Source organism: Caenorhabditis elegans, chromosome V (genome assembly GCF_000002985.6).
Source record: "Caenorhabditis elegans chromosome V".
In the NCBI taxonomy this organism is placed as follows: Eukaryota; Metazoa; Nematoda; class Chromadorea; order Rhabditida; family Rhabditidae; genus Caenorhabditis; species Caenorhabditis elegans.
Window position 1 is genome coordinate 13,490,354 of NC_003283.11, and position 52,216 is coordinate 13,542,569.

A 52,216-nucleotide genomic window follows, 5' to 3' on the forward strand; every position below is an offset into this window, starting at 1 on the left:
TCTTTAAGGGGTACTGTAGCTCCCAACTCCGTTTCGTTTCTCAAAAATCAATATAGAAAAACAGTTTTAAAAAACCATTTGCATACAACAACGAGAGATTTCGCCAATAGCGGTCGTTTCGAGAGTGGAAAAAATTGCTCTTCACTCATTTTATGAGTGGCCGAGATTTCATATATATATATATATATATATATATATATATATATATATATATCACGGCCATGTAGTAAGAACCTTGCTGTGGGATTAGGACAAAGATCGCAAAATTTCTCATGAAAGTCATCAAATCAAATCAAGGTAATATAACAATTTACATTCTAGGCTTCAAAACAACCTGGCGTGAAAACTGAGTTAAATTGCTGGCCTAGTTTTTTCTAGGCCACGTAAAAACCAGACCCGTGTCACAACGAGCCTAGTGGCTTTTCTTTTTATTAGGCATTCTCTCGAAACTCACCGAAAACGATCATATACGAGTTATCAACAGGCCCTAATTCAGATATTTGAATGCGATTTTTTTTCGTAAAATCAAAGTACATATTCACATTAGGTATATTTCTGTAATCTGACCCAACTCCCGATATCCGCTATGTCAGGACTTCCGATCACTCCCTAAAAGATCTCAAACATCCCGTGCATCTTCTTCTTCTTCTCCTCATTTTCCTGCAGCATGTTTGATTGATTATCTCATCGTTTGCAAAAATAAACACTAGTAGTAATCAATATAAATTCATCAATAGCACATAGAAAGAAAATGACTAAAATGGCAATGTATCACACAATGAACTAGGATCGGGATTGGTAAAACTGAAACTCGTGAGTGTCTTTTTGATTGGGGGCGGTCTCGTGAAATGGCACATAACTCTGTATATACGGGCAGGGATTGGGAGATGGATTCAATATGATTAATAAATATAAGTGTACTTGTATATAAATTAGGGCATTTGATAATTTACAAACATAGATCATAATCAGATCATTGAATTTAAATTTTAAAATTATAAATTAATAAAATCATTTCTGGGAATCAGTGAAGCACGTGTTGCAGGCTCGGACTGGATTCTTGGCACTCGCAATTCGGACTGATTTTGAACTGCATGGATTGCAATAAATCTTTCCACAAACTCGGCAATGATGCTTTCGAACTGTCAGAGAAAACACCTTTCCACATTCGGTACAATTAATTGCTTCTGCATCGTCAAGCCATTTCCGAGAACTGTAACGGTCGGCATCAATCTGTAATTTTTTAGAATTGAACAGGATTCTACTCCTTCATGAATACTGTCAATGGCGAGTTATTTTATTAGGTTTGAAAAAAGGAAGATGATTTTGGCGATTTTCAACTCTTTCTAATCTCCTCGTTTGAATTACCGCACTTTTTCCTCTAATCTCCACCCATAAAAACGGGTCGAACTTTAGCTTTTTTCCATTTTTACGAAAATGATTCTTTTTTGTGTTGTTTTTATATTTTTAATGAAAAAAGAGGTCCTAAATATTCAAAATTATTCTTCAAACATTTTGAAAATCGTATCGAATCCGACAAAATTTAATCGTTCGCGGAACTTTACAAGAAAATGTTTTTTTTTTTAATATTTTCGAAAGGCAAAAATTATATGCTAAAAATTACCTGCAGTGACTGATTGGCTCTTCCAAGTTCATGCATGGCTGAAAGAGCATCATCAAATCTTCTCTTATTCTCTTGTGATCTCTCTTTCTCGTATTCAATGTCACTTTCACTGCCAAGACACCGCTCGATTAGCATATCTTTCTCTGCTTGCCACATTGTTTCAGCTTTTTTCAATTCTAAAAAATTTCAAAATGTTATTTATCACTTGAAATATTTAAACTTGCCATCAAATTCTTCTTTCAATTTCTGCAACTCATCAAGTTTCTCTTGTTCGATATTTCTGACTGCAGCCAAATCAGCTTCAAGAGATTCAACGACTCGTTCTCTTTGAGTCAATCTGCTCTCTAATTCTTCGATTCTTGAATGATTCACCTTTTCAAGGCTATCAATTCTTTCCATGAGCCGTTCAATTTCTTCAGTTTTATCATTTATTTCTTTCGAAAGTGTCTGTTGAACGTCGGCGAACATGGCTTCAAATTGTGTTTTGCTGGATGTCATCTGGAATTTATATTTAATGGTGGACAAGAGTCATTTTGACATTTTGATAGAAAATGAATGAACTGCAATGACCTTATGAACAATTTCTAAATGTTTTTTCAAATGATTTTTCAACTTTGCAAAAACAAAAAAGGTTTTCTTTTGTTTTTGAAAAATTGAAAAAAAATTAAGTTTTAGAATTTTTTTATTTAACATTTATAATTGGATGTTTTAATCGAATTTTTTAATAAAAAAAAACGATTTAAAAAAGCGTGCAAGTTTCTTAAGAATTCGTTTCCTATTTTTTAGTTATGTACAAAAAAAATCTAAACGAACCCTTGCAATCGTAGTTTCCTTCTCTTGAATCTCCTTCTGCAACTTTTCCAATTCTTCTTGTTTCTGGCTCTGTGTTCCAGTGAAAACGACAAGCTTCTCAGTTTCTTCTGCTTTTTCTGCTTCTAATCGTTCGATCGTTCTCTTTCCACTGGCCATTTCTTTCTCAAACTCTTCAATTCTAGAATTGAAAGATTCGATGTGCGAGATTTTTGAAACTAGCTCATCTTCCACGACACGTTGCGTAGTTTTCAGAGACTCAATTTCCTGCAAAATAATAATTTTAAAAAAAATCAATTTCTGAACTATCTTACGTTATCTTTGGTTTCTAATGCTTCTTGAATCGACTGAATTGTGGATTCCCTTTCTTCAATATCTTTTTCAAGTCTTGACTTTTCCGTAATCATTCTCTCCAAATTTTCAGATCCTTTTTCTTCGGCATGCCTACGACTTTCTTCAATGGATTGAATTTTGCTATTGAGATTTTCACATTCTGTTCGAAGAGACTCTGATGTTGCAGTCAATTCATCACGCTCTTGAGTCTAAAAAACATTTGTTTAACTGATTCAAATTGAGGATTATCTTACAGTAGCTGTGACAGCTGATTTCAATTTTTCTATTTCTTGTGTCTTTTCTTCTTCTGAACGAATAAGCCGTTCGACTTCTGTTTTCAATTCCTCAAGCTGAGATTTGACCGAGATGAGCTGATTTTTTTCTTCGCCAGATGTCTCTTTTTCTTTCATCAACTGTTCTTGAACTGATTTCAATGTTGAAGAAGCTTCTTCATTGTCTTCTTGATTTCTAAGCATCTGAGCCTCGAATTCGTCTCGTTTCGTTTTCCAATGAGCCTCCTTATCACGCATCTCCGCCATTAGATTCTCGACTTCTTGTTGTTTTTCGGAAATCTCGTTGCTCACCTGAATTACATACTAAAAAGGCCGACACACTATGGATTGTAAAGCTCAAATAGGTAAACAGGGTTAGCGAAAGCTCGTCAAATTGGTAGTTAAAAAATAATAACGGACAAGACGGGACGTTATCTAGGGCGATAGAAAAGGAGTTGTGATTGATATTTGGATAGGATCACACTTGGGGAACGTGCTTGCTTTGGACCATTTTTTCCAAAAACTTTTTTTTGCAATTTTCCGCTTGTTATTACCGTTTTTCGATTTTTTGACAAAAACGAAACATCGAAAATTTTCGTTTTTTTTTCAATTTTTCGACTTCCAATTCTCCGATATTTAGAAAAAATTTTTCGGTTTTTTTTTTAAAGTTAGCTTTAAATTTTGGTCATTGTTCTTTTTTTTGAAGAAAATTTATGTTTTTTCTCGTCAAAATAAACAAAATAAGATTTAAAAGATCATATTTTTTAGTTAATTTTCGGAATGTTTTTTTTTTCGGAAAATCTTAACTTTTTTGTATTTCGATTTTTAAAAGGGATCTTTGGTACAATTATTTTTAAAAACTTTTTTTCAATTTTCCGGATGATATTACTCGTTCGCGAGCTTTTGTGTCAAACTTGCGGTATCCCGATCTCGACACGAAAATTTTTTGTTAAAGTAGTTTCAAACTTTTGTTGCTACGTAATTTTCATTGAGTTTTCATATTTTTTCTCACAATTTGCTACATTTTTTGTTAAGTTTTTTTTTTGTTATACTTGCGGTTTTTTCAAAACAAGTAGATTTTTTATCGAAAAATTATGAAAACAGTAAAAATTTCGCAACAACAAATGTTTGAAAATACGGTACTCTTAACAAAATTTGTCGTTTTCACAGTCTCCTCCATCAAATATTTTGAGATATTTTTGGTTCAAAAATTGCGTCTAAGTAATATTCAAATTCTAATATTCAATTTAATTTGAAAAGCTGTAGGTGCTGTTAGAAGACATAACCAGAATTACACTGACATTTCAAAAGGAATCCAAAACGCAAGCTAACCTTCTCTACCTGCACTTTGAGTTCTTCTATGAACGAATTCGATTCTGTCAATTTTCCCTTTAGCTCGGAGAGCTCTGATTCTTTAGTTGAAACAGTTGTATCTCGACTCGAAACTGAAGCTTCCAATTCTCTTGCTCGTTTTTCGGCTTCTTCAAGCTTCTGAACTGCGTCTTCAATTCGTTTCTTGTTCTCTTCCAAATGTGCGTCTTTCTCCCGAACAATCTTTTCGCGATCTTCACTCTCTTTTTTAATTGTTTCTAAATTCTTTTCCGAATTCACAAGAGCATCCTTCAACTTTAATGTTCTGTCAGTTGCCTTTTGTCGTTCCTCTTCCATTTCTTTTTCCATTTCAACAAATCTTTCTCCTTTCCTTTTAATTTCATCTTCAGCTTCAGCAAGTTTCCTTTCGAATGATTCTTTTTCTTGTTTCCATTTTTGTTCTTTGTCAGTCCTTGATGCTTCAGCATCTCTCAGCTTTTTCTCCAATTCTGAAATTTTGGCTTCAAGTTCTCCGGAAGCTTTCTTAGTTTTTTCAGACGATGTTTGGAGTTCATTCGTTAATTTCACTTTTTCCTGTTCAAGTTGCTCGATTGCCATCTTGGCTCCACCTTCTCCGGCTGAGATTTTCTCCATTAAATCTTTCGAGTTTTCTTGAAGTTTGTTGAGTTGGAGAGTAAGATTCTCGACAAGATCAGCGTGTTCTTTCAACTCGTTTTTGTACTTTGTTGCTTTTTTCTCACTTTCTGCCAACTTTTCTTTCAAATCATTGATGGACGAGTCTCGTTCCGAAATTTCTTTGTTCTTTTCTTCCAGAAGACTTCGTTCCTTATCGAGAAGAGATCCCATTGAGGCGAGCTCGTTAGTGAGGTCAAGATTTGCCATTTCAAGCTGAAAAATCATCTAAATTCAGCTGGAGTTTTTCCTATTTTTTCTTTGGGTTTCTTTTAAAGAGTACAATTTTCATTCACTAGAAATGCTACTCAGATATGAAATTTACAATTTTTGAGCAAAAAATACGGTATTCAGTCTCGCCACGATCAAATTTTCGAAAATACTGTAATGCCAAACTCTCGTTACTACTCCCGTTTCAAAAAAAAACACACTTCCGCAGTAGCGAGTTTAAAATTACAGTACTCTTTAAAGGCGCACATCCTTTTCCATTTAACAAAAAAGTCGTGTCGAGACCGGGATATAGAATTTTACATAACTTTCTCACCGTTTTTAGTCTTTCCCCTTGCACTGTTACTTTTTCCTCGAAAACCGCCTCAATTCGTTTCCTCTCCGCTGTATTCTGCAAACATTGTTTATAAAACCGGCAAATTGAAATTGAGTTTCAGGTTACAGCTTTGCCTAATACGATAAAATAAACAAAGAAATTAACTAACCCGCTCGAATTTTGAATTCAGGCTTATCATTTGTTCTTCATTAGATCCATTGATATTAGATAACATTTGAAGAGCATCTTGTGATTCTTGTACTTTATCTTCGAGCCTTTTAACGTTTTGCTTGTTTTCACTTAATTCGAACACGTTCTCTTCGATTCTGGCTTCTAATTGAACAACCCGTTCATTTCGTTGTTTCAATTCTTCGGATTGAGCATCATACGATATTTGCAACTGCTTCACAGTTTCTTCTCCTTCGCCAATTTTCTTTTCCAAGTTCTCATTTACGATGTGCTGTTTTTCACGTTCCATGCTTAAATTACGAATCGAATTTAGGTGTTCCTTGATTTCGATATCTTTCTCCTGAGAAATAGCATCCATTAGTTTTTGAGCATTAACTAGCTCAGTACGCAAAACATTCACATCATCTTCAGAAGGCCTCTGATCGAGCATCTTTTCAAGCCGAGAAACTTCGATTTCGTACCGAACAACATCTGATTTCACAACTTTCAGCTCTCTTTTCAGATCCTCCATTTCAACTTTGCCCGATTCAGATTCATCCGTAATTTCGCGCATTGTGACGCTCATCTGTTTCAATTTGGCCATCAAATCTCCACGTTCTTGTTTAACTTGTTGCAATTCTCGGGACTGCTGGCCGCTCTCTTTCTCAAGTTCCAGAAATTGCCGAGTAACCATTCCTTTGTCGGCTGTGAGAACTTGAATCTGCTGTGCCATGTATGGAATCTCATCTTCTGTGACTTCTGAAGCTATTGCCATTACCGATTTAATATTATCAAGTTCTTCTTTTATCCGTTCAGCAAAACGTTTCTCTTCGTTAACTCTTATTCGAAGCTCTTCAATTTCTTGATCTTTTGTAGCAAAGGCGAGTGGAGCTTGCTGAGGTGGAGTGTAATCGGGATGATTTCTGTTGGCTGATGTCTGAAACTATCAAAAAATTCTATTGAATCAGAGATTAATCAACTTACGTCAGAATGTTCTTTTTCAAAATGAACAGTAAGTTCATCAGGACCACCGAGCTCTACCATACACATTGGGCACAAGAACCCTTCGATCTCCTGATCATTTTCTGATTTTTGTGATTGCGACTGTGAACCTTGACTTGAAATACTTGGTCGACTGTTGTTTAGTCGGCCGTCAATCTAAATAAATTATCAAAATGGAAAAAACTAATTTTTTTACAAAACGGAAAACTTACATCATTCGCGACTTGCGAAACTTGTTCTTTCAACCTTCGAAGCATGTGTTCTGGAAAACAACAGTTCATCGATGCGATAATTCGAATGTAACGAACGGAGATTTAAATGTGATACACGAAATAGATTACAACAAATTGAGATATATCATCAGATCGATATAAACGAAGAGGGAAGGCGAAAAGCATTGATTTGACAACAAAACCGGCGCATTTTCTTCTCTTTCTGTCTCGAAAGATGATTCAAACATAGCGCAAAACAAACTGGCAAGTGGAATTCTCTGTTGGTCACTCAAATAAATAACCGGATTCCCTCTGATTTCTTTTCGTCTCTTCTCTCTCGTCTGGCAACGATGCTCCGTTTTGACGCAGTGCGCCTTGTTTATAATTAGTTTTGAATATTATTTTTTCATTAATTTTCTGAATCTTTGCAATTCTTCGACGATTTAACATAAAATGGTTAGTTTTCCTTTTAATTTTGTGATATAAATTGAAAAAGTACATACTCAAATTATTAAATGTGTTATAAAACTGTTGGTTGTCTCGGATATGAGGCTGTTCCGCTTAAATGTAATTTAAATTAATGGTTTAGGTATGTAGAAAGTCCCGAATTTTTGTTGTAACTCACGAAATATTACTATTTCAGCTGTTCTTCTCATTCTTCAAATCACTCGTAGGAAAGGACGTTGTCGTGGAGCTCAAAAATGATTTGAGGTGCGGTTTGTTAAATCAGTATATACAATTTACAGAAAATCGAGAAAATAACTGGAACCCATGTAAAACTTCAATTTCAAGACATTTCTTAAAAATTGGTTCACAAAAAATGCTTAAAACTTCTTGGGTTCAATATTCTGAATGTCTAGAAAGAATTCGAAACTCCCCGAAAATATGTATTAGCCAGACGGAAATCATTTTCAACGATACACTTCCACATAATGAAAATTCCGAATTTCTCGAAATCTCTTTAAACGCAAGTGCCATTCCTGGGTTTGAATTTAAATTATGAAATTCCATTTAAGATTAGTTCTGCTAATTTTTATAAGTTTTGAAGTTTAAATCTCACAAAATTAATATTTAAAAAATAATTATCTTATTCTAATCTCTCAAATGCAAATTCTAATAATTTTTCAGTATCTGCGGAACTCTGCACTCGGTCGATCAGTATCTCAACATGAAGTTGACCGATATCACCGTCTCCGATCCAGAACGATTTCCACATATGGTCTCTGTCAAAAACTGCTTCATCCGCGGATCCGTCGTCAGGTACAATTAGTTATCATTTTTCATAAATATTTCAAAATGATTCTTTAAAGGTACGTGCAACTCCCATCCGATCAAGTCGACACACAACTCTTGGCTGACTCCTGCCGGAAGGAGCTTCTCGATTCAAAGGCAAAACAGTAAATCCACGTGTTCATTCCTCAAAGTTCATCTCATTTTTTGTCAAGTTTGATATCATCTCATTTAAAAAAATATTTATTTTTATAAAAAATTCGTAACAAACAGGTTTTATTCACAGTTTCAAATGGTGTTTATTGCAGGCGTGTTCATTTTGTTTTCTCCATTGAGGGCACCGGTATGATAGTAGAAAGTATTTGATTGCTAAATAATTCCAGAATATTACGTACTGATGGCCACACCGTATTGTCCATAATGAGTCCAATAGGAGATGTTAAACGTGAGAAATAGTACAGGGAACATGACTCGAGATATAAGATCTGCTCTTTTCGACTTGTCATTCCATTCAGTCTTTGTTTTGATCCATTTCCAGACGCTATTTGTTTGACGGCGATTCATTCGAACTGTCATTACTTCTCGTTCTTGTTCAGCAACTTCTCGTGGTACCCACACATCGTTATGTGAATTTTGAAGGAATGGAAGTTCAGCTTTCTCTCTTTCAGTTCGAGCCCCTGAAAATTAGCAAAAAAAACGTAGGAAAAATTCTGAAAAAAAATCCCAACTGACTCTTATTAGCATCTTGCTTGTTTGCAATATAAGTCACCCAGGCGAACTCCAACAACGCGCAGAAAATGAATGTCATACAGGCTCCAATCCATACATCAATAGCCTTGATGTAGGCAACTGGCGGAAGTTTTGCATTGATACCAGATGATTGTGTTGTCATTGTGAGCAATGTGGTAACTCCAAGTGTGACACGAGCCGGAACAGCTGTACGATCGATCCAGAATGAAACCCAGGATACGATGACTAACATGCATGATGGAATGTAGAGTTGGAGAAGATAATAACTGAAATTTTGAAAATTGAGAAAAAATAACTTTATTCTATGAGGGAACCTTCATTTTAGTCCTAGCGCATTGCATGTCTAGAGTATTTTTAGACAAGTTTTGAGTTTCTGGTTTTAGTGAGTTATTATATGAACACCGAAAAAACGAAACTTGAAAACGAGGTGCAATGACGCTCCACGGCCAATTTAAAACTCTCCGCACCTAAACGTTGGGTCTCGTTAGGCCTTCGTGGAAAATTCAGAAATTCAACCGTTTTTGTATATTTTTCGCTCATTTCACTCGTTTGGAATTTTATTTCCAATTTTTGGAACTACTTTAATGTCGAAACTGATGATACAAAATTCATAATCCCATTAAACATCCCTAGTAGTTTTTCAACTTCACACGAATTTTTTCAAACGCCATTTCTGTACGGAAAAGGGATTCCAATATTTTCCCGTATAATAGTTTATTAATAAGAATGTATAGATTAAGGGATCAGAAAGGGGTAGAAGGTCTAGAAAGGATGGTAGGGGGATTCTACATCTAGAACCGTTTGATGCTTGAACCATAGTTATATGCACAGAATAATGTCTTATATACCATACATACAAATCGAATTATGCTAATGTTGGGGGCGAAGGTGGTAATGTTATGGGAACGACGGGAATATTGTTTCCCTATGACTAATAGAAGATCAGAAATCATAATCAAAGAGCAAGCGATTTGACAATTTCGACATAAATACAATTAACTTTTATTGGAAATTCTCAACAACAGATGAAATCGGCAAAAAAAATTAAAAACGTTTGTATTTGCGGTTTTGTCGCCAATACCTAACGAGACCCAATGTTTGAGGGCGGAGCGTTTTCATTTGGCGCTAGAGCGCGAATGCGCCTCGATTTCACAAAGCGATTTTTCTGCGTTCTCATAATATCTAGTTTTTTCCACAACTTTTTAAACTTTATTCATTCTTTGCATATTTTTACGAATTTTTGTGAACTATTTGAAAAACGAGAAAAAATAAATATAAATCTACAGTAGTCTTGGCGCGTATACAAAAACCTTTTTTTTGACTACAAGCAATGTTAGACCATTTGATAAAACGTATACCTGAACTGTCTTCTCAACTGAATAATAGTTCTCAGACACGAATAAGATCCCGTGTTCGTTTTACTGGTGCAATATGTCGTTGAAGTATTAGTCAATTGGAATGAAGGCAACGAGCTTGATAAACCAGCTTTCAACTGAACAGGTGTCTCCTCTTTCCATACATATTCAATATCTTTTGTTGTGTAGGCGTATGATGCAAGATCAATGAAACATTGCTGAACATCCATTGGATAATACTGTAGATGCATTGGACATGAGAGAACAAGTGAAATACGGACGGAATACAAAATTGTTCCATCTTTGTGTACACGGATCAAAACGTTCGGTTTGTCAATCATATGCTTGTATGCTTGTTTCTCATTCTGGAAGAACGAGTCGGGCATCCAAATTTCCTGTCCAGCAGTTAGAATCAAAAAGTCAGGTTGAGCATCTCCTTTCACTCCGAAGCTGAGTCTCTTATCGACCCAACTCTCACGGAATGTCAGTTGTACACTATATTCCATATTTACATTATCTATTTTTGAAATACTTCGAAGAAGCATGTTCACTGAAACAACGACTGGTCCTCCATGTATTGTTCCATCCTCTCCTGGTGGCCTCACTCGATGATCGTATCCACGTGTTAAAAGGTGCTCCAGAATTTCTGTGTCAGATGTTTGAGGTTGTTCAATTGGTACATGTGCCTGTAATTAAACAAGTTTCATGGATAACACAGTAATAAGTTTGAGTTTAAAATTACTATCGCGCATTTAAATTCCACTTTAGATATAATATAGGTTGCTTTAAAAAATTTTATCTTTTAATTGTTTTGCAAAAATTTCTGAAAATCACTATTTAAACACAATTTTTATAAAAGTTTATAATGTAGTGCATAGGAATCAGGGATGTACGGCAAACTAACCGTTGGCAATTGGCAATTGCCGAAGTTGCCGAACGCTTAAACTTTAGGATCATTTTGGCAACCGGCAAGCAAGTTTCCAAAGTTTTTTTTTTGAGAAAATTTTTTTTTTCATTTTTGTGAGATTTTGTAATTTTTTAGGCTTTCTAAGAGAGCTTTTTTTTGAAAAAAAAGGAAATTGATATTGCCAGTTGGCGGAGTTATCGGGAAAAAATAACAATTGTCAAAAGTGCCGAACGCTTAAACGGTTCGGAGCCGGAAACGTAGATGTTTTTAACCGGAAAATCGACGTTATTTTCTTTTGAATAATTTGTAAAATCCTTTAAAATATTTTTAGGATATAATTATGGTAGAGAACATATATGAGGATGCTGACGATCAAAAACGTTATTTGTTAAAATTGGCTCCACTTTGTGGAACTACGAATGCCTTAAGAGTAGCTGTTAGCCGAGAAAAACACAACTTAACTTGCTTAAAAAACTAGATTTATAATTAGAACTAACCGGAGCTGATAATCTGGCAATCGATTCCAGTGTAGTCGACTGATCGTCATCTTCAAAAAGATCCGATGATGATGCAGCGTGTTTTGGAGAATGCTCTTCTGATTTTGGTCTGGAATTATTGAGGATTTACAGTTTCTTCAAAAATTTATTTTGTCAGGAGATCCCCTAATTCCATCTAGACTTTATATTGAAACTTGAGTTTTCAAGTGGGTGGTGTGGTTTTTTTTGTTGGCAATTTTAAAGTTTAAAGTTTTTACGCTACTGTTTGATCTGCAAACATTCTCAAATTACTTTTTGTTTATCATGACAACTTGTACGCTTTTGACCTGAACATTTTAATTGAAAGAAACTAAATACAAATATAAGTATACAGTACCTAGAATGATAGGCATGTACTCCTAGAAGTAAGCCTACGAAGGCCAGTCTTCTGATAAATGAGGTAGACATTGGATGAAATGACGTTTGAAGACTATTCGTCCTTTGCTTCTTTCCAACAGCTTCGACAGCAACAACGACGTCTTCTAATTCATTTAGTAGTAAAGAAAAGCTTCTGGGTAATCACAGAGAAAAGCAAGAAGCAAAGGGAAAAAACTGGAAGATGTAGAAGGTGAGAAAATGAAGAAATGGGCAGCGATGGGCGCCGAAATTATTTGGCCTGCGGGCAGAAATTGTCCATCGAATTGGAGTGAGAAGTGATTGGGTAGAAAGGAAGAGAGGATAAGCTCAGCTCTCCACCAAACACACAAAAAACGGATGGAGGACTATAAACAAACGAGGGGATGAAGAAGAAGAAGCAGTGATGGAAGAAGTGAAGAAGAAATAATAGATGTTGGAGAACGGAATTTGTGAGAAGAAGGAAGAAGTAGAAGCTCATTGAATTTTTATACTAAACAAGTTGGGGAGGATGTGATTCAAGCGTGGAAATTTTCAAGTGATGAATTCATAAATAGAGTGCACTTAATGGGTTGTACAGAGATCACACATGAAATTGTATAGGGCAGAAACCTTTCGAATGTTCTGGATTAGGAACCATCGTTTCAGAACATTTCAGCGACATTTGCGTGTCCTATAACCTTTGCTAAAAATTTGTGAACTGACTTTGAGGGACGTATTTTGGCTCAACAAGCTAAATTGGAAACGAACTTTTACCACACAACTTATAAAATCGCTCAACGTGATCCAAATAATTTTCAAAAAATATCCAAGAACATATAAAATAACTGTGAGCAGACTTCTTCCACGAGAGACCTATCTCGGGATAGCCAAGGAATTCTACAAGGGTGCGACTCACTTCAACCTAGACCACACCTAGACCGGGTAGAATATCAAGCCTAATTGACTACCTACCACTAATTAAAATTCACCTCAACATTTTTGTGTCAAAATTGATATTTCTATAGATTATTCGAGAAAGGTTTGAAAACTAAAACTTAAGTGGAAGGCTATGAAAAATCAAAATAAAGGAAGACTTCAAGGTACACAGGCAGACGTTCAGATCTAACATAAAGCTTTATTATACTTTTTTGAGCACATGCATACTAGTGTTTAGAGTAAAACACAAAAATAATATTAGAAACATTTTCCGAACAAAGAACTATTTTTTCCTTACTTCATACCTTGTACAAACAATAAAACCAATAAAGGTTTGGAAAAAAATGAAATAAGAAAAAGCAGTTGAAGCAAAAAAAATTTTCAAAATGTTAGCAGTAATTTTGTTGAAATTCCAAGTTTTAAAAGAAAATATAATAAGGAATTCAAAAGTTCTCATTGCTCCTCTTTTTTAAAAATCACTGAAGCGATTCTTTCAAAAAAGCACATTTTATTATTCTCCTTTTTCTGCTTTTCTCAATTTTTCAAAAACCTGATTTTGGTGCGTGCATGAATGTGTTCGTGTGGAGAAATAAGAAAGAAAAAGACAAAATAATAACAAAAAAGTGAGAAAAAATTGGGGATAAGGTGCTCTTCGAAGGAACCAAAAATTCGAATGGAGTGTACTTAAAAATATATTCTAAATATGGAAATAATAAAAGTGTGAAGAAGGTCGAACTGATTTAGTGTGAGAACTTTTAATCACGGAAGTTTAGATTTGTGAATTGGTTAAGCAATGAGTACTGGCCAGTTTTGTTTGCTAGATTGGGGAAAAAAATATATGAAAGATAAAAATAATTCTAGGATACAGCTAAATTACCAGTTTGCATTAAAATATAGATTGATCTTTTCGAAAGCTTTCTGGCTATTTTCTTACTCGATTTGTACTTCAGTGACAAATATTTCATTCAAAGCTTGAGAAAAGGATGTGATTGAAACAATAGCCCAAATTTAAAAAAGAGCCAACACTGTAGTTTCCAAATATATTTCTAATTTCCATTTTGATAGCCTATATCTTGTTTTTTCGCCATTTCATCAAAAATTGAACAACGAAAAATATACATAGAGATACAATTTTTGTCTCGATTGAAAAAAAAGATTCCAGATATAAACTACCGAAGTAGAGTAATTATAATAAATCAAGAATAAGGTGACTAACTTTTGCAGTTCCAAACTTGGTATTTTCTTTTAAAAGAATTCGAATAAAAAATTGACTTTTTCAAAACATTTTCGGACCTTTCATGAAACATTCTTTTTTGGTAGGTTCGGACGTTTTCAAATTTAATTGAAGGCATTTAACTTGCTCTTTTCATTTTGTTAGTGCATCAAGTTAAAGAAAAGAACATAGTGTTCGGAGGTATGACGTTTTTCTTTTTAAAATTATAATAAAGAAAACCCCAAAAAGTAGAGAGAATTTGTCTGGAAGACCGGTTGTCTGTTAATGTCAATAGAAACATTAAAAATGGCCGAACAGTAAATTAAAAGTAAGTTGGAAGACATCAATTTCACGCAACTTTTAGGGTTTGTGTGATAACTTCAAAAGACAAAATGAAAGTAGAAGACTAAAAAATAAAGAAGATAGATCACGATTGATTGTGACAGAGAACCAAATTGGTATCAGAGAAAATGGGAAATAAAATTGTGGGTGGAATTAAAAATGGACCTTGATTTAAATTTCCGGGTGTTACGAGATATGTATGGAAATTAAATACCAAAAAGGCTGACTCATAAAAAAATTATTTGATACCATATGGAATGTCTAGAAAAAGATGAGCAACCGAAAATTTCAGGAGGATGTATTACCGGATATAGGGAGTTTCAGAAAAAATAAAAAATTTTAGAAAAAATTATGTTCAGTCTCCCGAAAATGTCCGGTATTTCTCAACTAAAAATCCAGGAAGTAATTGTTAATAGAAAAGTTTCCAGAAGGAATTTCTCACCTACTTGGTTTTATGAAAGACCAGTTTTCAAAGCAGTAAATAACGAAAGAACCATTTGAAATCAACAAAATTGAAAAGAAATTGAAAGGAACTCAACCTAGACATCACATCTGGCCCATTATTGAAAGTTTTTTGAAATGAAAACTTTTGTTTTTTTATGATTGGATCAAAATGACTACGAAGAATAAATACACTGACCTTGTCTTTGATTTCTTTGTTAATTGGCTATATAAAAACAGGGGCAGAGATTGAGAGAGAGAGTATAAGCAAAAACTGAGAAGAGAAGCCAGGAAGATGTCGAGGTGAACTCATTTGACTTCAAACTGATTGTTATGACGTGGCAGACTAATTGGTATAAACTCTTTTGAAATTAAAAACTGAAATAATATAAAGAAAGTATATTAATATCGAGAAAAATTATTTATTGTTCAAGGAAGTAGGTTGACACGCAATTCAACTTTTTTTCTGTTCACATTTTTTTTGTCAAAGTAGAAGCCAATACTGCGATCAAATTGGGATTATTAAAAATTCGTCATAAGTATGTTTTTTGGAACAAAACATTTTTGACAGAGATCTATTGGATATATCGAACACAGTCAACGTTAGACTAATTTTAAAAACTGAATTTTTTTCATATAACAACAATTTTATCGACAAGCATGAACTTCATTAAAAATGAAGTTGGAAAACTGATTATGTAATTTTAAATTTCTCATTAACATTCTAAAATTCAAATTCGAACATTAAGGTTAGCAAAAATTGAAAAAAATCACTATTTTTTTTTAACTCAAAATATTCTTTTTTTTTGTGGTATTTCAGCACATTGGAACATTCTGGGTATTTAAAAATAATTCTCATTTTACAAATTCCATCTTAAAAACTTATATTTGTGTCGGTTTTTAACGATTGTAAATTATTTGGCATACAATTAGAATTAAACTGATCATATTACTTGTAGAAATCCAATTGTTTCATAAGAGTAGATCTTATTTTTTACTCAATTTCGCTTGATTATATGACATCTCCATTTTTCTGTGCAACACCCTACACTGCCATCAAGAATATCAAGACTATGACTAACGCTTCAAAAATGAAACAATACAGATCAAGAACCAGAAATTCGACGGAAAAAATTCCCAGATTTTTATGCAAATTTATGCAATAAACGAAATTTTCTTATAAGATCTCACTATATAAGGAACCTTCAGTTTCTGTTCAATCATCGGATTCTACCGCTCTCAACTTCGAATCATGAATATTCTTGCTTTTCTTCTCGTCGTTCTTCTTGCCATCACCACCGAGGTGACTGCTTTCAAGAGATGCCGTTCAAGCACCCAATGTAACTACGAATCGGTTTGCTATGAAGGATACTGCTACACGATAGACGAGATGTTCGAGAAGTTCGATACTAAATAATTGGTATCGTTGGTTATCTTGTTCCGAATAAATCATTGAGCATTCCAAAGTTTTATTCTCGATTGGAAGTATGTACAGATTTGAAAACTATTAAGCTAATACCCATTTCGAAATTCCAAAAAGACTAGGTCGAAAATTAATATATCTTTCAATACGCAAATTTTCAAAATTCCGATCTAATTCTTTAAAAAGAATGGGCCGAACCGGGGATTGAATCCGGGGGACACCATTCATTTCAAACAAAGGCTAAAAGGTTACGGTATGAATTATACACATCATTTGGCTTTTATAATTTAGTTATTCACCTGAAGTTGTGCACAACTTGCTATAAACCATAGCTATCACTAGTTTTGAAAGTACATTTCACTTGTCATACCAAAATATGTCAAAGTTAATATCTAATCTTTCAAAAAGAATGGGCCGAACCGGGGATTGAACCCGGGACCTCTCGCACCCAAAGCGAGAATCATACCACTAGACCATTCGGCCGTGATTTATTCGTCAATCGGGAAATTTTCATGAAAAATATAAGATAAAACATTCCCTGAAGCCTATCCAGTGATAAGAATATTATCATTTATCAGAATAGGAAGAAGATATTCGCGAGTGTTTCTTAGCCTCGTTTGATCTCAAAAAAAATGCGGCAGAAACAAGCATAGTTATCTATAGAACATATCTGTTAACAGATCTGATCTCGAGAAACAATAAGTTTCAGCTCTTCTTCCAACAGCTCTAGTATACTACTATGGTATAATAGCTGTATATATTCGAGTTGTTATATATCCAAAACATATCAATTTGTTCGAAAAACTGTTAATCGAAGCTAAATGGAAGCTAGCTTGCTTAAGTTTTTACAATAGAAAACATTAAGCCGTCCACAGTTTAGTTTCTCAAACGAAACTAAAGTTTGATATTTGAACTTAAACAATTATTAAAGTATCTACTTGTGTAAAAAGTGAGGCAAAAGTTCAATGGTAGATCAACTATGTGACAATCTCTCAAGAAGTTGAAATAAGTGCGAAAAGCTTTGCCAAGGTGGCTGCCCCACGAACCTATTCTTCTCGCCAAACAAACACTTAACCGGGAGGCTCTCTTGTCGACACAAAAAATGTGAAAATGAATAGGGAAATAACTTTTGAACTTGTGAAGCGCGTTTTATATAATATTCACCTTTCTTCTATTCGTGACTATTTACACACCCACAGCCCGGGCTAATTATGGGCTCCAAAAGGCGAAATCTGAGAAGATCTTCTGAAGAAGGGATTGGAGATGAAAAAAGAAAAAAAGTGTGAATGTGCATACTAAATTGGGAACTAGATTCTTGATTTGGAATGTTTTTGGAATGAAACTTTATATGGTCGAGGCGTGGCGGGGGTGAATGCCTCTTCTCTCGCTTCATTCGCCCCTGGCCCCGGGGTCCCGCCTCCGGCGTGCAATTCGTCGTGCAACATATCCGAATTTGAAACTGGTTGCCATTAAGTTATCACATACGTGCAACGATAATGTTGACAGCTTTTTTTTTGGTTCTTAGTTTTTTCAAGGACGATTACTGGGCGGATTTGGTGGGAATAAAAAATCATATTGTTTTTTTAATAATTATGATCATCTTATTTCAAAAATTTTCTGAAGATCAGCATTATAACAACTTTGAAAAATCAAACCACTCTGCAAACGGGCAACTTTTTTTTTGAAAGTTCTGGCAAATTAAAAAAATTAAAATGAGCGATCTGACGGGGGATTGTGGAGATCCTAATTCACACTAATGATCCTAAAATACGAATCTTAATAAGTATAATTTTTATTTTCTAGAAATTTATTTTCTGAAAAAACAAAAACATAAGACTAAAAAGGGCATTGAGTTATAATTGAATCTTAAGACAAAGAAAAGTGAGAAGACGTCATCGAGTCTTCTCATATTTTATATTTTCTCAGGTTCTCACGAAAACGTGTCACGTTTCATGGCATCCACGACCTACCTAGCATCCTCATCATCTTCAATGTTGTCTGAAACATCTTGTGTTACTTCTTCAGGAGTTGTTGTCGTTTGTGCTTCTGTTGTTATAGTTGATGTTGCGGGTTCAACTTTTTCAGGTGATTCTTCTTCTTCTTCAGCATCACTTCCATTCTCTTCTTCATATTCACCTTCTTCTGCTTCACCTCCACCATCGTCTTCTTTTCCAATTTCTTCCTCTTCAGGTTCATTTTTAAAATGTACTTCTTTATGCTTCTCCACTGGTGTTTCAGACGTTATGACAACATCTCCTGCAGCAGTATCAGCTCCTTCATCATAAAAAGTTAGATCTCCTTCCAGCAAATGATCGATATCGTCCTTATATTCTTCATAACTTTCTCGTGTTTCTCGACTTGTATCGTTGTTTTCAAAACCCTGAAAAGAATAATTTGAATGAAAGTACTTTTGAAAGGACAATTCAATTCATAAGAAGGGACCTCTTCATATTGTGAGCAATCTCTTAGAAATTCTTATAATTGACATAAAATGCATGGGACTTAATAACAAAACATAAGAGGTTCAGGATACTTTATTTCGTTTCTAAATATATTTGTAGGTTTTTAAATTTTTTGGGAAACTACAACAACTTTTACTATTAAACCAGAAAAAAATAGAACAGCAAGCTTTTTTTTAAAGATATTGTTAACATATATTTGCGACTATACTTTAGTTGCTTCAAGAAGTTCTGAAACTGATTGTTATAAATAGATCAATAGATGAACATTAAATTTACTGTTTCTGTCGCATTTTTTTTGAGATCAAACGAGGCTAAGAAACACTCGCGAATATCTTCTTTCTATTCCGATAAATGATGATATTCTTACCACTGGATAGGCTTCAGGGAATGTTTTATCTTATATTTTTCATGAAAATTTCCCGAACTACGAATAAATCACGGCCGAATGGTCTAGTGGTATGATTCTCGCTTTGGGTGCGAGAGGTCCCGGGTTCAATCCCCGGTTCGGCCCATTCTTTTTGAAAGATTAGATATGAACTTTGACATATTTTGGTATGACAAGTGAAATGTACTTTCAAAACTATAGCTATGGTTTAAAGGGAATTGTGAACAACTTCAGGAGAATAACTAAATGGTAAAAGACAAATGATATGTATAATTCATACCGTAACCTTTTAACCTTTGTTAAAAATGAATGGTGCACCGGCTCCTTTTCCAAAAAAAATGCAATTAATAACCAAAAAACTATAACTAGAGAAGCGTGTATAACAGGTTAGACTAAAGTATTTTTCGAACTGTGAAGCAAAGCACAAGAATTTGAAATTTTTAAATGAGATCTAGAAGCTATAATAAAGAACTTCTCATGAAAGTACTCGATTTCGTTCACAAACTAATTCGAAAAACAATAGGGCCTTTGGGATGTTAAGTTGGCACAAAACACAATCGGACGATATCTTTTGTGAAATCCACCAGAATATTCGGATTTGTTTTCTTTTTTCACACCACTCACCGCCAGAAGCAATCCGTTGTTAATCATTGATGGTGAATTGAATGCAGCTGCATTATAGGTTCCTTTACTTCTCATTCGATTCAAACTCTTTGGCGGTTTACATTCTACTCTGTAAGAATACAAGAATCTCATTTTTATTGCACTTGTATGCTAATAGTTGCCCCATCTGCTCTCATCGTATCCCAGTTTCCAATTAACCAATTTCCAAAAACATGTGTGAGCCCCAATAAATACACTCAAGAATATGTTTGTTTTCACTTTGAAGACTTTATCTTCTCATTTCTTTTTCTACTCGTTAGACTAATGTATAATGTGGCTATGGTTCATTGCTAATTCAAGCGAAAGATCAGAGTCATCTTTTTGAAACTTTTTATCGCTTTCTTTTTTTGAATGAGAGTTATGAGTGTACATTTTAATTATGAACTTATAAACTTCTTCAGATTCATTGAAATATTCAGATTAAAATTGGTAAATAATGTCTAAGAGTAAGATGTGTTAGACATCGCAGAATTTATGAATCTCGAACGTCCTTTTTATTTTAGAAAATTAATTTTAAAAGTTTTTGCCCAATCTTTTATTTGTTATCTAGCAAAATTCCAAAACGTAAATGTGTAAGGACTTATTCAGCTGGATCTCACATTCAAAAAACCTTAATGGCACACCTTCTTAGGTAAAAGTTGAAAAAAAAATAAATGGGAAGTGAATACCGTAAAAGCAAAAAGTGCCACGATAATTCGCCGCGAATTAGCTGCGAATTTGCTTTGAGACCTATCTGAATGAACAAGTACTAATCAAGTACTAATGTCAGAAATATTCAAAATTCCGATATATCTGAGGTAGTTCTAATGCAGCATATAACAAAACTCCAACTTGCCTGAACGACATAGCTTGGTGAAAGTAAACGTATGATGCCAATTTTCAAGCAAGCCTACAGGCAGGCGTCTGAACATTTTTGTGCCTACATAACAACCCAAACTCAAGGAGCTACAGTTTTTGGCTCTGGACCAGATTGATCCTTTTTTGACAGATTTCTATGATTTTTACCTGTTTTAACACAGAAAAATGGTAAGTTTATACAGTTTATACAGAAAGGCTTCACTAATGCGGCTTCTGAATTACTGTGAATTTCCAGAATTTTGGATTTTTTCAGTCCCCTTTCATCATGTGTTAGTCGAGATATCCGACTATTATCTTTTTTGCTTAATTCAAACATAAAAATCAATTGGTATTTTCTGTGTGTGTGTTTGATCAATTCAAGTAGAAGAAACACTTACAAGACAAACAGAAAAATTGAGGAAATTGATACAAACAGGAGGAATAGTTGCGGGAACAAGATGAAGCCTCTCCGCAATCGACCTATCATCCTCCCGCACAGTATGTGATAGAGCAGAACTCCCAAAGAGCTATGGAAGAGCAAAAAAGATGGGACAGGAGGAGCAGGAGGTGGAGCAAAAAGCACCAGACACACACATACACTCTTTTCTCTTATGTTGCGCAATGCAAAAGAGCAGGCAACAATGGGTGGGACGAAGAAGAAGAAGAAGACGAAGAACAAAATGATGGGCACGAGTACCATGAAGAGGAACAGATTAATTTAGGGGGGGGGGGGGATATGAAGAGGATTGGGGGAAAAATGAAGGATTTAGAGAAATGAATCACTCGTACAGTCGCCGTCAAGAAATTTGATGTCTCGAATCACAAATGGGCCGTTTGGTTGTCCCTGAAAGAAACGTTACATGTGAATTGATAATTATAGACTTTTATGAAATTAGTATAAAAATAAGTTGTATTGTAATCAAGAAGATACTTTTGAATTGGTGGCATGAGGCAAACTGATTTTTTAAAAATCCTGTAGTTTTGAATTAAAGAGGGTTTCTGAAAGTTCGACAATTTTCTACAGTTCAGAAGATATTTTGACTTGATTTTGGATGATTTTTAATACCAAATGTTTTATCTAAGCTTCTGCTTGCCGATCTTAAAACCCTTTGAATTACAAGATTGCCAACATGTCAAAATGTCAAAATATATTCTTTAACAGCGGATTTTTAAAAACATTTTACCAACTTTTACATTACTCAGGGCGACCATTGCCAAATATGAAAAAAAGGTAAATTGTTTCAAGGAATCTCTTTACCAAACTCTTGAAAAGTATTAATACAATTTTTTAAAAAGTTTTCATAAGCTTCTTCATTTTTTAATTATTGCTTTAAAATTTGTATAAGGTGTTCAATGTAAAACAATTTTTTGCCTATTTTGACTTTTCCGGAAAAAATGTAACAACAATCAGCCGATTTTGACGTTTTCAAAATTTGCGGTTTACAAAAATGTCGTTTTCTGCCAGAAGTTTATAATAAATATCTCAATTTTTAGCGTGTTCTTCCACGAAACATAAAAAGGTGTCTCACTTTCATATCAATTAGAAATTTCTCATTCAACTGCATCTCATCGTCCACAATATCCACTCTGATCATTTGTCCACCATCACTGAAAATGAAAACCTTTTTTGTGATGATTATCTGCGTCTCTTCGTCTTCTACACTCTTTGATCTCTATAATTCAGGGAAACTCACGAAATAAGCTCCGGATAAAACTGCGCGTCCCAGGCTTTATAAAACGAATTGCAAACATAAAGACGGCATCCGTCTTTCGATAATTGCATCAATGCGGGACCTCCACGGAATTTTGTGCCACGTGGCAGAGAACGAGTCTCCGGAGGAAGCCACCAACGGTCTTCCATTGCATTTGAGGTTTTTATTCGAACTTCTGGAAAACTGTCGAAAATTCCACCAAGGTTTATCTGAAAACAATGAATGTACATTATTATCATAACTGCTAAAGTAGAAAGTAGAACACAAAAAGATTGATCTTTTTTTTTCAATTTTTAGATACACTTTGAAAAATTTATAGCGGTCCGCGTTTCATAGTAAAATAATATATGTACAGTATATTTTTCATCAACCTAATAACTTTGTATTTTTATTCCTAACCTTTCCATGAAGTGAAACTCTAAACGGATCTTGTATGTCAAATCTCCATAAAACTCCATGTAAGAAACCGCAAACATACAGCCAACGATCATCCATTGAGATTATCATATCGGTTAGTAGAGCCGGCATTTCATCACTTTGCCAATTTTCTACCTGCAACTAGGAATACTGAAAATCGAATTTTGAAAAAAATAGATTTGGGAATGAATATTATGCAATCATCTGAAACCTCAGATATTTCCAGCATCTATAGAGGATCCAAGATGTTTCGGACAATAATTTTGCCCAGAACTTACAACTACAATAAATTAAAATATGTAGGTGCAAAAACTTTAGGTGAAAATTTCTCGGACCTTCCTCAAGCATTTCATCCGAAGTTTTTTGGTATCAGTTTTAAACTTTTACTATCGTATGGCATTGTTTATATCATTAAATTTGATTCAGACACTTTTCTGTTAAGAATTGAATTACAGCATCATAACTCACTTTTAGTAAAGGAACATGAGCTACTCGATCAGCTGCCCATTCTTTGGTCAGTGTATTCATGTGCAAATGAAAAATTGAACTTCCTATAGCAGATATCGCAAAAGCATGATTACAGTCAGCATTGTGAAGAAATTTGACACAAATCACAAGACTTCCATCACAAGTATCCAAATTAATCGACTGAATTAACTTTGGTGGACTAATCTGCCAGACATGAAGACGTGCTCCGAAACTTTCTGACACTAAATTATGAGCACTCAAATAACATTTTCAGAGAAAACAAAAAAAAACAGATGTGAAACATACCATTCTCAAGTTCACTGGGCATAAATCCATCACGTAACAAGCGTGGATGTCCCCATTCACTAGAAATCATCAGATTATGTCGAGGTTGGAGGGAGAAATCACCGCCATAATCAGAAAATGTTGGCTCACTTTTCTTCCGAACTTCCCAAGTTCTACGATCAATGAGGATAAAATCGCCTGCAAAATTATTTTGCAATCGCGGTTTAAGATTCTCCCTAAAAATTAAAAAAAAAACCTAAATTTACCTTTTCCATTTCCAAATCTGTCACCTAACGTTGAAACATGTACCGGAGCTCCTTTTAGTGGAAGTGATCTCACTGCATAAGGACACGAAACATCCTTCCGGATGAGTTCATCGTTTCGAATTTCCTGAGATTTATATATTGAGGACAGTTTCAAATTTAATAGATCACTCACTTTTTCAATCCACAATTTCTCGTTTTCAAAAGCAATCACATATATTTTCCCCGAATTCATACAGGGAACAATGATATTTCTTCTAACGAATTTGTTCATTTCACCTAAAGATTCAGCAGATTTCGCCCAATTCATTCTTCCTGGTTCATCTCCGTTCGAAGTTAGATGTACTTCTGACAGAATTGTGCAAAATGTTTCACTTGTTGGATCCAAATCAACTAGAGCTATTTTGTCACGCTCATAACCTATCGAATGAGGACAACACACAATTGCAAAAAGTTCATCATCTTGTTCTTCTTCTACCAGTCTGTAGTCATACATTTGATGTTCTACAGCCATTGGAGGTCGTTCTTCTGGTTTCATAAATTTTGAAAAATCTTGAAGAATTTCAGCTTGCTCTGCATTTGGTTTTGAATACTCGTGGCTCTAAAAATAGGAAGAACTAATGAATGGAACATTCTAAATATTAAAAGGCTCAATTATACTTGTCTATTTTCCATAAATAAAATCACAATTTTCAAGACAATTCCATGATGTAGTAAAACAACAGTTTGTACATAACTTCATTTTCAAGATTGACCTTTAACATTTATTTCTAAAAACCTAGGTAAAAAAAATCATAATTCAAAACTTACAATACATACCCCCATTTTGTATTTGGAGAAGAAGAATAATGTAATTGAAAGAGAATAAATGAAGAAGTACGTGTCGGTGTGGGAGCATATTTGGAGGATGAAATAGATGTTTAATCCGGACATGTTAAGGTGCTTAAAGAAGAAGCGAAGGAAATCATCAAATTTTCAATATTCGGAGTAATTCAAGGGGAAACTCAAATTTTGAAAGAGATCTTTGATGGGGAAGAATGCCTGAATAAGTTGGAAAGTGTCGTCATTATCACCGAAAATCATAAGATTCAAAGGCATAAATATTCCCTATTCAGTTTCCATTATATGATTCAATTGGTGCTGTGGAGAGGAGTTAAAGAAGGAAGTTAATTTTCTTATTATCTTGTTTTTCACTAACCTTAATTTCAATTTAGGTTGAAAATCTAATTTGAAACATTTCTAAAAGTTTTTCCGAGGATGTTGCAGTTCCCAATCGCAGGTAAGAGTATTCAAAGATAGAAACCTTGAGCTAGATAGCTCACATGTTTAAGTAAAATGCCTGCCTGCCTACTTTTTGTTTGTTGTTATCGCATGGTTTAACTTAGGTTTAACTTATTTTTCTTTTTCCTCTTACTGTTAATTTATTTGTTTAAAGTTCTATGTAGAAAAGAGCAAGTGATTTTTTGACTGTGTACTAGGCAGGTGTATATTGCCTTCAAGGCATGAATGCATTTTTACCTGCTTTCCCACCTTAACAAGGAAGTTGAATAGTTCACTACGGGATAAGCTGTCACAACCCCTGGCTCGAACATATCTTAATTTAGAGCCATGTGGGAACAGCGCCGGAATTTATTAGCTTAATTCCCAGTTCTAACAGCTTATTTCTCAGTTGTTTTTAAAGATTTAACAATTCAACAATCGAAATATGAATAAGGTTCATCGGGAGTGGATGTGAAACAATTTCTGCAATAGATAGGATGAGTTCCTAAGCCATCAAACAAAGAAAGTGTCACGAAGACCTAAAAGTTATTTATTTTTGTAAATTTTCGTATCCTTGAAGTATTTTTTGTGGCGTGATTTTCCACAGAAGTTTACCTTGTAGGCATTTAGGCAACAATTTTTGTGACTACATGAAATATTCAGTTTCTAAGAACTTTTACCCTATTAACATTAAAAGTATGAACCAAAACCCATCATTGGTTACTAGCAATGTTGTGGATATATATGTCTCAATATTTCGCACAAACAAGGATTTGCTCTTTCGAACCATTGAATTATTTTTTATTCACCAGCTTTATGTGATACTTCCGATGCTTTATAGGATACTTCCGATGCTTTACACGACAGCTGACATTTGTTTTGTTAAAATTGGAAGAAAAACATAATTACGGTTACAATACAAAGCGGAACCTATTTTCCATTAACATTTTATATACATATTTTCAGAAACTAATTTGATAACTATTCTCTACAGAAGTTCTATGTATTCCTCACACTTGTTCATAAATTTTATCGAAAATCATATGACCAAGTTTATTCTTTTAGGAAATGCGATACTTTGTCTTTATACATTTTTCATTTTTCGGTCCCGTTTCGCGTTATTCAAAAAACGAGCACAATTCGAAAAATGCATTCTTGGAGAAGTTTCCTTCACACACACTCTTCAATTACTTTTGCCATTTTGCATTCATTTTGTAACTTTGAACTTCACAATTTTTCAGTTTGAACTATTTGCGGTTCAGTGAAACAAGAATTACTCAACTGGATTGACTGTTTTCAATCTAAAAAATTTGAAATTTGAGCCAAAAAATTTCCCCTAGTGACCTTAGTCATGAACATGTTTTTGGCTGATTTTTTATCTTAAAAAATTATTTTCACAGTGACCATTTTCAAAGGTCTTATTCAGAAGTCAGGATTTGAGTTCCAATAATTATGTAACCAAACAATTCTCCTCTCGAATTACTGAGCTAGTATTATATTAGTATACTTTTGTACTTTTTGAACAATTTAGAACAAAACCCACGTCACTTTTACCAAGTTGGCATGATTTGCTAGAAATCCTTTGATTGCCACGCATTTTCCCAATAAAATTATTCCAACTTCCCCAATTCGCACATAAAGCCTCGATTTCTTTTTCCCATATTTTCCTACCAACTTCCAATTTGACTTCATATGTTTTCAGTTTCCAATCGGCATTTGGTTCCAATTACTTTATTCTCTTTTAATTCCCGTTTTCCCGATGAAATGTACATTCACTGTGACTCAATCACATTTTGATCCATGAATATCTTTGTGAGAACTTCCTATATTTTCCCACCCGTACAAAGTTGTATGTTGCCTAGCGGATCAAAAACTGGAGGACAATTTTAAATCTTTATTTGCACTCCAAAATTCTCAAGCTTCAAATATTTATCAAAGCTTGGGCTATTTTATCTTATTTTTGGAAGATCTCCGATAAAGTATTTGTTTTCTCAAGAATACGCAAGATAACATAATTAAGTAAAAATCGAATTTCCCAAAATCTGATTTGTGATATCAAATTTTCCTGGAAACACTGTGATCAGAAATCCCAAAAAGATTATGTTCTTGAAAAATCACTGTGATCAAAAACTAGTAATTCCCTGATATTCTAATTTTTAATTCTACTTTTGAAATGTGCACCTTTTCTAGTAAATTATAGGTTTTTTTAATGATTTTTTGTCCGACTAATGATCAATACCAAAAGTGAATAATTACCCTGATTAGGATTTGAAGTTTTGAAAATATTTAGTTTTCTTGAATAATTTTTTAAATAATCTTGTGTGCAATGCGACTTTTCAACACTTTTCTACACTAGAACAAAATATATTCAGAAATTAAATTTATTAACCATAGACAAGGATTTACCAAAAGTGCATATTCATTTGTATTTTTGGAAGAAAATGGCAAACCGTGGGAGCATTGATTTTTGATTACTCAAAATATTGATCTTGTGATAAAGTTTTGGACCCAAAGCTCTCAAAAATCATGCAACTTGAGGGAAAATGGAACTTGTTTAGTATAAATACCAATGATATCTCTATTGCAACATAGAGAACTCAATGTGGAAACAAAAAGTGTGGTTAATCAATTTAATCCGTGTTGAACCTCGAACCCGCGACAGTTTTATTTAAATGGGTTCAGAACTTCCGTAAGGCAGGAGACCGCTTTGACGTACTACCCAAGTTTTGAAAGTGTAGACCTTTTTGTTCTAAAAAATTAGATCAACATATTTTACAGAGAACAGTTTTCCTCAACCCTATAGATATTTCATATTTCCGTTATTACATAGACGTATAATACAATTCATTTGCGAGATTTCTTGCAAATTGAAAAAAAAAATGTTCAAAACAAGTCTGTCCCGTTCAGACACGGTTCATTGAAACAAATCTGTTTCAAAAAATTCGCGTATAGTTTTCTTTCTTTCTTTATATTTTTCAGTTTGAAAAAAAAACAACCCATCTAGATCTTTCATTATCGTAATATTGAAAGTTTGATTTTTTTACAGAAAACAAAATCATGTAACGCCTAATGATAGGCTTTCAAATAGTGTTTATTGGTCTTACCACCAATAATTGTTTTTTTGAAATTTGAAATATTTTAAGTGGTCTTACAAAAATCAGGTAAACAAAATTCAGGCGCAATCGTGACCAGGCAGACAGGAATTTTTGTGCCTACATGAAAACTACCTGTACGTAAAATCTGATCATATATTTATGATTCATGAATAACTAGTGACCCATGTGTTCTAATTTTCAGTGTTCTTGATACTTGATCTGTACTTTTGATTAGGCAAAACCTAATGAGATGTAGCTGAAAAGGTTAGATTATTTTTTCTTCTACATTTAGCGGTATTTTTTTTTGTTTGATGCGAACTTGGAATTAATTTTACTTGTTTTGGAATTTCTTTTCCGAGTTCTGAAAATAGAGTTTTTGTATTTGTAATTAGAGTTTTTGTAATTAGCAAGTTTTCAAATAACAACTATCAAACGGTACCACGAATTATTGAAATTAACAAGAAATGAAAACAGTTTGTTTGTGTCTAGAATCAACATTTCATAAAGACCTGCTAACCAAATAAAACATATTCACTTGCCAAAATATACCTTGCCCCGAATTAATGATTTTTTAAATTTAAATATCATTTAATCAATTATTACCCCGTATTTTTTGTTGAATAAGGCTAATCTTTGCTGGGTATGTGAACATAATTTTACCAAAATTTGGCACTCATGACTGAAAAATAACTTTTATTAACAAAAAACACTTAATGAGCAACTCAAATATTCATTTAAAAAGAGCTTAAAAACTTGCCCAGGACACTGTTGCCAAAATTTGAAAATCTAATTGAGAAATTCCTTAAATTTAATGGTTTGATCTCATTTTTCTGATTAAAATGTTTTCAAATACCAGATGAAGCAGGTTCTTTTTTTCAAAACAGCATCAAACATGATGACTAAAAAGAATTTGCATTGATCAATATCACAGACAAAATATATGGTCATACCTAATTTAAGGTTTCAAGAATGTCAAAATGTGACTGGAAATGTGCACAAGCGCGTGTGAAAGTGTACGTGGGTACCTTCTCAACTTTTCATTTAATTAAAATTTTGAAACTGAAAAAGCGCTGAAATTTTATAAATTGAAAGCGAAAAAAATAAGTCTGACCTTTTTTTTTAATTTTGAAATTTGAGCCAAAAAAAATGTGACTGGAAATGTTTTTTTTTTTTTTTTTTTTTTTAAACTTTAATATCTGCTTTATGTTCCATGTCCAACGATGACGCACTGTAATCTGCTCACCAGCTGAAATTTCAGACTCCTATTTCTGAAAAATGTAATGTTAACACATAATTTTAAATTAACCAACTTTGTTTTATTGGAGCTTTGAGAAAATAATGTTATAGCTACCAAACATGTTGCAGGCATGGCTCTTGATTTTTGGATGTCCTGAAGTTTTACAATTTGGTGAAAAAATTCGAAGGTGAAGTAAAGTTAGTGAATACTGTTCCCCAAACAACTTTTCAGAAGTTTTAGTTTCAAATTCAAAAAACAAGTTACTGTAGTTTGCAGCACACGGGATGAAAGGTTCAATATACCACAAGATTGCACTTTCATTGAACATTCAACACTACTTATAATAGTTTCATGTTTTTTAATAATTGGATCTTTCAACTCCCAATTATTCATCTTTTCCCTGTGATATTTGCTTTACTTTACTTTTTCACATTCTTCAACCTCCTTCCATTCAGTTTTTAACATCTTCTTATTTCTCTCCGCTTCAGCTGCAATTTAAGCTTAAAAAGCGTGTCTTGTGTATTTGCTCTTGCTCATTTCCTCCGGGTGCCCCCACCAACACAAATAGCCAATCCCTCCGGTTTAATAATTGAGGTCCGTAGTCTCATTCCAGCTCAGATGAAAGCATTGGGGGAGACCACATTCACGCCCATTTGCAAACAACAAATGTTCTTTTTTGAGATTTTTTGATGTTTCAATCTTCTTTCAAATGAATTCTTGCATCTTTAAAGGCCTCGACCAGCGATGAAAGTTGAAAAATACTAAGAAGGATTATTTCTTTTTAAAAAATTGAATAAAATGAGAGCTGAATGTATCTTCTTTGTTTTAACGCTACTTAAAAGAAAAGGCAAATATGAGACATATCAGAAAGAATTAAAAAACCATTGCACTGAACTTGCAAATGGACTTTTTCGGAAAAGAAAATCGAAAGTCACCTGTCAAAAAATCTTAATACTGATTGTGAATATAGCCTCCAGAGAGACATAGTTTTGCAAAATTGTGCTTTAATTCCATCTATTTTTACAATAAATATGCAATTTGACAAATTTAACTTTGCGGAAAGTAAGTTTTTTGTCAGGACTAATTAAAAATTTATTTTAGCTTATAAAATGTTGCCTATTTTTGAATACCCTCAAAGTAATTTTAAGAACCGTTTAGCGCAAAGTTCACTAAAAAATTCAGATGATCGTTATGAGTTCAGAGTTGAGCTTCATCGCTTTAATTTTTGTGATTCTAGTCTAGAATAAAATCTCATTTTGAAGTTTGGTAGTGAGATTTTTGTCAGAATGACCCATCGAAAAATAGTCTTGTTTGCAATATTAATCTAGAAAAACGATAACTTTTTCCATGCTTATAAAAGTTTTAAGAAAATTGAATATAAATACAAATTTGAAAAAAGTTAAAGTTACCGTATATTCTCTATTAGTAAGGCGTCTCTATTAGTTTTGCACCTCTAATAGTTTTGCACCGCTTAATTTGTTCCCTATCTTTAGGAATACAAAATTTGCATTATAAAATCGTTTTACAAATCAGGAAAATTCTTACAGACTTGGTATAACAAGTCAAAATTGGCAAAATATGAGTACAACTCGGACAGTTTTTGCGTATCAGCCTTAAAATTCGTTCATTTTGGTCCATAAGGTAAATTGATGATATTTGCTATAACTTAATGGGAAACATGAGAAAAAACCTGTTTGAAAATTAGTTTTGCACCCTCTATTAGTTTTGCATCAAATTAGGTGTCCGAAAATTAGTTTTGCACGCCTTACTAATAGAGGATATACGGTACTAATTATGTATGTTATAATTTCTTAATTACAAAATAAACCTCAAACCCCGTTGAATATGAAGCCTCTTTAATTTTATCAGAAAATTTATCAGATCTTTTTGACACAAAATTGATTCAATATAACATTTGTACTTTTCTAGAATTAATTCTGATTTCTCTTTCCTTCAAAATTACAAAATAGATAACCCTCGAAAACATGAATGTTTTTGTCATTTGGCATGAAGATTAAAGAAGTGTTTTTTTGAATAGCTGTTTTTAACATGATAGCTCCATTTCTAAAAAATTCAAAATTTCCTCACCCCTTTTCAAATTAGCAAACAATAAGCTATTGAGTCCAAGAGAACTAGTACTTTGAAGGATAAAGTGTGACCGGAGGAATGTCACTGAAGTTGAGAGTTGTCGCGTGTTTCTTCATGTCATGAGAAAATTGTGGGCGAGTGGACCTTCTTTTGCACAATACTTACATGGATTATGGAGATGTGTTTACGATTTGTGTCAGCGAGTTCCTAGAAGTTTGCGGCAAAAAAAGGAGGTTGAAATTATATTCGCGGGTTTGAAGTTTCGATGCCTTCGGGACTAGTTTTTTTTTTCAAATGAACGAGTTGATTGAAGAGAACCCTTGAATTGGGTCTCAAGAAACATTCAAACATGCTAAGAATTAGATAGGCTTTCATCCCTTTGCAAAGTTTTTAATTCTGTCTGTTTCTTTTTAGTTTTCCGAATTGCTTATTTTTCTAAAACATTTTCTAAAGAATGCCTTATACCTACAGGTTTCCCAAGTCGAAACTAAGATTTTTGATCCCAAATGTCTTCATTATTGAATTGTTTAATTAGAGTTAAAATTTAATTCATGGAGTTTTGAATGCATAACTTGAGAAAATTAGGAATTTATGGATTATGGCAATTTTAGCGATTGAAGTAACTGGGAAATTGCGTTTTCTTTGAAACATCACGGTAACGTTTGTCAAAGTTCACACGAAATGCTCCATTTATAGTATATTTTTATATATCTCTAATGCCAGTATAAAAAAAATGAGGCTAGAATTTTTTTTATTATTTTTTCCCAGAATTACAAGAACTTAATATATACTTTTTTAGTTTGTTCTAGGTCGAGCATTTATTTATACTTTTTTTTTAAATTGGACTTTTTTAAAATTAGAAATTGGAATGAATCTATTCGATGTCGTGCGCTGTCCGCGTTTTTGTCGTGCGCTGTCCGCGTTTGCGTAACGCACTTACATTTTAGGAAATGTATTTTTGCTTAACACTGACTAGGTACTTTAATGGTACTGTAGGACATCACATGCCGTTACAGTGATTAAAGTTCTATTTCAGCCAGTAAACCCCCCCCCCCGCGTTTATCAAGAAAGCTTGCACTAAAACTACTGCTTGAGGAAAAATTCAGCACGTGATTGCGTATTCGGAAAACTTCAATTATATTTTACAGCTCGAAATTTTCTAGAAACACTGAGCACCGTCATTTAGTATTTTTCCATAAATATCAAGTCTTCTTCAAGCGTTTCCAAAAACTTGTGCGTGCAAAATATGTCATCGTAAATATTTTCCTTTATTTTGGAGTTTTGAATGCATAATTTCACGAATTTTATGAATTATGGCAATTTTAGCGATTGAAGTAACTGGGAAATTGACAAGAACCACTCTATGGTTTTACAAATATTCAATAAGAACAATATTCGCAAGATTCAGATTTCCTGTGAGAATTTTTTGTGACGAAAACTTTATTTTCAGTTTTAATAGAATGCTCATTCCCATCCTGTTTATTCTAATATTCTAATAAAGTTTTATTCTAATATTCTAATGAAATTATTAAGTTTACAGGCGCATCGGACCATTCTAATGTCTCAATGTTGGGCTTGGAAAGTAATTCCCCAAACTGCACATCAGAAGCTCAATGGTTTGTTGGCATCTACACTGTCGCCATTTACGCTCCATTGGCATTAATCTATATTGTGGTGGCCAGTCTTTTCATAAGACATCCCAATGTTTTTCATCCATTATTCGTGTAAGTTTTTCTTCTTTCATGGGATTTGCTAGTTTCCATTTAGTTTCCATAATTATTGAATATCCTGTAAACTTTCAGAATATCATTCTTTTTGGTTTTACTTGCCCACACCACATCCAACTTTATCCTATTCTTTCGGAACCTTTTAGAATTCTTCTTCATTAATCAGCTATTATTTTCTATACTTGAATTCATTTTAATATCTGCTAATTATTATACTCAACCAATTGTGATTCTGGCACTGTTGGAACGTCTAGCAGCTACAGTTTTTGTGTCAAATTATGAAAAATCATGTCAATGGGTACCTTATATTTGCGGTCAATTCATTTGTGTAAGTTCTCTTTTTATAAAACCTCAAAAACGAGCTAGAATTTCAGATTGTATTCGTAGTTCTTATGAGCCTATACCAACACGAAGAATCATTTGTGAATAATATTCAAGTGGCTCTTTCATTTGTAATATGTTTGGTAAGTATGAAAAAGTTGAAAAAATATAATGATTTTTAATATTTTACAGTGTCTCGTTGTTTTGTTTCTGGTGAACCGGTACAAAACAGCAAACTCAGTTGGAAAGTCGACTTTGACAACTAGATATCAATTGGCTGAAAACATCAAAGCATTGAGGTACAACATTTTGATGAGATTTTAAACACACAATTGCTTTCCAACTGTCACAGTTACAGCCGCAATTGTTTTTTTTAATTGTCAAATTACCGTCGGAAAGTTGTAACAGGTTTTTCTGAATGTAGTTGAGTTCAGAAGCAGCTAGAAAATTGATTCTCAATAATTGTATAATTGCAAGCAAATTAAACTCGTTAGAATTTGCCACCTTTAAAAATGATTAAAGGACGATCCGTTCTTCAAGTGCTATGCATGCGGATCTGGGATTCAGGTACACTGCCTGGTGGTGATCCCTCTGGGCTGTAATTTAAGCCACGTCCTAGCCGGGGATGTGGCCGATAATCCATTGCTCCACTTCCCAATAGAGGCTGGGTGAACCTAGGGGGTGAGGCCGGACTTGAACTCGTGACCTCCAGACTGCTAGCGGCCACCACTACACAGGTAAACCGCGACATGCGAGCAACTGGTGAATAACGAACGAACAGCCGCTAACACGCGAATATCTGGTCAATTACTGACGAAAAACCGCAAACATGCGAAAAACTGTTCAGTACCGGACGAATTATTTTTGCTTGATTTTGAGAAGAACCGCTTCCGGTGAGGATTGCGCGAAAGTAAGATGAGTAATTGAAATGGGTGACAAAATATTTTCAGCAAACTTTTTCGAACCGGGACACAAGAATTTTCGGTGAATATCCGGCCGCCGACAGACGAGCGTCGGATGAACCAAGTAGTAGCCTACGAAGAAGTTGGGAATAGATACTAACTAGTTCAACTGATGAATCCTTTCTTAGTACAAGTTGAACAAGTCTGTTCGAGTCTTTTTTTTTTGAAATTTCACTTTCACGATTTTTTTAAAATTTCACAAGTATGGTACGATTTCAAAATTCATAAGGGTACCCCCTTATGAAAAAAAAATTTGGTATTTTTTGGTATGAAAATTTTTTCCCAAAATTTTTGGAAATTTTTTGATTGTGTAGAAAATGTGTATTTTAGTATTTTCCACAGTTTTTATGGGTCAATCACACTTTTGGGCAAAAAAATACAACAGTCAATTTCGCTTGTTCATAGAAAGTGAGTACTTCCAAAGTGTTCTAGCTCCGCAGGCAGCTGAAATATGAAAAACTTTTCAATTAGAAAGTTATTAGGAATGAAGTGATTGACAAATTACATAGTGTATCTTTTTTCCATCTTGCATGGCTGAGCAGGTAGGAGCACCTAATTATGAGTCAAATATCACTAATTTTGACTGATGATATCTCCGTACTCTGCACAGAAAGCAATAAACTATTAAACATGAAACATGTTCCATAACAACTTGAACAAGTTTGTAGTTGACAATTTTTTGATATCTTGCTTGCCCGATGTGGGACATGACTTCGAAAAACTGTCATAGTAGGTAGATCAGATAGAGGAATAGAGGTTTTTACAGTTTCTTAGTTTTCGAAAGCACCACATTTGGCAAGAAAGTACATAGATACAATTAGGAAAACAAATTTTTACAATATCTGATGAATATTTGACAACTTTTGAAAAAAACATTTTTGGATTTTCTTGAAAAAAAAATCCATAGGGTCCCCCCTTATGAAAAATTTCTAAAATTTTTTCGAAAATTTTTTTTTGAAAACTTTTCTTAATTTGTTTATATGTTATAGAAAAATGTAAATTTGATTGTTTTTTTTTAGTTTCGATGTTCAGAGCACGATTTCAGACGAAAACCTGGGGTTCAGTAGAACCCCTAAGTTCAAAAAACGCATTTCCTTTGGATGCGTATATCTTTGTTGAAAAATTTTTTCTGACAAAGTGATCAACTACAAAGTTGTTCATCTTAATCTAAAGTACAACTTTGTAGTTGATGGTATTTTTCAAAAAAATTGATGGCCGAGATATGAACAGAAAAAGACGAAGAAAATACAGGCATGAAAGTGCCGCAATTAACACAACTTTATCTCGACCATCAAATTTTTTGAAGAAATATCAGCAACTACAAAATTGTACTTCAGATTAAAATAAACAACTTTGTAGTTGATCACTTTGTCAGAAAAAATTTTTCAACAAAGATATACGCATCCAAAGGAAATGCGTTTTTTGAACTTAGGGGTTCTACTGAACCCCAGGTTTTCGTCTGAAATCGTGCTCTGAACATCGAAACTAAAAAAAACAATCAAATTTACATTTTTCTATAACATATAAACAAATTAAGAAAAGTTTTCAAAAAAAAATTTTCGAAAAAATTTTAGAAATTTTTCATAAGGGGGGACCCTATGGATTTTTTTTTCAAGAAAATCCAAAAATGTTTTTTTCAAAAGTTGTCAAATATTCATCAGATATTGTAAAAATTTGTTTTCCTAATTGTATCTATGTACTTTCTTGCCAAATGTGGTGCTTTCGAAAACTAAGAAACTGTAAAAACCTCTATTCCTCTATCTGATCTACCTACTATGACAGTTTTTCGAAGTCATGTCCCACATCGGGCAAGCAAGATATCAAAAAATTGTCAACTACAAACTTGTTCAAGTTGTTATGGAACATGTTTCATGTTTAATAGTTTATTGCTTTCTGTGCAGAGTATGGAGATATCATCAGTCAAAATTAGTGATATTTGGCTCATAATTAGGTGCTCCTACCTGCTCAGCCATGCAAGATGGAAAAAAAGATACACTATGTAATTTGTCAATCACTTCATTCCTAATAACTTCCTAATTGAAAAGTTTTTCATATTTCAGCTGCCTGCGGAGCTAGAGCATTTTGGAAGTACTGACTTTCTATGAACAAGCCAAATCGACTATTGTATTTTTTTGCCCAGGAGTATGATTGTGCTATGAAAACTGTGGAAAATACTAAAATATACATTTCCTACACAATCCAGCAGTATTACAATTTTTTGGAAGAAAATTTTTTTCCCAAAATTTTTTCATAAGGGGTGACCCTTATCAAAATTTCAAAATTAATGGAAAATATTTTTAATTAAATTTTTATTGAATTCAATTTTTTTTCAATTATTTGTTGGTTTCACTCACAAATCACATTTACGACTCAAAGTGATTTTTTCTTTTCTACTACTTCAATATAAGAGCGAGAAAGCATTTCAAAAGAAGCTCCAAACGCAGATGGCAACGACACTCCGAAATAACGGTACCGCGCCCTCTTTACCGTAAATCCCTCTCATTTTCGAAATTATTTTTTCATGATTTCTTTTTCTTTTTCTTCGATTTTTCATAGTTTTCTTCAGCTATTCTTTGATTTTTTTTTGGCAAAAATAATTATTTTCCGTAAATATACTCGTGTTTCAGCATTTCCGACGTTGAGGCGTCGATTCATCCGCGGATCCGACACGGAATCCATCGGAACTGCTTCTGAAACTGATGCCAAGTAAGTTGCTGCCATTTTGATATTCTGATTTTATTAACTTGATTTTCAGCCAAACGACCTGGATAATTCTTCTCGATGCTCTTCCATTCGTATGCTCGCTTCCATGCTACAATTAAAGAACGGAAGTCGGAAATTTGTGCTCAATTTAACAATGTAATCATTAATTTTTTAGCCCAAAGTTTTATCAACTCGAATTTTCAGAATTAGCAGCACACTCCCATCCAAACTCCAGAGACGTCTAAAGTTTATATGGAATCTCTCACCGGAGTGGCTGTTTGCCAAGCATCTTAAATTGTGGCTCCATTCGATTTTCCTATGATGAAAATCCGCCAAATGCTCAACGGCATTGAGCGAATTTGAGCCCCAATTGGATGAACCGGAAAGCCCGCCGAAAATGAACGACATTATTGATTGGAAAACTTGGAAAACGGTTGGTTTTGTTGATAAAATATTCGAAAAGTTCCTGGATTCTCGATAACAAACTACAATTTTTCAGAGAAACTGTGAATCTCGTCGTAATCCCAGTTTTTATCGTCATCGTCAAGTAGCCGGGACAGTTGCACCGAAATCGCCTCTAATTCATTATAGTCATCACACTGGAGATGGATGCAATTCCAATTTGTGAATATATCTCCGAATGTGACTCACCGAGCAACAGTTAAATTGGGCAAATCAGGATAATGTGATCGACGAGGCTCCACCACTAAACACGCCCACGTGGACTGTGCTATTCGTCAACTGGACGATTATTCATCACGTAAGAAAAATAGTTGAAACTTAATTAAAAACCATTTTTTGTTTTCAGCGGCTTCAACAATCACCGACTCCTGCCGCCTCGTGGCCTCGAAACGTGTGAGAGAACAACGGAGAAGTGGACATACATCAACCAACCCGTCGCCATCCGATTAATTTTCGTTTTTTTTTTTCAAATTTTATTTTATTTTTTGTAAAATAAAAATTTGTATGAACTATCAATTGTTATTAATGAACCGCAAATTCCAAATATATGGCGAATAACGGGGTGGCAGCTAGCTGGGCATTCGCGCGTCTTCATCATTTACCGGTCCGTTTTTCGCCAGTTCTTCATCGAATAGCGGCCCGCGCTTCACCGAAGCCATGTACCTTTTTCGCGAAATAGCGGCCCGTCACCCGACGAATATTCGCATGTCGCGGTTTACCTGTGTACCGACTGAGCTATCTGCCCACTAATGTCAAAAAGATCAAAAACCTCAATGAACCGTGGCAATATTTGGCATCTATTTGGTAACTAATTTCATAAATTTTTACAGGTAAAATTTTACCTATTTCCAGGAAGTTGTAATTTTTTATAACGCCATAACTGCATAATTGGTGAATTTCAGAAATTTTGACAATTCGCAATTTTCTGGAGTTGTAGTAAATTCCGCTTACCCCTTACTAAATTTGATTTTTTTTATCTAATTTTTGTCACATAACAAAAGACCACGACATTCAAAGCATTCAAAAAAATTTTTTTTTTCAGGATATTTGTGCCATTTATTGTACTTGACAATGTTATATCATTGATGTTCGTAATCACTAGCTACACAATATCAATAGCTAGAAAGTTCGATGAGGACGAATGCAACAAAGATCCTCGTTATGTGCCTATTTTTATAGTCTTCCGAACGGTTCGTCGCTCACAATTTTTCATTTTTATTCTCGTAAGCACTTCAGATAGCAATAATAATTCAAATCTCAATGGCTGTAATAGTTGTCTACATGCATGAGTCGATGAAACTCTGGAGCTTCAAAGATTGTTACCGAAGTAATCGGTCACAAGACGTTAGTATCACAATGGTTAGACCTGATATACTCAAAGTGAGTCGTTCTTTGAACATTTAAAAAACACTTTTTTGTTTCATTTTCAGATAAAAAATGTACTGGGTAAAAACATTGTTGAACAAGAAACTGGAGAAAATTATTTTGCACAATTGAGTAAGCAGTGGCAAAAGGTTTAAGGAGAAGAAAACAAATGGGCATTTGAATATATGTATTATTTATATGTAAATAAATTGATTTTTTTGAATCGCTCAAAATCTAGAAGCTATCTTCCTCATTGATGTACTGTTTTGGGTGATGACGGCGTTTTCTGGAGACAATGAGCTCTCTTTCTTCTTTTGGGAAAATAGTTTCCAGGTTGAGAACTCCAAGATCAAATGTCTTCTTTGGTGTCTTTCCTTGGGTAATATACGACTTTGGAATTAGAAATTTTACTTTGCGGTGGCCGGGCTGAAATATTCTTTGATGATGGAAAAGACATTTTTAAAATGGCTACGGTTTTTGGTTTCTTGAGCTTTTTGGTTTGATAAGACAAGGAAACAATTTTTATTTCAATCAAAAGGCAAAGTTCAAAAACATTTTTCAGATGGGAGTTCAGAGTTCAATTTTCGGAAAAGTTCCGATGATCCCTTTTTTCAGAAATTTTTGCCGACTTCTCCAAGCTTTTCAACGGAAAATAAATCAGGTTTCAGATTTGAAAACCTTAATCTTTAAAAAAAACAAAATCCTCTCCGTAGCCGAAGTCACAACATTTTCTATGTTCCGTCACTAATCCTTACTAAAAATATTAGAACAATATACCGCTCATGTTTCAAATTTCCAAATGTCAATTGCTGCGAACGCCTGATTCAGTTCAGAAATTTTATATCTTTGGTCAGTGCAACTATACTACATGTACGTAATCTTACAGTAATCCAGTCAGACAAAGAAAGGAAATTAGAAGTACAGTGGTATTTTATGCATAGTCTTGCCTACGACTCACAATGTACTTATCATCACAATCGTGATAGACTTTGAAGATAGGATCAATTGGTGTCAACTCAGCTTCTCCTCCGGACAATTGGAACTCTCCGTTGCTGTCAGTGTATCCAGCCTCCAAAAGATCATCTGGATCTGGTCCCGAATCCTCCTCCCACAACTTTATTCTGACATTGGCTGCTGGCTTGTCTCCACAGATCAGACGTCCCTTGACAGCAATCGACTGATCTCGCATTGCTTGGACCATCGCCAATGAAAAAAGAGCTAACAGTAAAGTCTGCATTGTTCTGAAAATTTTTAAATATTAAGAAAATAGAATATCAGACGGAATTGTGATCGTGCGTTTTCTAAAACAAAACTCTAAACAAATAAGCAAAAATAATTTTTCAAAACTCTTATCAGTTATATGTTTATCATTGGAGTTTTTGATGCTTATTTGTCCAGTCAACTAACACAATTAAACTGATAAGAAAAATGAATGTGACAGTTGTATAGAAGCCATTTTGAGAAAAAGAGAGTTAAGGATTAGAAGCAATGAAGGAACTAACATAGTTTCAATTGACAAAAAAAAATATGTTTGAAAGAGATTAGATGATTGTTAAGAAACTAGATCTGACGTGTCCATGGATTATACTTTTCAATAGTTCAACAATGTTTATTCGGAATAACAACTCTCACTCGGGAATCTTGCCCAGAGAGTTATTAATTGAATTATATATTTTCTGAAAACAAACTAACACAGTGGAAATTCCTAATTCAAAATAAAGTCGTATAAAAACTTTTCCGTTTTAATTTTAAAACACTTACTGGAACATTGCCAAACAAGACTATTTAGTCAGAAGGAGCCCTAGATAGTGGATCTGCAAAGGAATAGGTTTTCCCCTGTTGGAAGATTTCGAAAGAAAGAAAACCTTCAACCACTTTCCCTTTCAGCCCTTTCAGTTTTCTGATTTTCAATTAGTAAAGTCTACGAAAATGAGTAAGATACTTTGAAATGTCTTCAAATTGAAAGTTATAATATCTGTGAATCAGCTGTGGAACCCAGGTTTTAAAATGTTCAACTACAAAACTTCGAAACAATCCAACTTTTGAGTGATTTTTCCACCAAAAACTTATTATTAGACAAATATTTTGAAGAACTTTTCTTGCCAACTGTACTATTTATCAGGCAGATCTGTCCAATTGAAAACAAAAATGTCGAAACAATAAAAATAATTTTTATAATGCAATCAAATTCAAATTGAACAAAACAAACCGAAAATACTTACAGAGTGTGAACACGTATTTCAAGTGGGCGGAGAGAAGAAATTTTGGGCATCGGGATGGGGGAAAAATATATTTGGGATGGAGACTAGATATGAAATATATTTTCAATATGAAAAATACAAAAAATGAGAGTGAGACTGAAATTTACTGAGATTGATCATTTACTAGCGTTCGAAATTCAGTTTTATACAGAGGGGAATATGTTTTTTTCTGACTATTTTTTCATTTACCTGTAAATATTTTTATATTGAAGAAATGATCAAGCATCAGAATAATCTCAATTCTCAATGAGCAAATAAAAACCTAAAGAGCAGTGATAGAGATTGTTTCATTATTTGGCAATTGATTCAAAGGACGAACATAAATTCTTGGATGTCTTCCATTCGATGATTCAACATCTACAATGTTCACCTCGGCAAGCCAACGTTTTGGTGTACGCGAGGAGATCTGCATTTTCATCTATATTGAAAAAAAGAACATTGAAGATTAATTCTTTTGAGAAAGTATTATATTACCTGACTTCCATCATCCCATCCGGAATCTATGTCATCATCGATGTTTGGCCAATCAACATTTGGAAGGTTTCTCGTGGTTAAGGGTTGCCAGATTGGGGATGCTGCACTTTCAGATTCTGGGAAACAGATTTTTGCAGGAGATTTTTTAGTTTTGACAAAAAAATCGGGTGACAAGAATCACATCTACCCGTAATGGGACGAGGGGCTTTTCTTTTCAGTCATTTTTCATTTCTCACCTGCAAAACTGGCTTGATCACTTCTATTCAGATCAAGTGATGGTAGAATCAATTTTGTACTACTGCTTCCATTTTGACTCTGAAATCAATAAACAATAAAAACTCATTCCATTTCCTTGAAAATTTCTGTTACCTTTTCGATAACGAGTCTTGTGGAAACTGGCTGATAAGCTGAGTAGTTACGTGAGCCGGCTGGTACACAACAACAGCAATACTCCTCGATTAAAACTCTTTTCAGCTTCTTCCAGTATATTCTGAAAATATTTTGATTTGAAAGAGAAAAAATAAATGAAAAGTCTTACAGGAAAACATCTCTGTAGTCTGTGTTAAAAATAAAATAGATAATGCAATTGACTGAAGAGTTGAACACAACTAAGAAGTTACTGGTGTCTGACAAAAAGTTTAGCAGAACCGGCGATGGCTCAGTGAAGTTTTCGATAAAGTTTACTACAAGAGCCTAAAACGTTTAAATGTTTAAGAGAAAGTGAAACTCAAGTAGTAACTAACCAAAGTATTACAAGCCAAAAATAAAATAACAACCATGATCATTGTAATTGTATCATCAGATGTTCCTTCATTTTTTGGTGCCGATTCATCTGTTTTTGCCTTAGACTGCCTTTTCACAATAATTGCATTGATACACAGTAAGAAGAAAAATGGTAAAAGTGTCATTAGGACCATGTACATATATCTGAAAATTACGATGTTGGGGATATAGTTTTTGAGGTCTACGATTTTGTTTTAAGTGTTTAAGGGAGGAGTAACTTTAGCAATACGTAGGTATGTTTTTTGAGTCTACGTAGATGGTTCATCTAATTTATCAGAAAAAATACTAAGTCCGGGTAATGTTCCTACTTCTCGACTCAACAAGTAATTGTTTTTTTTTATAGTTTGAAGTTTACTATGTATTTTTTTATCTTTGAAATGGACCAATAAAAGGAATATGTCACTTTTTTCAACAAAATTTATTTCTAGATATAAATTTAATTTCGGTTTACCCATTTTGCTGACAAATAAAACTTACATATTGTAAACTGAATTAATTGTGACAAAAAGTGATGTTGGGCAAATCTCGATGACTTGTTCTTTTGTAATATCATTAAAACACTTTCGTAAATTGAACTGCGGAAAGCGTAATGAGTTGTACATAATTGAAACAACAACTATTGAAATGCATATTTGTTTGGCTCGACGAACGGTGCAATAATGTTTTGCTTGTTTTGCCCAGCATACCTGAAATTTCAGCGATTTTAAATTCTCAACTAGTCAAAAAAAAAATGAAGCGTACATTCACAAAACAATCGACAGCGGCAGCCACTGTGAAATAGATACTGCAAGTTTGTGCCATATATCCAAATGGAAGTGTGTAAACAGTGGTGTAGGGAGCCTGAGTGAGCTCTGGAATGTACGATCGGGCAGAGTCGATCCAGAATATGAAGAGACCGGTCACAATGACCATAAAGTCACTGCACGCCAGAAATAATAGGTACGTGTTTGCGGAGTTTTGTAATCGTTTTCTTGTGTATAAAAATACATTGATTATGTTTGTGAGCACTCCGAAAACTGAAAGGACGGGGAGGGCAAGGATGATCGTCAGGTAGTTGGCCCTGAAAAAGTGATTTTCAGAGTTTTATTTGGAGAGCTATAACTCAAATTAAATCCGTTTTTATAGGTTTGTTGGCAAATGTAAATCGAGTTTTTGAAGTTGATCATGAAATTGATTGCAGATTTTTCAAAATTTTTTTTTGATAAATCGCAGTGGTATTCAAAGAGCATCCGCGTTGCACAAGTATGCTTACCTGCCTGCTTCAAATGTAACCTTTGCTCGTACCTACTACCAGAGTACACTTGTTAATATTTTATTTTCTTGCGATTCTCTAATAAATCGCAAAACTCAAAAAAATTAGGGAAGGTGAATTTGGATCTACTCATATTTGAGTCGCAACGAACTATCAATTTCAAACAAAAATTCGTAAAAGTGATCGGTAGGCACGCACAAAGACATGAAGGCGTACCTGCCTACCAATTTTTAAAACTTTTACAACATACCATTCGAAAAACGGTGAATAATCGTCTCTCTGAATATCGGAGCATAAACATTCTGTCGAGTTCTCGCTGCCTTCCCACTCCAGAATCATGATGCTGAAACATGAAAATATTTAAAACTTTTGAATAAAAAAGAGCACATGAAAAGTATCATTTCTCTCCCTCCCCAAAAAAGTCTCGGAATCTGTGGGCGGAGAGATGACAAGAGGTCTCCACAGAAAGAATCAGATTTCTCAACTTTTTTGACGTTCTTCTAATTAACGCACATTGCTCTTTTTGATACTTTAAGACACTCTAAAGTTCGAGTAGGTCAGACATTGGTTTAGGTCGTGAATACGTCAAGTTTATGGTTGACAAGGTTCATTTGCAAGTTGGCCCATTTCATATTTAGAATTAAAATTTTCACAACTTTTTGGTCATTGATTTTGTGAATCACATTTTCTGAAATCTGACTCTTTTTTTCTCATTTTTTTTTCATTTTGAGGGCACAGCTAAAAATGTTTTTCCTTTTATTTTCTCTTTCAATACACCAAAGATAATTGGGTCGACGTCGGAAAAAAAAGAAGAAATTCAAAACACAAAGATTTTTAGATCTCAAAAATGAAAATGAAGGAAAACGTGCTTAAACTGCTGGAATTAGATGCTTATTGTACCCTTTTTAGTTCATTTTGTACTCGAATGCTTTACGTCACAATTGTGCACACAATACCTCCGCTACAATTCAATTTTTAGAAACCGCGAGGTCAATGGAAGATATGTTTTTCAGTGCTTCATGAGCTCTCATTCATTCAACTTAGTTGAAAACGTAGTCATCTGGAAATCAATTAAACGAAAAATGAAATGAATGGGCTTTGATGTAGCTGCAGTTTTGAAGAAAAGTGGAAAAACTAAGGCAGACTATTTAATTTTTCAAAGATCAAGTGCTGATTAGTTTCGCTGTTTTTTTTCGCAGAATAAGTACGTCTAATGTTCTGAAAAAAATTACATTCAATTTGCAAAAAAAAAATAAATTTAACTTTATAAGCGCTGAAGTCATCAAGTGACATTGTAGCTAGAATATAGCAAAACACGAATTCAAAAAAGAAGATTTTAGCTTAAAGTTTGGCTAAATTATATCTAGAAAAAAAGGTTACAAAATCTGTAACATATTAGTTAAAATTTTTATGAGAATTTTATGTTTACTTTTAAAAATTAGTTAGATCAAAAATTAATATTTCATAAACCTAAACTGTTGGATTTTTTCTGAGTTTACAAAATTAAATCTGAAGCGTTATTAAATTCAATTTTCTATAACGGTAGTTTCTTCAAAAATTCTCCAAAACCAACTACATATAAATCCTACTTTTTTCAATAAAAATATCCTAATAGATTTTTGAAATTGGAAAATTTTCCGTACCCTATCATATTAATGATTCTTATTAGTTTTAAAAAGGAAAACAAATATTTATATTTGCGTTACTTGTTTTTTTGTTTTCTTGAACCTAGTAAATATATACACATTTAACTTCAGCTGCAGTTTTTATTGAATTACTTACTCTGGTATCAATGGTATCATTCCTTCGAGTATAGTAGCCGTCCGGTTCATCCTTCAGAATTTATAAATTTAAAGAAAATCTAGCTTGAAAGTCAGAAATGAAAATCTTGAGAAAAATACTTGAGCAGCAAGACAGGAATAATTTCTTACAAACTAAGAAAAGAAAAAAACGGTGAAAAAATAAACTGGGGCGGAGTTTGGAAGCTGGAAAATCGGGGGAAAAGTTGAAAGCGGAGGAAAGGACCTCCCAAAGAAAATGGAAAATTGGATTCTAAATTTGAGTTTATGTGGAGCAAATTGATTGTGAAAGATAGATTGGATGGGTAATCTAATCTGAGAAAAGGAAATAATTGGAAAGGTAAATTATGTTAAGTTGGTTGGAGATTTCTTAGAAAAAAAAGAAGTCGATGTAGGCTTGATGATCATTGAAAATGTTGTACTTTAAATGGGTAATTATTTCGAGATTGGAAAAGGTATAGAAAATTGAGAAAGGAATCTTCTGGTGGTGACTGTCTAAATTCAATTTTAAGTTTTCAGTCTTCATAGCTTAAAATTGAAAACATGAATACATTAATAACTTAATGTATTTGGAAACCAGCCTATTCAATGGTTTTTTCCAATGATTTTTTGAACATTTTTCCATTAACTTTCTTATTCTTTCAGAGCAAAATTATCACGTGTAAAATTTTTGCTACTTTCAAACTATTTTCTAACAAGAATTCCCGTTCTAGAGTAATGCAGAGTTGAAATACAAAGTAGTATGGAAAGGTTAGGCAGTGAAATAGAAAAAAAGAGCATCACGTCGCCGCGATGATCGTCGTCAAAATGACATGTGGAGTTGAGAGAGGAGGGAAGAACTGCTAGATTTCACACATTTTTGTGGTATGTCTTGTCGATTTTTTTTATTTTTTACATTACATTTGTTCATTAGTTTTTTTTTTCATTTCTTGGTGTGGTTTTAATCATTTTTCCGCTGTCTATTGAGACATAGAAAAATCAGCAGCTACAACATCATTAAAAATGAGGAAGCATGGCAAAAAAATATTCCGTTTTTCCAGATAATTGAAACTTGAATTGATATTTGATATTAAAACTACCTTTTTTTGAATTAAAACTACCTTTTTTGAATTATCAAGTTTCAAGTTCCCAGTCTTAAACAAGTATTCCAGCAGATTTATCTGCCTACCTACAAGTGGGCCTGGGTTTCAATAAATTGATTGGAATGAGAAAAAGAGGAATTTTTAAATATACTTCACAAAAATGCAGAAAGCAGCAAAAGATAGGCACAGTGGGCAGGCACGAGGCAAGGTTATAGGCAAGAAGGGGTGCCTACTTCCCATGGAAACCTTGCAATTAGTGTATGTACGTGAAAACGGAACATCTGAGAAATGGGTGCTTAGATAATCGGGATCTGGTTTAAAAAAAACCCTATTTCTTCCTATTTCTATTCTAAAAATCCGACCGAACACCTCCAGTCTGTAAAAAGTGTGGGAGAAATAAATTAACTTATTTTTTCATCCAGTGCAAATTGAATTAACCAATAAGACACAGTCCTAAGAAATTCTTCCACTTCAAAACGTCATTCTGATTTTTGAACTGAATAAGGACCATTTCAATATTGTCACTTGGATTTTCATCTTGCACTAGAGAGATGACGAATAGTCACTAGTTTGAAGATCATAAGGACATACTTTTGGAAGAAGAATAACTTTGACAATATAGAGAAAACAAGAACCAGCTTAAGTATACGTCTGTTTCAGAAACAAAAAAGGTTCTTTGCCGAATGTAATGGCGGCGGCAAAGGCTTTGTGGGAATAATCTGGAGAGGAAACTGAAGGGAAGAAAAAGTTGGAGAAAAGAGGAAGTAAACTGAAAGAAAGACCGGATGAAGACGATATCGATAAATTAACTGAAAGTTTGAAGGGTTCCGCTTTTCAGATTAAAAAAATAAAAGATTAGGTGAATGCTCAATGAGCAAAGCACAATTTTAAGTAGGACGCTTTGCAGTCAAAACCAAGGTAAGACTATAGCAGAATTAATAATGTATATTATTGGAAAGTTGTGATTCTTAATGGAGTCACAGAATTTTGTTTCTCAACAGGATAGAGAAAATGACCATTCGAATCTCTTACTATTAGAAGCTAATTTGCACACTTTTCCCACCAATGTACTACATAGTTGGTCGCTTCACCCGTATAAACCGAGACTTCATTTTAATTTTGGAAGAATGTAAATTAGATCTCCGTCTTCATTTCTTTTTACTCAGTATTTAGTATTTACATGTGAGACAAAATGATGACAAAGTATGGACGTTGGCTTATTTTTGTCGGAGTGTATTTAATGAGAATTCGTGTTACAATCTGAGTCCAAATTCTGGAAATGGTGGGTCTACACATGTGATCACATAGACAGGACAGGAAAAAGATCTTCAATTAAACTCGAATTTGTTGTAAAAACACAAAAGTTTAGAAAACCTTCCTGGTTCGTGACCAATGATCTAAAACCCAAAACACGAGGTAACCTACGTCTGCTGTGGGCATGTTTAATGAAATTTTGGTGCTTAATTTAGCTTAATTTTTGAAATTTCATGGTAAAGAAATAAAACAAAGAAATCAATTGTATTTTGTCAATAGGCACAGTAGACATAAGTACGGCCAATTGAGATATTTTTTCCTCCATGGATAGCTTGTTCCTGGTAAAAGAGACTGCTACTTTCTGAATAGGAGAAACCTTCAAATCCTTATCTAAAGCTCACGATCTATTGGAAACGTCAGAATCAAATATAACTTTTTGAAAATGAAACTAAAAAGAAGAGATCTCCGAAATCCAAACATCAAAATGAAGGCGAAACAGACAAATATGAAAAATCCAACTTGATCATTTTTAAATTTTAGAATTCAAAACCATGTTGAGTGGCCACGCATCCATCTTTTAAAATTGTCAAATTCTTTTATTTTTCCCATTTCACACTACTTTTAACAAACGTGAACGTCTGGGAAGGTAAAGTCGTGAACTAAAGACGTGGTTTTGCCAAAAATGAGTGTTTTTCCCATGTCGAGAAATGTAAAAAAAATTGCGAATTTCGCGTCATTTCGCTGCTTACTTGCATTGCAAAAAAAATTGTCGAGAAATGTAGAAAAATTCACTTGCATCATCCCATAAAAAATTGAAACCTCGCTGTGTTTCTCTATGGTAATTTTCAAGGATTAACCCGAGAATTCTTATATGTTATGATGAGTAGAAAATGGAGTAGTAATGTAGATGTCAACACAAGAAGGACACAAAAGAAAATGAGTAGATGCTCCGAGGGAGGGGTGGATGGATAATTCAAAACATAATAACTGGAAACCAAAGGAACGAGGATGTTCCTTTTATTTTTTCTTTCTACGCAAACGGAAGACATTCGGAGAATTTCTTCGTTTTTACGCTTCTAGCGAGATTTATAGACGATGATCTAGAAAAGAGTGACGAAAGTTATTTCAAAGTGGAATGGGAACGCTTGGAAGGATGTGACCCTGGTAGCTCACATTGAAACGAAAAAATATTTCCAATAAACACAGATATCAATTTTAAGGTGGAGTAGTGCCAGTGAATAAATTTTTGGAAACCACTCATGACCAAATATCATAGTAAAACTTCAAAAATGGTTTAAAAATTTTTAGTGACAAACAAAAAGTGGCAATTACTGAGTTTTTGCGACTTTTAAAAAAAAAACTATGGCGCTGTCACATGTTTGAAACCCTACATTGTTTGAATATTAATATTTAAAATATAAATAGACCATAAAATCCGAAGGAAATCTTTTTTTTTTTTTGAATTTTTTCACTATGTTTTTTTTTTTAATTTTAGGTGAACTGAGATTCTTGTTTCGACAAGAAAACCTCTTTTTGGTGGGAAAACAGTTTATCTTTGGAACATGATTCCCTAATTTGTTTTTCTTAGATTCAAAATTTACCAGTTTTCCTTTGCCAATGAGCTTTATGAAATTTTTAAGAAACTTACAATAAATTCAATTGCGAAGTCTTTCAAAAATATTCAGATTTTCAACAAAAGTGTTATGTTTTGAACTGTGTTTTTTGATTTATAAAGATGAAATGAGATCATGAGAAAAGATCTAGTCGTTCTTTCTCATGATCTTTGCCAAATATAAATCCCACGGCTCCATCTTTTTGTATATCAAGGCGTATGTGTCATAGTAGATATCACAAAAATTAAGGGCAACATAGATTCAGAAGCCATATATTTTTTAATCAAACGACGATGAGAAAGAACACGTGGCTCAGCTGGTTGAATCTCGGAGCCCGTCCGTCCCGATTCTCTAACCCTGAGGGAATGAGAAAAAAGTCAAAAGCATGAAGAATGTACACCGACTCATCATCGACACATTTGTCATAAGCTGCTCTCCTCAAGCTTCAGAGCCGCGAACATCTTGATGTTCCCTCTGGAGCCGCAGCCAGCGGCGTGACATTTTCTGAATTATGCGCTGGCTGGAGCAACTGAACGAAAACGACAGAAAAATTAAGAGGAGGATTGAACAAAAATGACCGGATGGGATTGGGTTACCGTATATGGTGGTACCAAGAGTTTTGCACATAAACTATGACGCAATGAGGATTTTGAACCGAAGTATTGGTGGGAACATAGGAAAATGATTGGGTGGTGAATAAAAAGCGAAATTTGATATTTAAGGAGAAGCTGCTGTTTTATTTTGAGACAAACAAACAACTGGAACTCGAGATGATGATGGAGATGTAAAAATGGTTGAGCAGATGACCAATTGGGACACCATCAAATGTTCAAATTAACAATAGGATGGAAAACAGGTTTGTGAGCTTCTGTTGCTAAAATAAGTTGTGAGTATTCAATAAATTTTCAGATGATATGACTACCAAAGTTTTCAAATTTTTGTACACATCTATTGAAAATCTAATGATGTTAAAAAATTAGTTCACCTAGGTTGTAGAGTTCTCACGATATTGTTTCTCGCTTACTAATTTCTGAAGCTGATAGTTTTCAAATGTTAATTTTATTCGACGATTATAAAGTATTAAATAAATTCAAGCAATTAGATTTTCGATACCTTTGTCTTCTCAGACGGGCTAAAACAGCAAAAATAGTAATTATCGAGATGAGCACGTGGTCAATGAGCTTGTATGATCAGTTTTATATATTAAATGATTATCAAAGAATCACAAGAAATGAAATACACATACATATGTATCAGAATTTTTTTTCCATATTCCCTTTTGATTTCTCATTGTTCACTCAATAAATAATACATAAATCAAGAAGTCAGCTGCGTGAATGGAAGGCGTTCGTAGAAGCTAGAATAAAAAATAAAATCGAATTAGATTGGTCCTTACAAAAAATTGTTGAATCCAGACTTGCAGTTAAAATAAAGTGGTTGTAGAATAGGGAAAGCTGAATATTTTGAAAATTTATTTGGGAAGTTTCAGTCAATAGAATTCCGAAAATGTGCTACATTTTAAAAACAAAAAAAAACAACGTAATTTTCAAACGGAACTGAATCATTGTTAGCCGTTTTTGTGCCGAAGTTGATATCGGGGGTTGGAGGAAAGATGTAAGTGGATATGAGATGTTGTCATTGAGCAGGTTAAAATGAGACAATGGAGTTACAAAGAAAAAGTACAAAGATCTTCAACGTAATTTACATTCATTTTTTATTCCTGGAAATGTATCGGAAAACATTAGAAATCATATTAGACAAGAGACAACATACATACAAAATGTACCGGAAAGAGGCTTAATTAGAAGAATGAGAGCAATTTTTTTCAAATGTACTTATAATATTTAGCAATTCTCGCGGGAAACAAAACATAGTTGAATTAAGTCACTTAAAAAGTTTCGAGTCAGAGAATTTGATATTTTTCACATTATAATTTTGAATGTCGAGCGGCAAAATACAACTTTTTCTACGATTTATATACACTATTATGTTTTGAATTCGTAATCAAACATTATTAAGTTTCAAGCATGCGATGCTGATCTAAATATTTTTGAAAATCCAATGTAGTATGTATTTGAAAAACATGGCAACCCCCCAAAACTACTACAGATAATTTTAAGAGTAATAATATTCCGTGAGACCTCTTGTTGCAGTTTTTTCAAAAGTTCTGCCCAATATCGTATCCCTGAACTTACTGTATTCATCCACGCCCAATCTCTCCCGGATGCAGACGAGTCGTGTGGGGATCCTCGCTAAAAAAACAAGTAAACTTCAAGGTGGTCTGATAAAACGGAAGAATAAGGAGCACGATGAGCAAAGAAATGAATATCATCAGAAGATAATATGAAAGGAAAAAAGAGACAGAAGAAGCGAAATGAAACCTTGTTTTTTTGGTTTTCGGTACCAAAAGAAGGTCCGGTCTGAAGTGGATGAAGGATAGAACACAGACAGAGAACAGGGGAGGAACAGGGGAAAAGAAATTGGAATCTGAATATTTAGAATGAAGAAGCTAACAAAACACGGCAGGAAAGACAATTTAAGAAGAGCC

General features: G+C 33.8%; 8 protein-coding genes, 3 non-coding genes and 2 pseudogenes across 21 annotated transcripts; 6 read left to right on the forward strand and 7 right to left on the reverse strand.

Moving 5' to 3' along the window:
* Positions 1 to 713: 713 nt before the first annotated feature.
* On the reverse strand, positions 714 to 7,019 carry eea-1 (FYVE-type domain-containing protein; the record flags this gene model as incomplete). Of its 2 annotated transcripts, none has more annotated exons than NM_001028956.4 (11): positions 6,970 to 7,019; positions 6,740 to 6,913; positions 5,757 to 6,698; positions 5,588 to 5,662; positions 4,372 to 5,259; positions 3,022 to 3,351; positions 2,749 to 2,976; positions 2,438 to 2,701; positions 1,849 to 2,122; positions 1,625 to 1,800; positions 714 to 1,233 (listed from the first exon to the last, which is right to left on the reverse strand). In NM_001028956.4, the coding sequence occupies exons 1-11, from the start codon at positions 7,012 to 7,014 to the stop codon at positions 1,012 to 1,014; spliced, it is 3,618 nt and encodes a 1,205-aa protein (NP_001024127.1). In that variant the 5' UTR covers positions 7,015 to 7,019. The 2 variants fall into 2 exon arrangements, with proteins under 2 accessions (NP_001024127.1, NP_001024128.1); NM_001028957.5 differs by having other exon boundaries at positions 1,012 to 1,233; positions 5,757 to 6,692.
* A 368-nt stretch (positions 7,020 to 7,387) lies between these two features.
* On the forward strand, positions 7,388 to 8,466 carry gut-2 (U6 snRNA-associated Sm-like protein LSm2; the record flags this gene model as incomplete). Of its 2 annotated transcripts, NM_001269582.3 has the most annotated exons (4): positions 7,388 to 7,425; positions 7,613 to 7,680; positions 8,098 to 8,229; positions 8,280 to 8,466. In NM_001269582.3, 4 exons carry the CDS (start codon positions 7,423 to 7,425, stop codon positions 8,368 to 8,370), a joined length of 294 nt encoding a protein of 97 aa, NP_001256511.1. The 2 variants fall into 2 exon arrangements, with proteins under 2 accessions (NP_001256511.1, NP_001256512.1); NM_001269583.3 differs by lacking the exons at positions 7,388 to 7,425; positions 7,613 to 7,680 and having other exon boundaries at positions 8,138 to 8,229; positions 8,280 to 8,370.
* On the reverse strand, positions 8,427 to 21,365 carry avr-15 (the record flags this gene model as incomplete). Of its 3 annotated transcripts, NM_001028905.8 has the most annotated exons (7): positions 8,427 to 8,876; positions 8,932 to 9,215; positions 10,308 to 10,990; positions 11,709 to 11,817; positions 18,409 to 18,818; positions 19,910 to 20,018; positions 21,184 to 21,365. In NM_001028905.8, the coding sequence occupies 7 exons, from the start codon at positions 21,270 to 21,272 to the stop codon at positions 8,587 to 8,589; spliced, it is 1,974 nt and encodes a 657-aa protein (NP_001024076.1). The 3 variants fall into 3 exon arrangements, with proteins under 3 accessions (NP_001024076.1, NP_001024077.1, NP_001256513.1); NM_001028906.6 differs by lacking the exons at positions 18,409 to 18,818; positions 19,910 to 20,018; positions 21,184 to 21,365 and adding an exon at positions 12,085 to 12,229 and having other exon boundaries at positions 8,430 to 8,876; NM_001269584.3 differs by lacking the exons at positions 10,308 to 10,990; positions 11,709 to 11,817; positions 18,409 to 18,818; positions 19,910 to 20,018; positions 21,184 to 21,365 and having other exon boundaries at positions 8,587 to 8,876; positions 8,932 to 9,181.
* Positions 16,268 to 16,432, forward strand: R11G10.4 (FIP (Fungus-Induced Protein) Related; the record flags this gene model as incomplete). Its single annotated transcript, NM_001129517.5, has 1 exon — positions 16,268 to 16,432. The coding sequence occupies one exon, from the start codon at positions 16,268 to 16,270 to the stop codon at positions 16,430 to 16,432; it is 165 nt and encodes a 54-aa protein (NP_001122989.3).
* Positions 16,850 to 16,921, reverse strand: R11G10.t2. The gene has a single exon. It is a non-coding gene; the product is annotated as a tRNA-Pro (tRNA).
* R11G10.t1 lies at positions 19,340 to 19,411 on the forward strand. Its single transcript has one exon. It is a non-coding gene; the product is annotated as a tRNA-Pro (tRNA).
* A 186-nt stretch (positions 21,366 to 21,551) lies between the features above and the next one.
* Positions 21,552 to 24,862, reverse strand: semi-1 (Putative selenium-binding protein; the record flags this gene model as incomplete). The annotated part of the gene is made up of 9 exons (NM_073950.6): positions 24,741 to 24,862; positions 24,106 to 24,531; positions 23,934 to 24,057; positions 23,689 to 23,865; positions 23,383 to 23,624; positions 22,897 to 23,049; positions 22,480 to 22,706; positions 22,315 to 22,393; positions 21,552 to 21,629 (listed from the first exon to the last, which is right to left on the reverse strand). Exons 1-9 carry the CDS (start codon positions 24,753 to 24,755, stop codon positions 21,552 to 21,554), a joined length of 1,521 nt encoding a protein of 506 aa, NP_506351.3. The 5' UTR covers positions 24,756 to 24,862.
* An 8,278-nt stretch (positions 24,863 to 33,140) lies between these two features.
* On the forward strand, positions 33,141 to 39,382 carry R11G10.3 (Serpentine Receptor, class Z). The gene is made up of 7 exons (NM_001028907.4): positions 33,141 to 33,334; positions 33,413 to 33,665; positions 33,712 to 33,801; positions 33,851 to 33,957; positions 38,828 to 38,975; positions 39,022 to 39,165; positions 39,216 to 39,382. The coding sequence occupies exons 1-7, from the start codon at positions 33,177 to 33,179 to the stop codon at positions 39,303 to 39,305; spliced, it is 990 nt and encodes a 329-aa protein (NP_001024078.2). The 5' UTR covers positions 33,141 to 33,176; the 3' UTR covers positions 39,306 to 39,382.
* C56A3.9 lies at positions 37,247 to 38,178 on the forward strand (annotated as a pseudogene). The gene is made up of 5 exons: positions 37,247 to 37,326; positions 37,376 to 37,479; positions 37,823 to 37,947; positions 37,985 to 38,083; positions 38,132 to 38,178. Coding segments are annotated over exons 1-5 (455 nt in total).
* Positions 37,248 to 38,511, forward strand: C56A3.10 (annotated as a pseudogene). The gene is given in 5 exon segments: positions 37,248 to 37,326; positions 37,376 to 37,479; positions 37,499 to 37,756; positions 37,823 to 38,083; positions 38,132 to 38,511. Coding segments are annotated over 5 exon segments (1,082 nt in total).
* On the reverse strand, positions 39,192 to 40,391 carry ttr-44 (Transthyretin-like family protein; the record flags this gene model as incomplete). 2 transcript variants are annotated; one of them, NM_001269585.3, is made up of 2 exons in its annotated part: positions 39,192 to 39,576; positions 40,109 to 40,391. In NM_001269585.3, 2 exons carry the CDS (start codon positions 40,385 to 40,387, stop codon positions 39,385 to 39,387), a joined length of 471 nt encoding a protein of 156 aa, NP_001256514.1. The 2 variants fall into 2 exon arrangements, with proteins under 2 accessions (NP_001256514.1, NP_001367269.1); NM_001380804.1 differs by having other exon boundaries at positions 39,385 to 39,576; positions 40,109 to 40,351.
* Positions 40,392 to 41,308: 917 nt separating this feature from the next.
* frpr-5 lies at positions 41,309 to 45,755 on the reverse strand (the record flags this gene model as incomplete). Of its 4 annotated transcripts, none has more annotated exons than NM_001380806.2 (10): positions 41,309 to 41,829; positions 41,886 to 42,001; positions 42,122 to 42,200; positions 42,255 to 42,375; positions 42,424 to 42,578; positions 42,629 to 42,812; positions 43,146 to 43,354; positions 43,410 to 43,728; positions 44,171 to 44,263; positions 45,703 to 45,755. In NM_001380806.2, the coding sequence occupies 9 exons, from the start codon at positions 44,257 to 44,259 to the stop codon at positions 41,674 to 41,676; spliced, it is 1,428 nt and encodes a 475-aa protein (NP_001366836.1). The 4 variants fall into 4 exon arrangements, with proteins under 4 accessions (NP_001366836.1, NP_001263882.1, NP_001367201.1 ...); NM_001276953.4 differs by having other exon boundaries at positions 41,313 to 41,817; positions 45,703 to 45,752; NM_001380805.1 differs by having other exon boundaries at positions 41,674 to 41,829; positions 45,703 to 45,752.
* Positions 45,756 to 49,634: 3,879 nt separating this feature from the next.
* Positions 49,635 to 49,655, reverse strand: 21ur-12534. Its single transcript, NR_069890.1, has one exon.
* Between the last annotated feature and the right edge of the window lie 2,561 nt (positions 49,656 to 52,216).

What these genes read in the sequence shown, in the direction of transcription:
- R11G10.3 (NM_001028907.4), top strand. Translation starts at nt 33,177, where the DNA reads ATGTTGGGCTTGGAAAGTAATTCCCCAAACTGCACATCAGAAGCTCAA. An exon ending in TTTCATTTGTAATATGTTTG is followed by an intron (nt 33,802 to 33,850) that starts GTAAGTATGAAA and finishes AATATTTTACAG; the next exon opens with TGTCTCGTTGTTTTGTTTCT. An exon ending in TTTTTATAGTCTTCCGAACG is followed by an intron (nt 38,976 to 39,021) that starts GTTCGTCGCTCA and finishes TAAGCACTTCAG; the next exon opens with ATAGCAATAATAATTCAAAT.